A 72,089-nucleotide genomic window follows, 5' to 3' on the forward strand; every position below is an offset into this window, starting at 1 on the left:
TGACATACTCAGTAGACGAATCAGGGGCATTGCATAATCTTATCTGGTCGCATTCTATATCAAGATAAGATTACACATGCTTCGTTGATGTAATTATGTTCGACACAACGTACAAAGATAATTTGTATGGTCAACCAATTATGCCTATTGTCGGTGTCAATTATCACCGTAACACAATTGTGTTTGCTACTGCCATAATTGCTGACGAGACGTCCCAATCTTTCGAGTGGTGCTACAGAATGTTTTAGAAGCCATGATTAATAAATCGCCTATTTCAGTTGTCACCGATGGGGATAGAGCAATGCAGAGGGCTATCAAATATGTTATCCCTTATGCTAAGCACAAATTATGTTCTTGGCATCTTTCTCGCAATGCACAAGCTAACATTGGTGAACCAAAATTTACAGCAGTATTCTCAAAATGCATGGCTTCCTGATAGAAAACTGACGAATTTGATATTCAATGGTGTTCGGTTGTTTCAGAATTCAACGTCGAAAAGCATCCATGGGTGATTAAGAAGGGAAATTCTCGGCACTTATGGGCACAAGCATATCTAACCTATCATTTCTTTTCCAATATTCGCTCAACACAAAGGTGTGAGTCTATGAATGCTTCACTCGTGATTGCACTAAAACACAAGAAGATATATTTAGATGTTGTTCGTGGAATTGAAGATGGAATTAGTAGAATGCGTATGAACGAGTTGAAAGAGGATTACTTAAGTTCCCAGACGAAGCCCTTCCAGATCACAAAACTGGTTGACCTTGAAAGCCATACTGCTGACATTTATACGCGCGAATCTTTTCGTGCGTTCCAAGATGAACTTCAACGGGAGACATTATACCGGATTCAGGAAGAGATTCAGTCCTTATCAGATGAATGTCAAAATTATATTTTGACAAAGTACAGAGAAAAAAATAGGACATTTGAAATTAGTTTTGATTCTTGTATGGAAACCCTAAATTGCTCCTGCAAAAAAATTAAGACCGTCGGACTTCCGTGTCGCCATCAACTTCACGTTTTAAAGCACTTGTATTACACATATTTGCCAGGGTCTTTGATTCAAAGTAGGTGGACTAAGGACGCGAAGGCTTCTGCACCCAGTTTTGTTGACTTGAATGTGCCTCCAGAAGTAAGGGCAAGGCAGGTTCAAGTGGTATGCTACACATCCAAAGTCAGATGCGTCTTTCAAACCGCCAAGAGCTTAGATGAAAAGACTAACAACTTTTAAGGCCTTTTTCACTTAATTTATTGTTTGTTTAAAAGCTCATTTTAGGCATTTTAGGATCATTTAGTTGCATATAGTTGCATTTGTGGTGGTAGTGCTATTTTATTTCTTAATAATGCTGCTTGAAGGAAATGTGTAGTTTGTCTGTGGTGTGTAGTGAATAGCAAGCAAAAAGGACTAGATGGGAATAATGTCGCGGCATCACACGTTGCTGAAGCAGATTGAAATGCCTTGGCATTTCTGGCGCAGAAAACAACAAAAAGATACAACTGTACGAGGATAGCTGGCTCTGCACGTGAAATGATTCATGTAACCGCCTGCCAGAGCTGCTATGGGACCACTGCCACCTGGAGGATAAGGTTCACGCACTACATGTGATTCTAGGGGTATGAGGGGTATTTTACACCCAACAACCTCATCATTACCCCTAGATATTTTTATTATATATTACACCTCAAGGGAGACAATACAAAAGACGTGAAGAGGCACACTCAAAGAGCATGAAAAAAATCATATTTTTATTTCCTTTTCTTTTCTTCTTCCTTGGGTTTTCCTCCATTGATAAAGCTCCAAGGAGTGGCGAGCTAAGTGCCGAAAGGAGCTAGCGAGCTAAGGTGGTTCGTGGTGGTCGAGGAGACCTCCGGTGGCGCGTCGAAGGCTACTTCTCACTTCCCTTTTTGCTACTATTTTTATATTTATTTGTGAGTTGTTGGAATGAATATTTACATGACTTTTTGTTTGGATACTTCGAACCCCGCCATGAACTAACTTATTTGGTGGTGGTTGGTTTAATGGATGTTTGGACTTTATTTTAATGGTATATTTAAGTTTATTTTGGTTCTTTATTTGCTTTGCTTATGAATGCTTCCCCATCTAGGCTTGTAAGAGGCATGGAAATGTCCATTTCTTAGATGAAGGTTAGGTATTCGGGAGAAACCTAAGCTAAAAATACTTGTAAGTATTTGAGAGAACCGCAAGACAAGATCCTCATAAGCAATGGGTTATAGTATTTTCAAGAGGCTTTGAACCGGCCTAGGGATATTATAACCTAATCCCTTAGATCTCGGGAGAGACTAGGATAGGATTTCAACAACTAAAAAGGGTGTCTTTATCAATAGGGTAGGCTGGCCAACATCATTGAGTGAGAGCAGATGCCTTGGCATCCTATTCTGTTAGGTTCCTTTGAGAACATTTTAGGAAAGCCTTGTCGAGCAAGTAAATATTAGATAGCTTAAATATGCATGAGAAATAAGTTTAGCATCCTTAAATAAATACCTATGATTCATTCTGTTGGAAGCTTGTCACGTGAGGATTATCTTCTTTTCATTTTATTTACTGTTTATTTACCATCTTCCATTGCCTCAACATTGCACCATTTTCAACACTAAACATCTTATCTTGCCACTGCATTTCCATCTTCTACACCATCAGACCATTCATCTACATCTATCAGTATACACATATTCATTTGCCGTGACATTTGTATATATAAAGACTAACTATACATAGATAGATTAGTGCTTAGCTTTGATTAGACTTTTTTAATTTCACCCAATCCCTATGGAGACGATACTCACTCATCATTGTATTACTTGAGTGATTGTGTATACTTGCACATTATTTGCGTATATTTTATAGTACTCACACACGCGGACATCAACCAAAGCAATGTAGTAAACAACGTTCGTGACCCACCCTCAACGAAAACAACGCAAGCGAAAAGAAGTACCAAAGAACAAGGTCAAGAAGAAAATTAGGCGATGTGGGTTCTGCAACGGTGAGGGACATAACAAACTAATATGTCCTCAAGTAAAGCTCAGTTTGAATATAAGCGCACAACCTACATCAACTGATTTTTTCGAAGACGGAATGGAATAGCCATTCAGTCCTGCACATGATGACAACGATCTCCATATATAGTAAGATTCAACATGACTCCTATTATGTATAAGAAACATGTACAACAATCTATTGCTAATTTTTCTCATCTCATACATAATTACATTCACATACAAAATTATAAATCGTATACAAAATTATGAATCGTATACAAAATTTCCCCTACATTAACAAAATTTCCTCTCTTATTCTATTTTGATTGTGGCTTACGAGATCATTTAATATTCCATCCGCATCATCACTTAAATGCCAAACAATCTGTAGACTAGAGTCTCCCGTAATCATGGTCGGAATCAGTTCTGTAACTGAGATTATCTTGGTTAATCATGTTGACTGTATAGCCAATAAAACCTGGGGGTCCAAATGGTATGCTAGGAATTGGTAAGGCAATCTTTCTTTGAGGGTTTAGGGTTTAGAGCCCTCCAAAGTAAGGAGTGCATGATTGAACATTGCGTATAATAGTTTTATTCAGTTGTTAAAGAATTGTTCTTAATTTTATATAAGGATAGTTGTAATGATATACGTTCACGTTTTGGGACCAATTAGTTAGATGCATGCAGTACCATATATCCTCGAGGCAAAATACAAGAAATCTGGCACTTAAAGATTTACGAAGAGCGGTACCTTTTGCTCTGAATGAAGACCAAACCTAGAATCAACTTTGCAATTATGCCTATTATGCTGAAGAGAACCTGCTGAATTATAGGATTTGCACACAACTGCAAGTATTTTAAACCCTAAACCCAACTACTCATATGAAAAATTATGCAACAGAGATGTAATCAATTTTTCCCATTAAATGCTTGCAATATTGTGCAAATCCTATCATTCAGCATGTTCTCTTCAGCAGTATAGGCATAATTGCAAAGTTGAATCTAGGTTCGGTCTTCATGCATAGAAAAAGCTACCGCTCTTGGTAAATCTTTAAGTGCCAAATTTTTTGTGCTCTGCCTCGAGGATATAGGGTACTGCATGCATCTAACTAATTAGTCCCGAAACGTGAACGTATATCATTACAACTATCCTTATATAAAATTAAGAACAATTCTTCAACAACTGAATACAACTATTATACGTAATGTTTAATCATGCACTCCTTACATTGGATGGCTCTAAACCCTCAAAGAAAGCTTGCCTTACCAATTCCTAGCTTACCATTTGGACTCTGCATGGGGTTTTATTAGCTATGTTGGCAACATGATTATGAGCTTCCTTTATCCTTTCGCATTCAGGCAGACTGTAGAAATTTGAATCAATTAAAATTAATTAAAAACTTTAATCTAATTACAATTTCAAGAACAATTATATGAATACATTGATACTTACAGATCACTTTCAATTTTCTTCAATATTGATACGATGAGGCTCCATTTGAAGGTCATTATCCTCGTGAACAAAGATTGAACTTTCAACCTATAACCATTCAAAAACAACAAACTTTAAAACCTAACCCCTCTTTTCAAAGACTAACATTCTAAAAAATTAGGGTTTCGACAACATACATATCGAACACATGAAGGGAAAAAAGTGTCCAATCTAGAAATCAATCAAAAACTAATTTGAATACCATAATATCGATAAATTTACATGAAGAGCTGATTGCAACTTTTATGAATGCTAGTATTCGTCGGAGTGGAAGAGTTCTCTTCTGTCTTTAGGGTTTATCGATTTTGGGATTGTATAGCGTTATATATAAATATTGAAGGAAAAAACATGGGTAATTTAAAAAAGTATCGACACAACTTTAAACAGTGTCGATACATTATGTAGACCTATTTTCTAATTAACAAGTATATTTCTATCGGTTACATTGAAAATTTACCTATTACATTATATTTATCGGTTTCGACGTTTATGGGATCGATACTTTTTATAAATGTATCGACACTTTATTCGTACACCCCGTTAGGCATTCTTTCTGGTCAAAATGTATCGGCACAAATTTAAAAAATGTCGATACATTATGTAGACCTATTTTCAAATTAACCAGTATATTTCTACCGATTACATTGTAAAGTTGCCTATTACATTATAATTATCGGTTTCGATGTTTTTGGGATTGATACAATTTTAAATGAATCGACACTTTATGCGTGCACTCTTTTAGTCATTCATTATGGACAAAAAGTATCGACATAAAATCCACAAGTGTCGATACATGATGTAGACCTATTCACTAATTAACCGATATATTTCTACCGGTTACATTGGAAATTTACCTATTATATTATAATTATCGATTTCGATGTTATTATGATCGATACTTTTTATAAATGTATCGAAACTTTATTTGTACACCCCGTTGGGCATTCTTTCTGGTCAAAACGTATCGACACAAATTTAAAAAGTATCGATACATTATGTAGACCTATTTTCTAATTAACTGTTATATTTCTACCGATTACATTGTAAAGTTACCTATTACATTATAATTATCAATTTTGATGTTTTTGGGATCGATACAATTTTAAATGTATCAACACTTTATGCGTGCACTCTTTTAGGTATTCATTCTGGACAAAAAGTATCGACACAAATTACACAAGTGTCGATACATGATGTAGACCTATTTTCTAATTAACCGGCATATTTCTACCGGTTACATTGTAAAGTTGCCTATTACATTATAATTATAGGTTTCTATATTTTTGGGATCGATACAATTTTAAATATATCGACACTTTATGCGTGCACTCTTTTAGGCATTCATTCTGGATAAAAAGTATCGACACAAATTCCACAAGTGTCGATACATGATGTAGACCTATTCTCTAATTAATCGGTATATTTCTACCGGTTAGATTGGAAATTTACCTATTACATTATATTTATCAGTTTCGATATTTTTGGGATCGATACGTTTTATAAATGTATCGACACTTTATTCGTGCATCTCGTTGGGCATTCATTCTGGACAAAAAGTATCGACACAAATTCCACAAGTGTCGATACATGATGTAGACCTATTCTCTAATTAACCGGTATATTTCTACCGGTTACATTGGAAATTTACTTATTGCATTATATTTATCGGTTTCGATGTTTTTAGGATCGATACATTTTATAAATGTATCGACACTTTATTCGTGCACATCGTTGGGCATTCATTCTGGTCAAAACGTATCGACACAAATTTAAAATGTATCAATACATTATGTATACCTATTTTCTAAATAACCGGTATATTTCTACCGGTTACATTGGAAATTGACCTATTACATTATAATTATCTTATTCGATGTTTTTGGGATCGATACTTTTTATAAATGTATCGACACTTATTCGTGCACCTCGGTTGGTCATTCATTCTGGACAAAAAGTATCGACACAATTTAAAAAGTGTCGATATATTTTGTAGACCTATTTTCTAATTAACCGGTATATATCTATCGGTTACATTGTAAATTTACCTATTACATTATAATTATTGGTTTTGATGTTTTTGGGATCGATAGTTTTAAAAAATGTATCGACACTTTATTCGTGCACCTCGGATGGGCATTCATTCTGGAGATTACTGAAAATGATTCTTTAATAATTTGTTTTGATACATTTGCACGCAGATATAAAATACATTAATAACTAGTATTGATATTTCAACAATCCTCAAATGTCTCGGTATACAGAGAAACAAATATGGATATAAAAGCCCGACCAATCAACCAACAATGATTCAGAGATCAAATGTCGTTATATATTTGGAGCAATCAACCTAAATGAAACGCGAAGGAAATCCCGACCACCATAATTTTGAGTAACAAACAGAAAGACTGAAAAGGTGAAGAATGTCTTCCGAATACTATCCATTTCACCCAGCTCCCGAAGATAGGATAACCATAAACCGAAACCATCTGAGAGAAACTACCTGATATAGAAACAACTGCATATTTAAAATCTCGAAGGCGGTCCATTTGGTTCTCAAACATTTAAAGCATCGGAAGCATTTCAGACTTATGATTTGGGTGCTACACGGGTAATGCAACAAAATGCATCCAAAAATTCTCGAGAATTAAACTCTATATCTTTTAATAATAATTTTAAATAATTGAAGATACACACGTAAAGCATAAACCCTGGTACAATTAACAATGTAAACGGATAAAAGTTCTCCGGTATAATGAAAATAATCATAAATGACAAGTTCAGACGCTTGTCATGTACACCTCTTATCATTGCACCGGTATAATATTATTGTTTACATTGTTAATTTAGCAAAGTATCAATAGTTTATACATGTATACCCTTCAATTATTTTTTTTATTATTACAAGTTGTAGCCCTCAATTATCGGGATTTTTAGTTGCCATTTGTTACATTTCCCGTATACCATCCAGATCATACGTCCGAAACGTTTCTGACGCTTTAACTATTTGATAACCAAATGCATCACCGTTGAGATTTTAAATCTGTAGCTGCTTCTACATCAAGTATGTTTGGCTAAGACGGTTTCGGTTTAGGGTTAACCTACCTCAGTGAGCTGGCTGAAATGGATAGTATCCGGAAGGCATTCTTCGGATATCCAATCTTCCTGCTTGTTAACCAAAAATTATGATGGTCGAGATTTCCATCGCGTTTAAAGTTGGAAACAAATAATGGAAATTAGGAATAATCAATGATAACATGCATATTGTCTAAGTTAATAAGTTTTGAAAAATGTAAGTTGTTACCCTAGAAATGAAATTTGAAACACTCCCGATGCTTACATTGAGTAAGTTGTTGTTTGGATGGAACAAAGGCTCGGGCTAATATTTATAGTGGAGCCGAAATTTATATTGAATTCAAACTCAAATTGAAATTTAAATTCAAACTCCAATTACATATGAAATGAACTTGAAATGCAGTGTTAAATTGAACATGGAAATTGCATAATTGATTCATATTGTTCAAGTAACATGCGTTATGAACCATCAAACGGGTAAAAGACAATATTGATTCAGTTCAAAGCTGAGTTGTGAGTTGATGGGGTTGTCATAATTGTCACGTGGGAATAAAGTACTCACATGGAAGAGATAGATAGATTGTTTTGTTATGCACATCACATCTGAATGGAATATTTACCATATAAGTCACATGTTATACTGTGGAATATTAAAATACACAGTTATTGTGTTATATGTTATAGTATTTTTGAATCGAATGAAAATATACACACAATATAATCAAACCAAAGCATACATAGACAACAAATTTATACATAATAATGTTCAAATAATGTACCCACAAAGAAATTAATCTGATGAAAAAGGGTTATTTCTAATGAAGTCTAGAACATTAGGCGCATTCAACAAATTTTCCAAATACTCTCGTATGTTACTGTATTTTTCTAAGGACATATATAAATAATTTCAATTATCAAACTAATGAGGTGCAATTTTACTAACAAGAAACTAAATTTTTATAAGCATGAATAAATTTGTGTCATACATAGAGTATTCTCGTCCGAATGGGAAGCATCGTCGAAGGGATGTGGACATATGTAATTGTATTTCTATATAACACATAAATTGTTAATCAATCAATGTATGAACACATGTTTAACTGGAAAAACATATTGCATAAATGTAACTTACCGGAATATAAATCATTTTTTCAACTGAATCATCGACCAACAATGTAATTAGGTCGTTAAAATCAGGAAACGCGTTCCAAACATCATTGAGATCTTTACAGTAGGCAACATTATCATCTTTTTTGCACTTTGTATTATCCTGTTCACAAACAGTCAAACACAAATATGTAGGAATCATAGACAAATAAAAGTCAGCAAAGTGTAATGATATTCATCTTACCCAAATGAATAGAAAATGGTCAGACAGCAAAGGTAGTTTCTCAATTACACGGTCAATGTTATGCGTGAGATTGTAATCAAGTTTGAATGTTAACATTTAATTGTATATTAATGATTTTGGCTATAGTAATTCAATTGATCAACAGTTCTAACCTCATCTTGGAAGACCAAATGGCAACAACAAAATTGTCTACACAAAAATGCATAAATTCATATAATTCTGTTATGAGGATAACATCTACAACATGAAGAAAATGAGATTAAAGTTATACGTTTATATGTTAAAATAATGGATACAAAAGACTATAATTAAAACCTTTTGGATGTCTTGGGAAGTAGGCAAGGACACAATTGACATAAAAAATTACAAGTTTTCTTGCAGGCGGCGTTGCAGACACGATATACTTGTTTGGATCATCATCATCATCATCATCATCTTCATCTTCATCATCATCCTCATTGACCGCTTGGTTGTCCACATCTAATAAAAGAAAATAAAATACATTTTACAACGTGTAAATGTTTGAGAAACATAAATAATTAATTACCTACTTGCAGGCGGCGTTGCAGACACGATATACTTGTTTGGATCATCATCATCATCATCATCATCTTCATCTTCATCATCATCCTCATTGACCGCTTGGTTGTCCACATCTAATAAAAGAAAATAAAATACATTTTACAACGTGTAAATGTTTAGAAACATAAATAATTAATTACCTAACTCGTTTGATTTCGTTGACGTAATTCATCATGCAAGATGGAGACTTCATCGCGCAATGACGTAATATCGGCTCCCATTCCGCTCACAAGGGAATCAATATGCTCCAAAAAATTGACCATGTATTCTATCACTGTCTTAATTGTGACATCATCTCCACCTGGAGCTTCTCGAGCTTCTTCCATCATTGCGTCTCCCATTGGTTGGTCGTCTTCATGGCCAATGAGGTTGATTTCCTCCCTCTCTTGATCTAATCTGACATCATTGACACGCTTTCAACCGACCTTTTCAACAAAATCATATCTCGATCTGGTAATAAATAACATGTCAATCTTACAGGTTAATCGAATAGGGGCGTCAAGCAAAAAAATCAACTTTTTTTCTTATTCAACAGATGGGTGATAACACATCTATATGGTAGTGAAGTTGAAATTGATGCTCCTTTTGTGACCATATATACAATTGAATTATATATCAGTTTAGCAATGTTTGGATCCGTTTTGGATATATACTTTGCTATCCACCAATAATCGTTGTCTTAAATTGTTGAATGTTTCCCCCAGTACGCCAAATAAACCAAGTGAGCATTTTGTGAAACACTCTCGACTCTATATCTAGGTGAATTGGGCTATTTCTAGCAACCCGTTGTATTGTAGTATCTAAATCACTTTCATCTGAATCCCCTTTATTCTCTACACCTATACCCTCCGCAATAGTATCCGGAGATATATATATATCCTTCCCCATGACATGGGTATTAATTCCTATTATATTACTCTTATTAGGCTTACGCTGGAATGAAGCATTGTTGTGGAATACTCTAACTAGGTTGGGGTAATATTTTTGTTCTACACCAAGGAATTCAAGCCAACCCCAAGATATAAATGTGGATTTAAAACTAAAACCATATTTATCATCGAACAAGAAACCCAGGTTAATGAAACGCTCGGGACGAATCTTCCTTACTTTGAAACTTCTCTGTCATCTATCTTTCTCCTCATCGGATCTAAAGTTCAGAGTTTTGAACAACCTGATTTGATCAGAAGAAGCGATTGGTTGAGAAAGAGGTTGTCGTTGAGAAAAGCTTGGTTTAGAAGAGCTTTGAGAAAGACTACGCCTCTGACGCTCACGTTTTGGAGCCATTTTGGGTGTGGATGCTGTTACATTGAAACACAAACACATTAACGAAAACGTTCACAAACACATTAAGGAAAAAAAAGTCTAATCTGGAAATCAATCAAACCCTAATTTATGGAAAAACAACGATAAATTTACCTGAATATCTGATCGTAACTTTTATGAGAACGCTGGTATTCGTCGGAGTCGTAGAGTTTTCTTCTGTCTTTAGGTTTAGGGTTTTTCGATTTGGAGGTTGTATCGATTATAATCTATAAATAATGAAAGAAAAACAAAAACGCGAAATTTCAAAAAGTATCGACACAAATTCAAAAAATGTCGATACATTATGTAGACATATTCTCTCTTAAAACCGATATATTTATATTGGTTACATTAGAAATTTACCTGTTACATTTTAATTATCCGTTTCGATGTTTTTGGGATCGATACTTTTTATAAATGTATCGACACGTTATGCGTGCACCTAGTTTGGGCATTCATTATGGACGAAAAGTATCGAAACAAATTTAAAAAGTGTCGATACATTATGTATACCTATTCTCTCATAAAACCGGTATATTTATACTTGTTACATTGAAAAATTATCTATTACATTATAATTATGGGTTTTGATATTTTTGGGATCGATACTTTTTATAAATGTATCAACACTTTATTCGTGCACCTAGTTTGGGCATTCATTCTGGACAAAAAGTATCGACACAAATTTAAAAAGTGTCGATACATTATGTAGACCTATTCTCTCATAAAACTGGTATATTTATACCGGGTTACATTGAAAAATTACCTATTACATTATATTTATGGGTTTTGATGTTTTTGGGATCGATAGTTTTTATAAATGTATCGACACTTTATGTATGCACCTAGTTTAGACATTCATTCTGGACAAAAAGTATCGACACAAACTTAAAAAGTGTCGATACATTTTGTAGACATATTCTCTCTTAAAACTGGTATATTTATACCGGTTACATTGAAAAATTACCTATTAGATTATAATTATGAGTTTCGATGTTTTTGGGATTGATACTTTTCATAAATGTATCGACACTTTATGCGTGCACCTAGTTTGGGCATTCATTCTGGACAAAAAGTATCGACACAAACTTAAAAAGTGTCGATACATTATGTAGACCTATTCTCACATAAAAAATAGTATATTTATACCGGTTACATTGAAAAATTACCTATTACATTATAATTATGGGTTTTGATATTTTTGGGATCGATACGTTTTATAAATGTATCGACACTTTATGTGTGCACCTAGTTTGGGCATTCATTCTGGACAAAACGTATCGACACAAATTTTAAAAGTGTCAATATATTATGTAAACCTATTCTCTCATAAAACTGGTATATTTATACCGGTTACATTGAAAAATTACCTATTACATTATAATTATGGGCTTCGATGTTTTTGAGATCGATACGTTTTATAAATGTATCAACACATCTGTTTACCTATTCTCTCATTAACTCGGTATATTTTACCTATTACTTTATAATAATTGGCTTCGATGTTTTTAGTATTGATACTTACAATAAATGTATCGACACACTTTTTTGGAAACTTTACGTTTGGAAACCATACTGGACAAAATGTTGGAAACAAATCTTTGTGTTTATTAATTTTGTCATTAAAAAAGTCTATTTTTACCACCTACATTGTAAATTTACCTATTACTTTAAAGTTATTGAATTTTGTAGTTATTGTACATACCTAAATATGGAATGACCATTCAGTCCCGCACATGATGACAATTATGTTAGTGACATTTGGAATAATGCAGACAACAATCTCCATATATCGTAATTATCAACATGACTCCTACTGTGTATAAGAAACATGTACAATAACCTACTGCTAACTTTTCTCATCTCATACATAATTACATTCACATACAAAATTATAAATCGTATGCAAAATTATAAATCTTATATAAAATTAACCCTACACTTACATCATCCCTTCCTTTTGTTATTCTTGTGTGTCATGGCAACTTTTGACATCTCCTCTCTTAGTTTATTTTGATTGTGGCTTACGAGATCGTTTAATATTCGTATACGATCCCAATCTCCAACAATTTATTCTAATTGTCAGTACGTTAAGTATTGTAAACCACATCGTTCAATCTACGACTTTTAACAATTTAACCGTAAACTAATTTTTAATTCCACTTACAAAATCACCAGTTACCCCTATATAATCGATCGATTTCATCCGCATCATCACATAAATGCCGCAATCATATATGTTACAAAATTTGAATATCACACATGTCAATTATGAAATCTGCATAAATTAAGCTTTCTATTTATGATAACATCTCATACCCATTCAATTGCTCATTCATCTTATGCTCCACAAATTTAAAATTTTTCAAGGGGACCTTTCCTAGAGAGCCACATGCTTCTACCCAATTGCGTTTCTTATTATAACTATCTAATATTTTCCTTTGCATTAAAAATATGAAGTTATGATCCAAACAAATTATACATTATAATTTACATAATTTCCTTTCATATATACCAATCTCTTAGCATCATTCACTCTCTGTTTAGCTGCTTCAGATGTAAACATACTACATATACCGTTGCAACACGTTCTACCATATCCAACACCAACAGATTCCAATGTGAATTATGATTGTTTATTTTGATCATGATCTGCAACAAATTTCACACTCAATTTGACAAAATTCAACATTATATCTGAAAACATCATTTGCAATTCGTATGGTGTCTTACCTTCTCACAGTCAGTGAATTTCACATAGTTATCCAATATGGGACACCAAAAGCTCGCAATACCCTCAATAGTTACTTTGATGTTGGTCTCCAACGACTGTTGCTGCAATTACATGACAATTATTATTAATTTACCGTCTATAACACTACTTTTCAACATTTATTAATTTAACTCACCGCTAAGTGGTATGGAATGTAGCCAATTCTCTGGAGTGACTTTTTCGCAGCGTAGCATACTGTCCAGGAGAGAAAATCAATTACCTAACAAAATTAATTACACAATCAGAACATATTCAATAGGTTTTCACATTTTGTACTTTCTACTTACCACACCGCCAACCCATTCCGTAGGCTTCAACGTTGCAACGTCGGATACACTAGCATATTGATTTCCCATTGAGATTACAGAAAGACTGTATGAATCATTAGGATTAATATCTTGTCATGAAATATTTAAATATCACTCACAAAGCAATATATTTCACTTACTCCAATTCTAACCCACTATTACATAAATAATCACACATTGCAGCTTCGAGCTCATTAATTCTGCTTGGAATATCCGCTTTTTCAACCTACAATTTTGCATACAAATTTTTGTCATAACAACATGATAAAAATCAAATTAATTTTTCTTTTATTCAACTTACCTTCTTCTTCTTCTTCTGGGGTGCAGGACATTCCGAATCCAAATATCCATCTATAACACTCTCCGGTGTATAGATCACATCGATATCCTTCCTCCTCATTTCCTCCATCTTTTCTTCTTCCTCCATCTTTTCTTCTTCATATTTTTTCATTTCATCGTATTTTTGCTCTATATAGCTCTTCATCTCTTTTATTTCACCCTTCATTTTTCCCCTTCATCCAAGTTTTTCTCAACCACCCCCTTCACCCCCGTAAGTTCACTCCTCAATTTCACAACCTCCTTGACCACTCCATCAATTTTTTCACCCGTCACCATCTTAAGTTCACCCCTCAACACCTCAACTTGTTTCACCCCTCAACACCTCAACTTGTTTCACCACTCCATCTATTTTTCCTTCCACTTCCTCCTTATGCCTCTCAAATGTCTCTTCGACTCTTGATTATATTTGAAGAATATCAAAAAGGAATATTTTATATCATCCAATTCAGACATCAAAATGTCGAATTTACTCTGTTTTCCCTCACCATCATCCCCCTGACTGTCACCCCCTACAACCATCTCTTCTTCATTCTCATCTGCCTCCACTGTCTCATCTACCTCCTTGCCAATAACCTTCAAAATTAACTTACAATATTAAGACATTGATTATATTCTTAATATTATTTAATTACATTTATTACCCTTTCTTGCTTCCTCTGTCTATCCAACTTCAACTTCGCCATCACTCTAACCACCTCTTCCTTCCCCCATGCACGGATGTGTGCCACTCTGGTTCTTTCATAAGTCGGCACACTATCACAGCCCGACCAAAAAATCGAACAGTGCAACCTGCATTTATAATAAAATTTATCATTTTATATAATAACTATACTATCATTTTATATAAAAAAACAAAAACGTTCTTCAACTCATTTACCTCTAAGATTGCTATACACCCTTTGAGGTATCTCTGGCTACCCTTTTTAAAGGTGATTATTGATTCAATCAATCTCGAATGGACATATTCAACCCAATTGAATAGCCTTCATCTCAAATGAGCTTCATATAGTCCTTGTTCGTTGACGTATCACCCGTTGGACAAAGAAAGATCCCGACAATGTACAATAGAACTCGGGCCTTCAGGTCATCCCCCCCGTAAGATCCACTTTTGATTTCCTCTTCAAGTTCAGCATATGTCACCTTCTGTTTCAAACCATATTTGGAGGCAAGTGTTTTCCAATTCTTACTCTTAGAGACTTCTATAACAACTTTTGTCTTTATTTCCTAGCCCCAAGACGGCTGCAGCACATGAGATCCCCAGAGGAAATGAATAATCACCATATTTAGAAATACATTGTTCAACATCAAATTACTCCATCAAGGATCGACACAATTCCCTCCGAATAGGTTGATCCCTTACTCCTACCAATAATATAAACCCCATTTCTTCCAGCACATTCAACTGATCCGTCTCCTTAAGGTGTTTAATTAATGAATTCACCCTTTTAATGTTGCACCTTGTCGACACTTCCTACATTTTTTTAACAATATATAATGTTATTGTTCTTATATATTTTGTATCAACGTATTTACAAGTTTAATGAATACCTTCTTTTCATGTGCTTTCCTCCATTCTTTGTATTCTTTATTATCCATCTTTGACTGTGTGATGTAAGGTTCCTTCTCAGCATCACTCATCGAATTCCATTTCTCCAACACATCATTTCTCACCTAATATTAAGCATAAATGTTTATTAATCAATACATTAACGCTAAATAATACTCAATGTCAATTTCAATTTACATACCGAACCGATGTGTTTGACAGCTTCCTTCATCCTTTGACATTCGGTTATACTGTCAACATTTAAAATTTTTAATCAATTTAAAGTTCTTGAATACTTTAATCCAATTACCATTTCAACAATAATAACAAAAAGACATTGATACTTACTAGAAGTACATATATCCACCCTTTGGTTTCTTTCGAATCTCGGCCTCAATTTCAAAGTCATCTTCGCCACCAACAATTCCAAGATCCTTTGACTTCATTTTTCCTTCATATATCAGTTTACGCAAATCAAATCAAATACTGGTTACATACACTTTATTCAATATACAAATATCGATAATTACTCTTGTAGTAAAACGGTTTCCTTCAAAAGAATTTGAATGGCCACTACAACAAGTGTCGGCACATTTATACAACCTACAATATCATTTTCTACCTATAATATTATAAACAGGTATCCATATTTATTTTATACCAATAATATTATATAATCGGTCCCAGATCCTTCTTGGCTTCAATTCGAAATCCCCAAACCAAACCTAAAAACCCTAATCCCTATTTCCTTCAAACGAATAGAAACACTCAATACTCCAAGTATCGGCACATTTATACAACCTATAATATCATTTTCTACCTATAATATTTAATAAAAGTGTCGATATTTATATTTTACCTATAATATCACTTTCTGCCTGTAATCGGTCTCAAATGCTTCTTTACTTAGAAAACCCCAAACAACACATAAAAACCCTATTTTCGATTACTGTAATAATAAAAAACTAGGGTTTCGACAACGTACTTTTCAATTCGACTGCAACAACAAACAAACAAACTTTGCTTTAGAAACACCTTCAAAATTGTAGCAACAATTACGCTTCGATTTCAAAAACTCGTCTATTTTATCTATTTTTTAGAGGACTCGTCTATTTTATCTATTTTTTAGAGGATATTTAGCTATGCCATTTATATTTTCACCGGATATGTTATTTATATTTAATCAATACAACTACCCAAGTCTCAATACTTTTATGTCAGATGTCGATACTTTCGATAGGATAATTACATATTTCTTTGAAAATATCGATAATTTATTACGCGTACTTATTAAAGTATCGACACTTTCAATAATCTGGTATCGCTTTACTGGTTGTCATTTCGAGACCAGTTTTGTCATATTTTTACGTGTTATATCGTTATGGATCGATACATTTTTATAAAGTATCGAAACTTTATATGCGCTATTACTGCTTCTCTTTTAAATTCCCAAAGTGTCGATACTTATATGAAAGTATCGACACTTTTAATATATCCGGTAGCGTTTTACCAGTTTTGTCATTTCAAGACTGGTTTAGTCATATTTTTACCTGTTATATCGTTATGGATCGATACATTTTTATAAAGTATCGACACTTTATAAGCGCTATTACTGCTTCTCTTTGAAATTCCCAAAGTGTCGATACTTATATTAAAATATCGACACTTTCAATATATTCGGTATCACTTTACCGGTTTTGTCATTTCGAGACCGGTTTTGTCATATTTTTACTTGTTATATCGTTATAGATTGATACATTTTTATAAAGTATTGACACTTTATAGGCGCTATTACTGCTTCTCTTTTAAATTCTCAAAGTGTCGATACTTATTTCAATCTAATCGATACTTTCAACATATTCGGTAGCACTTTACCGGTTTTGTCATAATTAAACCGGTTTTGTCATATTTTTACATGTTATATTGATATGAATCGATACATTTTTTATTTGGATCGACACAAACCGACAAGCTAAGTTTGCCGGTTGCCAAATATTTTAATATTTCTTCATGATTTACACCTACTACATTATTATTACTTAACATTTCCAATAACGCTAAAACAAATTTATTAAATATCTTTTAATGTATCCGGTAACGTCGTATATTAGCATGCCTTTCCTAGGACAACCTTATAAAACGCTGCTAGCGTAAAACAACAAATGTAGTGGGTATATGCCACGCGTAGGCCTTGGATTGTGCCAGCGCATAATAACTTTTTATTTACGCTTTTCAAAGAAACTTTTCTTTGATAAACTATATATTTAATAACTCACTTATTACTTAGTTTATATATTAGTAATCAAAGTATTATTTTTTTAAAATCATACATGATGTTTTCATTCAATTTTGATCATTTGTCATTAAATGACTAATTATGATGCTGACATGTCACCTATACTTTAGGTATCTACTGTGAAAAATAATTATTCTAGGTACTTATATAAGAAAGATGAATACTTTAAGTATTTACTTTGATCAAGATAATTTAATTTTTTGAATAGAAAATAATATACTTTAAAAACTTATTTTTTAAATAAATTAAGTTTAAACTCTTTTAAATTTCAAACTTAAGTGAATTATTTAATATTTTAATTAGTCTTCTCTCAAAATATTTATATATGCATAGGTACGACACATTATTATAAAATGCACATAAATACATCAATGCATTATTTTAATATACGCAAATTTTGCTTTGGTTGGTGAGCATTATTCAAAGTTTTGCACTTCAATTTTTAGTTCAATAGTTTAGGCAATTTTTTTGGGATAATGTTGTGGGGGAAATGAATTTTATAATATAGAATGTTGAAAAAATATTACTTTTAGATAGGGTGAATGTTATTGTGTCAATAAGAAGTTGTCGGAATCACTTGACGTCTTCTTCTAGAAGACGTCTTGAGAATACAACGTCTTTCCATATTATGTTTCGTGTTTGTCTTCTTCATCTTCCCAAATTTCATCAACGACACCTACTCATCCACCATCTCCAATCAGTTCCTCTGCCAGCTCAAGGACACTAACATTCCCAAGCTTCATCAATGGTGTCTGCTCCTCTATCATCTTCAACAAGTTCTTCTGTCAATTCAAAGATACCAGCAAACGACGTCACCATTTGAGTACCCAAAGTCATGCATTAAGAAGACGTCGAGTCTTCCATGCGTATTTATGAAGACGTTAGTTGATCCATGCGTTTTACTCGATCTAATATAAAGAATATCCTATTTGAGAAAATAAACACGGATGATCTTCATTTGAATAATTTTTTCATCTCATCATTTGAATGATTTTGCCCGATGGTTTATGAGTAGAATTTGGTTTAATATGCAAAAGTTTACATATTTACGAAATTAGTCGGCTAAATAAAAATAATAATATTTTTGATTATTTTAATTGATATAATTAAATTTGATATAAAATGAATGACTAGAAAATAAAAGATTGGTTGAACAAATTAAAATACTTTTAAATTTGTTATAAAACATTTTAGTTCTTTTATTTAGTTATTGTTGAATTGATTAAACTGAGTACTAATGGTTTGACTGGTTCGACTATTTAATTCGATTCTTGCCACATATTTTAAATATTTTTCATTTCAATTCAAACTTAACATTTAATACCCAATGTAACATTTATTTGACAAAAATACTTTAAGGATTCAACTAAAAAAAATTGAAATTCGATGACGAATTTAAATATTGTCTCAAGTAATACTTTGTAATTGAATCATTATAGGTATAATGTCAAAACTAATCCCCAATATTTATTAAAATTATCATTTTATCCCTTATTTTAATTTTTGGAGCATTTTGGCCTTCAGAATTTTATTTTAGGGTAAAAAGTCCATAATATTTGACAAAATAATTATTTTGTCCCTTATTCCTTTTTTAGCGTATTTTAGCTACTAACGTTTCATTTTAGATTAAAAAAACTTATATTTTAGAGTGTTAAACATGCGTTAACTAATAATTTTCATCTATAGATAAATATTTTATCTTAAAATGAAACAATAGAGATCAAAATGTTCAAAAAAAAATATAAGATAAAATAATCATTTTAAAAAACATTAAGAGCTATTTTGATATTATGTCATCATTATATTGAAACGTCATCGTTTGACTTTAGGCTAAACCAATCAATGAGAGAGCGACAAACTATCGAACACACCACGTGTAATAAGATCATTGGTCTGAACGAAGAACAAAATCATCTTTTTGAAAGTGTTTAGTCTTTTAAATGAAAAAGAAAAGTTAATCAAAAGTGGTTAGATAGACACATTGTTAATTAAATTTCATTGATTTTTAATTATATACGTGTCACACACCATTAAAAAAATATTACGGATCTACTTCTTATAGAAAGGTGTGGCCCATGTGGCTCCATGTGTTTAAAGGTGTGACCAATGAACCACGTCTTATGCCAGCTGGAGCCACATCAGCGTAAGGATCGGTTATAAATAATACGCTCTCAGCCCATAAACATCACACAACAATCCTCTTAACCCATAAACATCACACATCAATCCTCTCAACCCGTAAACATCACCCAATAATCCTCTTATTTTTTATTCAGAAGTTCGTTTGACCTCTTGTTGTAAGGTAATTTTTTTAATATATAATATTTTTTTGTATATGATTATTTAAAAAAATTATTTTACTAATTATTTTCTATTAATTTTTGTGGTTGTAAAATAGGAAAGTGGGATCATACGTCGAAACATTTTTGCCGATACGGTAATAATATAAAATTATATTATTTAAATTATTTACGTTTATTTTTAAAAAAAATTATTGTGGTATATTTTAATTAATATATTATTTATTTAATTAGGCTTATTTCAACTTTTTTTTTTGCAGATATAAAAATGTCTCCCTTTCAAACTTATTTAATAAATTATTGTGGTATATTTTAATTAATATATTATTTATTTAATTAGGCTTATTTCAACTTTTTTTTTGCAGACATAAAAATGTCTCCCTTTCAAACTTATTTACGTTTATTTTTTTTAAAAAAAATTATTGTGGTATATTTTAATTAATATATTATTTTTTTTAATTAGGCTTATTTCAACATTTTTTTTTTGCAGATATAAAAATGTCTCCATTTCAAACTCTCATAATAATGCGAATTTCAGCTATTGTTTATTATGATGTAGAAATTCGGGAAGATAAAACCGGCGTTGTGTTCGTATCAAATCATTCTGTTAAAATATCCTTCAAGAGAAACATAACTCTTGAGGAGCTGATAACGAAGATTTCAATGAAGGTTCATGTTGGAAGTACTAGAAGACTGTCGTCGCTTCAGTACAGATTTCCAACATCAGTGTTTTCGTTAACTTATACAACGTGTGAACTATCGAACGATAATGATGTTGAAATGATGGTTATTTCTCAAAATCATTATTCAGAAGCTGATATGGAGATGTATGCAAAGTTTGTTGAAGTGCGTGATGTTCGGGGTTTATCATTAAGCTCTCACTATAGGCTGGCTCAACAAGCTGATCAAGTTGATAGCCCAACTACAGTAATGTGTAATGATTTTAACATAATGGGAAATATGCATCATGGTGTCATCCCATCAAGTTCAATAGGGAGACATTCATCAATAACTCTTTACGATCTATACCGAGGTGGGTCTATAAACAATCTGTATGGAAACATCACATCTAGTTCAAGGGGAATGCATTCATCTACCAATTTCTCTGACCTAAATATGAAGATGCCCTCGACGCAACAATCTGTGCAGTTTCCATTTGACACGATGGCTTCAAGCTCCAGGGGGAGGTATTCTACTGTGAGCTTCTTCGATTTAAATGTCGAGATGCCTTCTAGTTCAAGGGGAAGGCATGCAAGTAACAGGTTGTTCGACCTAAATGTGAAAAGCGTGGAGGAACCCTCATCTCCACCAGAAGAACTGCTTTATGAACTAGGTGTGGATGGTGCTAAGACAAGACTATTCTTTCATCCAGAATCACCGCATTTCAACTACGATGATGATGATGATGTAGATAAAGTTCCCACAAATATGGTACAAACTGAACCTCTAACACACATGTATGAAGTTGACTACAGTGCAATGTACGGGCCAAAATTTACGGATATGCCTAATCTCGGTGACTATGGATTTAACTCATCAATAATTAATGGTGAGTTATATTTAGGCATTGAGTTTTCAAGCAAAGAAGAAGCGATGATGACAATAAAAAATTACAATATCCATAATTCTGTTCAGTCCAAAAACGACCGCTCAACGATCGAAAAGTATGTCTGCCACTGTGTCCGACGTAAAAATGGATGCAATTGGATAGTTCGCGTATCGAAGAGGAAGAGGAAAAACAATAGATGGGAACTAACAATATACAACGATCCTTACGAATATTATGCTGGAGGATCAACCAAGATCATCCCAACTTGGACTCAGAAATGATCTGCCAAGCCATCATGACCATGATAAAAGCAAGCTCCCATATAGCTATTGATGTGTTGATTTCAGCTATACAATCGTAATATGGGTATTCTGTCTCATAAAGAAAAGCATGGTTGGCAAACTAGAGTGCGATTAAACAACTTCACGACGAATGGGATGCATATTACAACGAACTTTCAAGTTGGTTTAGGGTGGTACGGAGGTTGAATCCTGGGACAATTATGGACTTCGAGACTTTTCATGCATACCATATGATCGAGTTCTTTGCGATCGATGCCAATTCTACCGGCTTTTTTGAACTTACCCACAATGCATTAATGTTGTGAAATACTGCAAGACTGTGGTCCAAATCAACGGGACATTATTTTATGGAAAATACAAGCAAGTTTTACTATTGGCAGTTGTCCAAGATGGTAATCGCAACATTCTTCCAGTTGTTTTTACCCTTATTGAAGGAGAATATACAGATTATTGGGCTTTTTTTCCTCCAAAACTTACGCTCACATGTTATCACGAGGGAAAAAATATGTGTCATTTCAGATCGCGGAGCTGGGATCAAAGCAACAATGGAGTCTTTGGGTCCAATGTGGCAACCACCCTATGTCCAACATAGATATTGTATCTAACACATTGTTGCTAACTATCATGGAATGTTCAAGAAGAATGATGAGCGTCAACTATTTGTGTGCATGGGTAAGTGAAACTATTATTATTTTTTCTTTCAATGATTTTCATTTTTTTTATAGAAACAAAGTTATTAAGTTCTACATTTTATGCTCATGTTACGAACTACTACCTCAAACATTTGAATCCATGCTTCAAGATTTGCGGGCGAAGAACGAGGAAGGATACAATCACATCAGCCTCATCAATAAAGAAATGTGGACAAATGCATATGATGGTGGATATCGATATGGACACATTACGACCAACTTGATTGAGGCAATCAATTCGACCTTAAAGGGGGCATGTCATTTACCTATAACGGCTTTGGTAAAAACAACATATTTTCTTTTGGGAGCGCTTTTTGCGAAGCTTGGGGGACAAGCTCAAACATGGATACAAAGCGGTCATGTCTATCACCCTAGATTAGTTACAGATCTACAAAAAAGAATTAATGCATCAAATGAAATGTCTGTAACAAGCTTCTCTAGAACGCATGAATTGTTTCGTGTCACAGAGATGCCACGACCTCTTCAAGAGATTGAAGCTAACTCGTTAAGAGTAAATCTACGGGTCAGATGGTGCGACTATGGGGTTTTTTAAGCTACTATCAGAAGTGTTTAAGGTATACGAATTTGAGTTTTCCCCCATAGGTAATGAAAAAGACCCTAATGAGGTTCAGAATTAGGTTCCGATTATACCAGATCCGACTTTATTGAGGAAACGTGGTCGTCCAAAATCCACTCGAATTCATTAGATATGGATATTCGAGAAACATCTAGAGAAAACAAAAGACGTGGGGATTGTAGAAACCCATGACACAGTAGAAAAATATGTCCACTTCTTTTGTCATCAAGTAACCGTTGATGAGGAACTGATGTAGTTGTTGTTTATAAAAGAATAGTTCTTGTAATTTAATTCACATTTACTTTAAGTTAATGACATTTGAAAACCACTGGTTAATTAAACAAGAAAACAATACAAGAAAACGATAAAGAAGAACCATTCAAAGTCAAATTATCCATCAACATTGATAAATATAAAGATTTGACATATATTATCTTTACAACTTTATTAAGAAAAATGAGATTTGTACAACTCTATAGTTTATATGACACATTTTTATTGGTACAACGGGATTCAACATTGGCGTTATATGTGATTAAAATAAAAGAGATAATAGGTGAGAAACTTAAAAAAATTATACGAGTTTTACTCTAAAAAGATAATATGTGATTAAAACACGTATTTGTTCACGTATAAGCACGAGTCAATCGAACAACGATAACAAAAATTTGTTGATTTTGAATTATCGAAGACAATTATTAAATTTTATCAAACTAATATCAATTCGGTATTTGAATATAATTTTAAATACAACAAACTTTTAAAAGACAATTGTTTTTGATACATATATTTACTATTATTATTATAAAAATAATTAAAAAAACACTAAATGATCATCATCATTCGCTTGAATTAAGTAATAAACAAAATTAACAAAATAAATTAAGTATTAAATGGTAAATAATTAAAAAATTGCAATTATTTGTCCAACAAACAATTAAATACAAATATAATAAAATATCAAAAACTATCGATGTTTATGTCTTGAATGTGTTCCACAGGGCGGTGTCTGTCTGTCTCGAGGAGGATTTTTTCGTATAACTTGTTATGACTCCTCACTATCATCATCGTCATCATCACCACCACCATCATCATCTTCGTTGTCGTCGTCATCATCAGGAGCAGATACATTTTGTTGATGAGGAACTGATGACGATGTAGCACCTCCAAAGAAAATGGACCCTGGAAGTGTATGATTGACTATCCCACCGTTCATAGAAAATTGGGAAAACTAAGAAAACACATACATCGATGAGTGAGAAAACTGTATAGGAGGTGTATGTGCGGGCGACCATCGGTGGTGATGTTAAACCCGCTAAATAACCAGTATATGAACCCCAAGTTGGATCTGTAAACATAAAACCATAATATCCTCCAGGAGGGGTCATATAACTCTGTGGCGGCGGCGGCATCTGGTATGGGAACGGCGATGGCGACATCTGATATGGCTGCGGACCCATATGAACTGGTTGCAGGGTGTACATCGTTACAAATGGTGGCTGTTGTGAAGGTTCCGGTACTGCAGCTGACGACGAACTGGAAACACCTGCTCTCCGTCCATGAGTCGGGGGACGATGGGGTTGTGACGGTGCATGTCTCTGTTGACATCGATGAATGCTCCATCCTCGTGTATCCTCAGAAAGCATAAACGATTTCCCGTTACTGTTGAACTACTCGTAATAATCATCTGCAACCGTCAAATGGTCCACATAAATGAGTTCTCTATGGGGAATGCGCTGACATCGATCCTCTCATATCATGACCCACTCATATTTTTTTACCGTGATCGATGTTATGCAACTCGTCGAGATTTTGAGGTGCTTTCGAAATTGATTGTACAAAACCAAATTGTCGGAGCACGCGATCAGTGGTGTGCCACTCGAAAATCGCATAACATATTAGAGGGACCACCGCCATCCAAACATCTAATGGGCCGCTTAACTTATGTGGAATGCAAATCCTCATATCATCATTACAATAAGGAGCTCATTCAAACTAAAACAAATATATACAATTCTTATCAAAATAATAATCTAATTATATAATGATAATAAAAAAATAGATTTTCAAACATTTAAAAACATACATCTGTGCCAGCCTTCTGATCAATTAGTAGCCTCATTAATTCTAATTCATCAGGTAGATCCCGATGATTTTTCATGTCAATAGACCACCTATTCAAGGAAATAATTTTTATTATATACTAGATAAAATGATTAATATATGAAATCAGTATTGTGATTACCTCAATAATAACGGGAATATGAACGGGTTCTTCACAACATGACATAAAAATGGCATGTGATACCATGCCCAAGATTGCAACAAAAGAAAACATCTGTCGATAACATTTTTCCTATAGTGAGTAGCTCGACACATTTCCGTATACATGAATGCCAAAACTGCCAAGCCCCAATTCAGTGTTCTAGTCAGATGAAAATCGGCGAGATGCAACAACCACATACAGTGAATTTGGTTGCGCGATTTTTCTGGCATCAACATCCCTTCTATCAGTTGTAGTATGCATGCATGTGCATACTTTTTTACATGATCCTCCGAGGTGTCATCACTCAAATTCTGGAAATTTACATCCAACCAATTTAACGGAATCCAACCACCGTTAAAATTTAGTGGGACACCTCCTAGATATTCTTAGCACAACAAATTCCATTTACTGTGCGCCACCCCTGAAAGCACATCTCCATCTACCGAAAGCCCCAAGTGCATGAAAACATCCTCTAGCGTAATTGTACACTCTCCACACGGAAGATGAAATGTGTGTGTCTCCGGTTTACACCGCTCGACTAATGTAGAAATCAGGTTTGGTTATATCCTACAGTGACCTTCATATCTAGCTACATAACCAAATCCAACCTCGACTAAATACGACCAGACACGGGTTGGTATCACTAACTTAAGGTTGCAGATAAAATGATCTAATATACGGTCGCTCTCCTAAAATTATTAATAATTACAAAAATTAATATATAAACTAATAATAAAATAAATAAATAAATAAATTATTACTAATAATTTAAATTAAAATAGAATTTAAAAATGTTACCGGATCAGCAAAATGTCTCGATATATGATTTTCATCCAAACGAAACAGACCGCCGTCCATTTTATAACTGTAAAAAAATAATATAAAATAATTAAATAAAATACTAAAATATTAATTTAATGGAATATAATATAATATATTATCTTCTATATAAAATTTGACCGAAGTTTGGTTTTTGGTATGATTTGAGAAGATTTGGTTTGGTGAAAATAGTTCAGAGGGGTATTTATAAGATAGGATGAGGAGTGTGAACGGTCGGGATTAATTATGAAAGACACGACCCATGCATCACACCTTACGCTGATGTAACTCCAGCTGGCGTAAAGCGCGATGAATAGGCCGCGCCTTCCAACATATGACGCCACATCAACATAAAATACGATACATGAATTGCGTCTTTTTACAAAAGATATTAGATATGTAATATTTTATCTAACGGTGTTTTACATGTAAATTAAAAAATAGTGATTTTTCGGGAAAATTGGAAACCATTTCTTGCGTCAAATTTCACCAATCTGTCGAGAAAATCAATTTCTTGGTCGCCATCATCATCATCATCATCATCATCATCGGTCTCATCGCTATCCATTTTCAAGAACCCGATTTCAATCTTCCGAAGCTTCAGCTTCTCTTCTTCAATGGATGCTGCTTCTCTTCAAGTCTCAGCTTCATCCTCAACGGGTCTCTTTTAAATTTTCTTTTCGCTTTCCTTTTTGTTTCTTTTAGGTATTGCTTTGTCTTCTTTTTAAAAAAAATTATTCTGGGATTTTTTTGTTTGTTTGAAATGAAGCAGGGAAAGCAATGGTGGGAGAGAATGATTTGCTAATTGTAGGACCTGGTGTTCTTGGTCATTTGGTGGCTGAAAAATGGAGGGAGGTAAGCCAATTGTTTGATTGTTTACTTTAATTTACTCAACGTTCTATTGTTTCCCCTTTGCTTGAGAAAACTCCGGCTTCCATTTCACTCTTATGTATTGAGCAAAAAACATCATTCGATGTAGTTTCAGGGGTTGAAATTCAAAGGGTTTTCTTTGATATTTATAAGAATTAGCTGATTGAAGGATTTGGCCTTTTAGTCTTAGTTGTTCAGAAAGAAGACAATAACACACACACACATGTATATATATTTGACATAATTTGTGGAAGCAGGAACATCCAGGATGTCAAATTTACGGGCAGACCGTGACGACGGATCACCACGATGAACTGCTCTCACTGGGGATTAACCCACTTTTGAAAGAGACTAAGACCGATCAGAAGTTCCCCTATGTGATTTTCTGTGCTCCTCCTTCAAAAACCCCAGATTACCCTGGTGATATTAGGTAATTCTGATAATATTTTCATGGTATCTCTGTTGTTTATATTTACGATTTGTCACTGACAGTTAGTCACTAGCCATATGGATGTTGTAGGGTAGTAATCATATGTGAAAGAGCTTTGGCAAAACTTTGATCTGGAATTTTAGATTTCTTGTTAGTGGCAAACTGTTGATTGCCTATTTCGTCTCTTCGAACTTAAGTTGCTGCTATTGATTTTGCCTTGAATTGATCAGATTGGCTGCTTTAAGCTGGAACGGTGAAGGTTCATTCGTATTCACATCAAGCTCTGCACCATATGGTTGCAACGACAATGGACCATGTGATGAGGTATTTAGAACTAACATAACACATTCTGCTGGTAACACTTTCTTCTTGTTGATTTGTTTCATTACATTGGGATGTATTAATATCCATCGCGCTGTTTTCTCAATTGCATGATCACTGAGATCTAATATCCTTGACAGGACACGCCAAATGTGCCGATTGGGAGAAGCCCTAGGACAGATAACCTTCTCAAGGCTGAAAAAGTGGTGCTGGACTTTGATGGTTGTGTCGTTAGGTTGGCTGGACTATATATATCCTTTTTCTCGGACTTTAATTATCGGATAAATATGTTTATATGTTTCATGGACTTGTGGATGTTCTATATTACATTCATGATCACCTTAACCTTTCACACAAAATAGATAGAGGTGCACACAGCGATTTAAATAGCGTTTGCGGCCGCGTTTTCGGTTGCGTTTATCGCAGTTGCGGACATAACGGATGCTATCGCGGTCACTGCGGGTGCCGCGGTCGTGAATTATTTTAAATTTCGCACAACTTATCATAAAACATAATAATTATAATTATAAGGAGTCATTTTTAATGATTTTTAGAATGTTTTCTAAGCTAAAATGACATATATAATATAGTTTAACCATATAAAAAACTTTAAAATTCCGGTAATAGGATAAGATAATTAATTCATGATAACATTGTGTGAAGATACTAATTTTTTACCCATATTATTATTATTATTATTATTATTATTATTATCATTATTATTATTATTAAATATATATTAAATACATATATAAATAATTAATTACAGACCCAATTACAACTGGACCGGCCCAGTTACAAACAAACCAGAATCGGTCCAGACCAACCAGAAACCCTAAATATTTGGGGGTTTCAGTTAGGGTTTCCTAAACCCTAATCCCAGCCGCCTCAGCTTGCTGCCGTTGGATCTGGCAAGATCCAACGGTCCAGATGGCTCCAGATGGAAACCCTAGGGTCTGATACCCTAGGGCCACGCGGCCGCCATTGCTGTTCTCGCCGCCTCCGCCGCTGCCACGTCCCAACCGAAGGCTCCAGAAGCTCCAACGCCAGCCGTCCACGCCATGGCTACGGGGTGAGTCACCACTGGTAGTCCGGTGACTCACCGAGACCCCCTCTTCGGACCGGTCAGATGGCCACACCGGTGGTGGCTATAAAAGCCACCACCCGAACCTGAAAAAGAAACCAGAGATAGAGACAGAGAGACCAAAAAGAGAAAAGACAGAGCCGGAGAAAGAAAATAAAACAGAGAACGAATAAAAAAAAACTACTACCAACGATCTCAGTCAACATCCCACAACCGACAACAAGGTCGAATCCGCCAAATCTACTCATCAATTGCTCCAACCGATCACCATTCAGTTCTTGCACCTCTGTTTTCAAAAATATACTAAGACAATAAAAGGCGATCTTTGTAGCATTGATTTCAGCAAAAAGAAATAAGACATTGATATCACTGGGAAACATGTCTCTATACAGATCCTTGTGTATGGTTTTTAAGGAAACCTAGAAGCATTTCCACCTCATCAGGTTCAAGTGAAGCAACTTTATTCCTTCCAACCCATACTAGATTCCATTTTCAGCACTCATTAAGAACATACTTTTGGATACTCAAAGGTGGCTCATTGTCATAAGCTTCAAGAGCCTTACAGATCCTTTCTGTCAATTTGACACTTCCTGTACATGTTTATAAACAGTTCAACTTGTTTCTTGGATCACATGAAAGACATCATTTCTTTGTCAATGGAAAAGCATCAGCACATGGAGGAAGCAGAATAAGAGAAAATCTGTTCTTAATTGGTAGAATTATGAATATAGCCCTTTTTAGTGTAGTAGCATGGGAATGCTTCGAATCTATAAATTCTGGCTCTACATCAAATAAATATTGTGATATCCTAGTCCAAACATTAACTAAAAGATGAATTTGCCAATAGCATCTTCTGGAAGTGTTCTTTGAGTTATTTGATCTGGTTTGACAGAACAAATCATTGAATTTGGAAGATGAATGTGTTCATAGCATCTTCTGGAAGTGTTCTTTGAGTTATCTGATCTGGTTGGACAGAACCAATCATTGAATTTGGAAGATGAATGTGCTCATAGAATCTTCTGGAAGTGTTCTTTGAGTTATCTGATCTGGTTGGACAGAACCAATCATTGAATTTGGAAGATGAATGTGTTCATAGCATCTTCTGGAAGTGTTCTTTGAGTTATCTGATCTGGTTTGACAGAACCAATCATTGAATTTGGAAGATGAATGTGTTCATAGCATCTTCTGGAAGTGTTCTTTGAGTTATTTGATCTGGTTTGACAGAACAAATCATTGAATTTAGAAAATGAATGTGTTCATAGAATCTTCTGGAAGTGTTCTTTGAGTTATCTGATCTGGTTGGACAGAACCAATCATTGAATTTGGAAGATGAATGTGTTCATAGCATCTTCTGGAAGTGTTCTTTGAGTTATTTGATTTGGTTTGGTAAGAACTACAGAACCAATCATTGGAATTAAAAGATGAACTGCATGATCATATTCATTAAGAAGTTTCTTTTCAAGCTTCTTTTGCTTATTCCTTTCCTAAAAATCATAGCACAAGTTTCGCCTTTTCTTGTAATTGGGATCATCACATAATGGCTTCCCATCTTTTACCGGAAGAAGTGCGTCAGCATCTTTAGTCATTTGAGCAGCACATATAAAATTTATCAATTCTGCAATTGATGAATCTGGACCACGTCTCTACATGGCTATTGAAGCTTCAGCATCTGAGAATCCCATTTTGTCAAGTATAACAGTTTATTCTCCTCAGCAGAATCAGAATTCAAGATTTCTCGGTATTAGAAGAACTATCGATATCTGTGAAATCATCTTGAAAGGTCACTTCATAATCAGATGAGTTGTTATCAGAATCAACATGTTGTATGAATACAAGTTTTCAAGAGCCTATACTATTGAGTTTTATTCTCAAGAGGTTTTGTTACATAATATCTACATCTACATTTGTCAAAGATGATAGATTCTCTGATTTGAAGAAGAAAGATCTATTCGGTTTTTACAATTGAAGAAATACTCAATTCACCGTCTGAAATCAAATAAATTAACATTCATGCATCATATTTTAGGTGTTTACAAAATAGGTGCATTTTCATTCATTTTCATCTATGTTGAATTTTTAACAGGAATTTCAAAGATTTTAGCAAAGATTCAAATCTATCATTTGATGTATTGACATTTCCAGAGAAGGTTCATAATGAGAAGAACTCATCTGAAGAAGGAAGAAGAAGTTCATAATGAGAAGAATTTGTTCAACCTTTTGTCTGAATCATCACTTGATGGATTATTTTTGCCAGAGAAGGTTCATAATGAGAAGAACTCATCTGAAGAAGGAAGAAGAAGTTCATAATGAGAAGAATTGTTCAACCTTTTGTCTGAATTCATCACTTGATGGATTATTTTTGCCAGAGAAGGTTCATAATGAGAAGAACTCATCTGAAGAAGGAAGAAGAAGTTCATAATGAGAAGAATTTGTTCAACCTTTGTCTGAATTCACACTTGATGGATTATTTTTGCCAGAGAAAGTTCATAATGAGAAGAACTCATCTGAAGAAGGAAGAAGAAGTTCATAATGAGAAGAATTTGTTCAACCTTTTGCTCAAATCTATTACTTGATGGGTTATTTTTTCAGAGAAAGTTCATAATGAGAAGAACTCATCTGAAGAAAGAAGAGAAAGTTCATAATGAGAAGAACTCATCAAAAGCTTATTCAACCTTTTGAATGACTCTATCACAGAAAAAAGGAGGTCATCATCTTCCCCAGCAGAAAGTTCATAATGAGAAGAACTCATCTAGAGAGAGAGAAGAATTTATTCAATATCTCCATTATGATCAAGTGAAGCCAAATGGATAAAAAAAATTTATTATCTTTTCATCTTTGCCCTATTCTTGTTAACACAAGAATGAGCAAAGAGGGGCAGCTGAAGATACTAATTTTTTACCCATATTATTTTATTATTATTATTATTATTATTATTATTATTATTATTATTATTATTATTTTTAAATATATATTAAATACATATTTAAATAATTAATTACAGACCCAATTACAACTGGATCGGCCCAGTTACAAACAAACCAGAACCGTTCCAGACCAACCAGAAACCCTAAACATTTGGGGGTTTCAGTTAGGGTTTCCTAAACCCTAATCCCAGCCGCCTCAGCTTACTTCCGTTGGATCTGGCAAGATCCAACGGTCGAGATGGCTCCAGATGGAAACCCTAGGGTCTGATACCCTAGGGCCACGTGGTCGCCGTTGCTGTTCTCGCCGCCTCCGCCGCTGCCACGTCCCAACCGAAGGCTCCAGAAGCTCCAACGCCAGCCGTCCACGCCATGGCTACGGGGTGAGTCACCACTGGTAGTCCGGTGACTCACCGAGACCCCCTCTTCGGACCGGTCCGATGGCCACACCGGTGGTGGCTATAAAAGCCACCACCCGAACCTGAAAAAGAAACCAGAGACAGAGACAGAGAGACCAAAAAGAGAAAAGACAGAGCCGGAGAAAGAAAATAAAACAGAGAAACAATAAAAAAAAACTACTACCAACGATCTCAGTCAACATCCCACAACCAGCAACCAAAAAAATAGAAGAAAAAGGAAGAGAGAAACTCACCGAGGAAGCCGACCGTCGGATCTCACCAAAACCTTCGAAAAACCGAAGGTATTTTTTTTAGATTTGCTCCGATTGGGAGCCGTTTAAAGGAAAAGATCATCGGAACCGTCATTAGGACGGTCCGATCTACGTTTCGATGTAAAAAAAAATTTCCGGCCACATAAGACGGTGGCCGGCGGCGGTGATTGACGGCGGACGAACGCCGACTGACGGCTGCCGGCCGGCTGGCTTCTCTCTGTTTTAGAGAGAAGCGAGAGAAAATTCTCTCTCTCAGAGAAGAGAGAGAGAGAAGGAAATGAAGAATGAAGCTGGCCCTTCGGGCCAGCCGGTTTTGGACTTTTTATAGGCCTTCCCGAACGACGTCGTTTCGGGAAGGACTATGCGCGTAATTAGACAATAGTTAAACCCCGTCCGCCGTCCTCCTAACTTATAAACTTTACATTCTAGTCACTAAATCGATTTTATAATACTTTTAATTCAGATCTTAAATTTTAATTTCTTTTATTTAGTCCTTTTATTAAAATAATATATTTAGGATAAATAACATATTTAATCCCTTAATTTTAATAAATAATATTTTAATCCCTAGTTTATATTTTAATTTATTTTATTCTAATATCCGAATTTTAAATAATTTTATTTTAGTCATTAAATAAATAAAATAAAGAAATAGCATGTTTAATCCCTATAATTTTGATTAATTATAAATTAGATTTTTAAATTTTATTTTTACTATAATTTAGTCATTTATTTCATATGTTTTCATTTATTTTACTGCTTTTAAAATATATTGTTTTAGTGGTATTTTATTTGTTTATATTTTTAAAATATTTTTATATTCATAATATATATATATAAATAGTAATTTTTAAATATTTATTTTTAATATCGAAGAAAAGGACAGTCTTAATACAACTGGATGTCCTATTCTGATATTTTAAAATTAAAAATTAAACAATATTATTTAAATTAATATTTATCAATATCAAAGAAAGGAGCTGTCTTAAGGCACCTAGAAGTTCTTTTCTGATATTTTTAAATAAATAAATATTTTTTATATAAATTTGAAATAATAGGATTATAAATTAAATATATTTTTGAATTTTTAAAATTTTAATAATAGAGACAATTTATAATTAAAAAGTACCAATTTTTGGGCGTTGTAGGGGTGCTAATCCTTCCCTAAACGTAACCGACCACGAATCCCTTTTTATTATTAAAAAGAACGAATTTTTGGTTATAAAACGCAGATCAGTTCATTTTTTTAATTGATGTTTTCTTAAAACTCTTTTAAAGAAAATAATTTTTAGGTATTCGACCTACCTGATCCAAAAGGCCGATGGCGACTCATAAATTATTTTCAAAATTATTTATTCACATCAATTTCCCTGCCAAGTATAATATTTCGTGCCCAGACAAAAACCGGTTACGACAGCTTGGCGACTCTGCTGGGGACTGGTCAAACTTTTAAAAATCAATTATAAATTGTCTCTATTAATTAAAAATTAAAAATTCATATATTTATTTTTTAATTCTTTCTTGTCAAATTTTTTATTTATTTATTATTTTTATAATATTTATATGTTTTATTTTATTTGCAAGTATTTTATTTCATTATTTATTTTTCTGTCAAAGGTTTGAACATTTCTCCTCACACACAACACTTGCATTGCATTACATAAAGCTCTATAATTGAGTTGTCCCTTTTAAGTGGGAGTGAAAGCAACGTCTTCGTGAGAATTTATTCTCTGTGTCAGACCTAGCAAGTAACTTTCGGGGTTCATATGCTCTATGTCTTCGTGAGAATTTATTCTCCGTGTCAGGCATAGAGAAATGTATCCCCTCGAATTGAACTCGATCCACTTTAGTCTGTGATGGACTAGGATTGAGGGTTAGTAGCCTAAGGGGGCATTAACATGGACAGTTCGAGTACCTTTACTCCTAGATCTGAAACCCTGCATATAAAAAACCTTAGAAACTCTTCCAATCCGAAGTCATGCCGAAATTTTGTCTAAAATAGGTGTACACACAGGAGAAATGAATTCTAAACTTTCTTGTTTATTTATTTTCGTTAATGATTAAATTACATGTATATAAATTATTTAAATTTAGAAAAGCATGTTTAAATAAAAAATATTTATGTAAATGTTATTATTAATTTTCTTTATTATGTAAACTAATTTATTTTCTTTTTGTGTGTTCTTTATTTTTCTGTTTGCATTGCATCATACAGGATAAAAGACATTGATCCTTGTGTTAATTGTCTCATTGGAAAGCCTTCATCTATGGATAAAAAGTGTTCAAATCAAGTAATTCTAAACTCAGAAGTAAGACAGTGGGCTGAGGACTTACAAAGACAAGAAGGAGACAGCCTGCAGGATGATTATGTATCTGACTTGGCCAGTTATGCTCCAGTTTCACTAAAAAGAAATGATATGCAAGATTTGCGAAGCATTTGGGAAAGTTGGGATTCAAACAAAAAATTGCAGTTTTATCAGATTTACGGAGACATCCCATATTTGCTCTATGTTGAAGTTGATGATGAATTACTCAGAGCCCTAATTCAATTCTAGAATCCAGGGTACAATTGCTTCACTCTCAATAAAGAGGACTTGGTCCCTACTATTGAAGAATACACAACTTTGCTACATATCGAAGGGGCTTTGGAGAATCGAATCTATTCAAAGTCAATTAAAACTCAACCCTTTCGAGTTAAATTAGCAAAGATTGCCAGTGTACGAGAAGAATGGGTGGCATCCCGTACAAAACAAAAAGGCGAAAGCGAAGGCATTGCTTAGACCAACATTAGAGAAATTATTCAGAGCCATCCAGATTATAAAAGTACGATTCGATTTATTTGCTCTGGGTATATATGGTATGGTCATCTTCCCAAAAGTATTGGGATATGTTGAAGCTGCAGTGGTAGATTTGTTTGAACAGCTACCGAAAAAAGACTAATCCTGCTTCTGCAATTCTAGCAGAGACCTTCAGATCGTTAAATGCTTGTAGAAAGATAGGAGGTGGACGATTTTCAGGGTGTACCCAGTTGTTATATGTTTGGATCCGTAGTCATTTCTGGAAGACAGAAAAGGTTTCATACCGACGCTTTAATACGGATTACTCACCATTAAAAGAATTTCTGGAGCAGGAATGGCCGAAAGAAATTAAGAAAGATATGTGGATCAATGCCTTTCGAAATCTGCAAAGCAATGACGTTGTTTGGCGAGCCCCGTGGCAAATACAAAGGGAATTCTGTTACAAATGTGGAAATTACAACTGGATAATGCTGCTCGGATTATGGGGAGGAATTGGATATGCACCACTTCTGGTTATAAGACAGTATGAAGGTCGTCAATTTGTACCTATTACTGCTGGATTACAGTCATCTGAGTTCGCATTCCACAGCAAAAATTATAAAAGAAATATCATGGAAGCCGTTACAGCTTGGAAAACAACTTTTTGTATCCGAGCTAAAGCAGCAAAAGAAATGTTAACTCCTGATTATGAAGAATGGAGATCTGTCAGGAAAAACGAAAATATTCCTCTACCAGATCAAAATGAGGATATTTCTATGGAAGATCGCATTAAGGTGATTCCATCAGAGATTGAAATTCTGAGAGCTGAGTTTGAAGCAGAAAGAGAAGGCTGGTCGAAAGAATTAGAGCAAATGAGACAAGATAAAGCTATGTTGGGGGTTGACATTGACTTTCATTCATCACAATGTGCAATGTTGAGAAAAAATAAAGAAAAAGTTGATGATGAATTCAGAGCATTACAGAAAAATTACCAGGAGTTATATAAATCCCGGAAAGCATCAGGATCCAGCCAATCAACGGTACAGAAGACCCGAGATTTGAACATTGAGAAAAGACGAGTTGAAGATCTGAAAGGAAAGAATAGCTGTCTACTCAAAAGCCTTGAAAAAGGAAAGCAAAAAATGGAAGATTTTGAGGTCGACAGAAGAGAGCGAATTATAAAACACAAGGCTGAACACCGCGAGATCATGAATGAAATGCAAAGAGAAAGAGATCGAGCCAAAGATTTAGAAGAAATGAAGAATGACATCTTTAATAAATTTGAAGGTGAGAAAATATCATGTTCAAGGGATTTGAATCTGAAATGAACCAGTTGATTGCTGAACTTGAAGTCATAGGCCAAAAGATGGAAGAATCCAATGTTGAAAAAGAAAAATGGGAGCTGGAAAGAAAAATTTCAACACCAGACTTGAGGTAGAGCAGGAAGTGGCTAGAAATTGGATGCAAAGATGCAGAAACAAGGATGTTCAAATCCAGAAGCTTAATCAAAGAACGCAAGAAGCACGAACAAAACTCGAAGAAGATCTGGATCAGTCTAGAAACAAAAACTCAGAGTTTAACGCTTACATTTTGCAACTTGAAGAATCATTATTTCAAGAAAAGGTTCGTTTAGGGCCTAATGATCTCAAAGAAAGTAATGAGGAAAATTCTTCACTGCGAAGACGCATTAGAGATCTTGAAAAAATTCTGCACAATTGTCAAGTCAGAATCACTGAAGTAGAGCAGACTCTTGAAGAAATGAATGAACAGTGGCAAAAGTCAACTGAGTTTTATGTGGAAAGAAGTGAAGAAAGAAGCAATATGGTGTTCGAGGCCATGGTACAAATGAGCGAAGTTGCTAGATATGTTGGGGAACTAGCTGTTGAAGCCAAAATAATTGAGCATCATGTTGATCCAGTCTCTAAGTGCGGAAAGAAGGTGTCATGGTTAATGAAAGAAATTATAGAGCTTAATAGGAAAGCTATGCCTTATCTGTAGTTATGAACTATTATAAAGAAACTTTTGTATGCCGATGAAAGTTGTTCTATGACAGTTAACTTTTTGGGATCAATACCTTTTTGCATACATACATTTTGCATACATTCATCATTCATTTCATAATTTTCTTTATGAATAATTTTATTATTTTATTTTATTAAGATAAAATTCATTAATTAAAATTTGGAAAAAATAATATTAAAAGATTTTTCAATCGAAGTTATTCTGGCCAAAAGAGAAATACAACATCACTACGGTACTAGACAAGCTACTAAGAGAAGTATGGAGGATAAAATACAGCGTATTGAGGAACAACATCATAAAGAACAAGAAGAAATGAGAATGAAGTTGGAAAAAATTGAAGCCAGTATTGCAAATTCACAAGACAGAATGATGCAAAAAATAGAGGACATGTTTAAAAGGCAGGCTATCATTGGAAAAATGCCTGAAAATCCTGATCAAGATCCTATGTATCCTCTAGGTTTTCCACCAGAACCAATTTATCACTCTGGTACTACACCTATACAAATCAATGCTCGTACATCTGCATTACAAGAAGTCAAACCACATGAAGATCAACAAGTGAATCCTGCATCTTCAAGCAAAAATCCGCTTATATCAGATGTGAAAATAGGGGATCTTAATACTGATCATTTGATCCCAGATTTGAATGAGCTGAATGAGAAACAAAAAGTAAATGAAGAACTAACCAGACAGATCAAGAGCTTAGAAGAACGAATGAAATCCGTGGAAATAACTGAATCATTCTATGGGTTTGATGCTAGTGAGTTGAGTTTGGTTCCAGACTTAATCCTCCCTATCAAGTTCAAAGCTCCCGAATTTGATAAATATGACGGTACTACATGCCCTTCATCCCACATTACTATGTTTTGTCGAAGAATGGCAGGATATGTGAAGGACGAGAAATTGTTAATTCACTGCTTTCAGGATAGTTTGACAGGACCGGCTTTAAAATGGTATACTCAATTGACTAAAGCTAACATTAGATCCTGGAAAGATCTGGCTAAAGCATTTTTAGAGCAGTATCGCCACGTAACAGACATGGTTCCTGATAGATGGACTCTCCAAAATTTGGAGAAAAAGAATAATGAAACGTTCAGACAGTATGCCCAGAGATGGCGTGATACAGCAGCCCAAGTTCAACCACCTTTGTCAGAAAAAGAGGCCACAGTAATATTTGTTCATACCTTGAAGGCTCCTTATTTAAATCATCTAATGGGGAATGCAACCAGAAATTTTGCAGATTTGGTCATTTCTGGAGAACTCATTGAAAATGTCTTGAAAAGTGGCAAGATTGAATCAAATGATGGGTCTAGTTCCAAAAGACCTACGTACCGGAAAAAGGAGAATGAAGTCAACAATGCAAATTCTTACAGCAAGGATTCATCGAAAAGTGTTACAATAACCCAACCAAGGATTAAGAAAGAGGAAACAAACACTAATCGAGCAGATTCCAGAGGATCTCGAAAGGAAAATGAAAGGTTGTCTTTTACACCTTTACCAGTACCATATGCTGAGATCTATGATTCGCTGTTAAAAGCAGATGTCATACGGCCCTATCCTTTGGTTCCCATGCAACCACCATTCCCTCCTTGGTATGATACAAAGGCACATTGTGTTTACCATGAAGGAATCACGGGTCATTCTATTGAAAACTGTTTGGCATTCAAAAGGGTGGTTCAAAATTTGATCAACACTGGGAAGTTGGAATTCAATACACCATCTGCATCAAATCATCCATTGCCAAATCATGGAGATAAAAACGTGAATGCAATTCAAGAAGAGAACAGAAAGAAAGCAAAAACTGACATTTCTGAAATTAGATCTCCGTTTGTTTGGGTATTCCAACAACTCTCTTTAGCCGGTATAATTCCACAACAATTCAGGCCAAAGCAGAATGAAGGCAAGAATTATTGTGAATATCATCAGGAGAAAGGGCATAAAATTCAACTATGTCCTGAGTTTAGCGATTTGGTGCAAAAATTGATGAACAATAGAGAAATAGAATTCTTTGAAGAAGAACCAGGGAAAAAAGAAAATGATGTTTGCTCATCAGAGGATTCTAAACCGAGTCAAAGAATAAATGATCCTGTGATCATTAATGTGAAATCATCTACGGTGATTCCTGCACCAATAAAGCTGAAAGTAGTTATCACCGCTCCTCTACCATTTCCATACAAAGATACCCGCAGGGTACCTTGGAATTATACTACCAATGTTTCAATGGTAGGAGGATCTGTTTCTCTAGAAAAAACAGAAGAGAAAATACAGAGTTTGGGTACAACATCGACGTCTGAAGTAGTGAGCGAAGTCGGTTTCTTTACAAGAAGTGGGAGATGTTACTCTCCCGAAACATCCAATGCTTCAGAACAAGTGAAAGCCAAAGGAAAAGCCATGGCAATACCTCAGAAGGTATTTGAAGATGAATCCCTTCCAGCATTTAATGAGCATGTGACAGAAAAACAAGCTCAAGAATTTTTGAAATTCCTGAAACATAGTGAGTATAGTGTGGTTGAACAACTACACAAACAACAAGCGAGAATTTCCATTCTTGATCTATTGATGAATTCAGAAGCACATAGAAATGCTTTGATGAAAATTCTCAATCAAACATTTATCCCCGAAGATATATCCCTCAATAAACTTGACAGAATTGTGGGACATATAGCTGCTGACAATTACATAATGTTCACGGATGATGAAATACCGGAAGGCGGAATGGGGTCAGTAAAAGCTTTGAACATCACAACACATTGTCATGGTCATGTGTTGCCAGGAGTATTGATTGACAATGGATCCGCTCTCAACTTGATGCCTCTAGTCACACTTCAAAGAATGCCTGTGGATCAATCACACGTGAAGAGTTATCAGAATGTAATGTGAGCATTTGATGGAACTCAAAAAGAGGTGCTTGGGAAAATGGAAATACCGTTGTTAATTGGTCCAGTCGTGTATAATATTGAATTTGTGGTGATGGACATCCACCCTACATATAATTGTCTATTAGGGAGGCCATGGATTCATTCAGCAGGAGCCGTTCCTTCTTCATTACATCAGAAATTGAAATTTGTTGTTGATGGACAACTAATATGCGTAGGAGCTGAAGAAGAAATCATTGCGTCAGTAACAAGTGATGTTCCATATATCGACACCAATGATGAAGCTCTTGAATGCTCTTTCCGAGCTCTTGAATTTGTAAATGCAACCTTTATTGCAGAAGGAAGCAAAATTCCATATCCCAGATTGTCTGATTGCACCAAGATGACGGTACAACAAACTTTAGGCATGGGAGCTAAAGCTGGGAAAGGGTTAGGAAAGAATCTTCAAGGGATTTCAGTTCCTGTCAATATACAGATGAAGAAAGATCGTTTTGGGCTTGGATTTAAGCCCAATTTTCAGCAAAAGAACAAAGAGATAAAAAGAAGATGTGAAGACAGAAAGGCAAAATTGAAAGGGAAAGAAATCATCTGGGAACACATGTTTTTTCTACAGTTGAAGACTACATTCAGATCAGGGGGAACTATTAATGTAGAACAGCAGCTTGTTGAAGCCTTTAAAGAAGAAAAGTTGACGAAAGATCAAGACATAGTTGAAGAAGCTATGAATGGATTATTTATCAACATGATCATGAATGACAACAAGACTGACAAATACTTGGATAGGATTCGCCCATGTTTTCCTGGAGAAACACTCAACAATTGGACCACTGAAGATCTTCCTATAGTTTTTAATATTAACGCAGAATAATATTCAGAACTAATCTTTATGTTTAGCTCAAAAATATGAAAACTTTTTTGTTATCTTGTAAAAGAAATTATGTTAAATATAAGAAATTTTCTTTAAAATTTTCAGATGGCAATCATTCTTTACATTTTCTTACATTTTTACATTTATTTATTTCATAAATTTACTATATTCTTTCGGAAATATGTCCGACTTAAATTTGCAGGTGTCACCATGTTAATAGCATGTTTATTCCTAAATTTAATCCAGTGATAAATTTAGAGCATCCTATATGTCTGGAAGAAATCAATGGGTGTGAGGATGAACTGGAATGTGATGTTCCTACTGAACTATTAAGATTGCTAGAAAAAGAAGACAAACAAATTCTACCCCACAAGGAAGAGATTGAGACTATGAATTTGGGAACAGATGAAGAAATAAAAGAGGTGAAAATTGGTACTACTCTGACAATCCAGATAAAACAAGAATTGATAAATCTCCTTCAAGAGTTCAAAGATATCTTTGCCTGGTCTTATCAAGATATGCCTGGTTTAAGCACAGATATAGTGATACACAAGCTTCCAATCAATCCAGAATATAAACTGGTCCAACAAAAGCTCAGACGAATGAGGCCAGAAATGTTGTTGCAAATCAAAGAAGAAGTAATGAAACAGATCAATGCAGGTTTCCTACAGGCAGCTAAATACCCAGAATGGGTAGCCAACATTGTTCTTGTACCGAAGAAAAATGGGAAAGTTCGAATGTGTGTGGATTACAGAGATCTCAACAAAGCTAGTCCGAAAGATAGCTTTCCATTACCCCACATAAACACATTGGTGGACAATACTGCAGGGCACGCATGGTTTTCATTTATGGATGGATTTTCAGGATATAATCAGATAAAAATGAATCCTGAAGACATGGAAAAAACAACATTTGTAACCATGTGGGGCACATTCTGTTATAAAGTGATGCCATTTGGATTGAAAAATGCAGGGGCAACATATCAAAGAGCCATGGTAACTTTGTTTCATGACATGATGCACAAAGAGATTGAAGTGTATGTAGATGACATGATTGCCAAATCCCGAACTGAAGAAGAACATATTCAAAATCTGAGAAAACTTTTCCAGAGATTGAGGAAATATCAATTAAAGCTCAACCCCGCAAAATGCACTTTTGGGGTAACTTCCGGGAAACTTTTGGGATTTGTGGTCAGCAAAAAAGGAATTGAGATTGATCCAGATAAAGTAAAAGCAATTCAAGAGCTCCCACCACCCAATATAAAAAAAGAAGTTCGAGGCTTTTTGGGAAGATTAAATTATATATCTCGGTTCATTTCTCAATTAACTGACAAATGTGATCCAGTGTTCAAATTACTTCGAAAGAACAATCCTGAAGTCTGGAATGAAGAATGTCAAGAAACTTTGGATATTATTAAGAAATATTTATCCAATGCCCCAATTTTAGTATCACCAATGCCTGATAGACCATTAATTCTCTACTTGACGGTCTTCGAAAATTCGATGGGATGTGTACTAGGACAGCATGATGAATCAGGAAGGAAAGAAAAAGCTATTTATTATCTGAGCAAGAAATTTACTGATGGTGAAATTCGATATCCACCAATACAAAAATTATGTTGTGCTTTGGTGTGGACTACTCGAAGACTCAGACAATATATGTTATACCATACTACTTGGTTGATATCCAAACTTGATCCTTTAAAGTTCTTAATGGAATCACCAGCTTTGACAGGCAGAATGGCTAGATGGCAGATGTTATTATCTGAGTTTGATATTGTATATGTCAACCAAAAAGCTATAAAAGGAAGTATAATAGCTGATTTTCTGGCCAGTCGTGTATCAAATGATTATCAGCCTTTGAACTTCAATTTTCCCGATGAAGATTTGTTGTGCATATCCATGAATGAAGAAGTCAGAACAAATGACACATCTGCATCTTGGAAGCTTTACTTTGACGGAGCATCCAATGCTTTGGGACGAGGAATCGGGGCAGTGTTAATTTCTCCAGAAAATGTTTATTATCCCTTTACGAGTAGACTGGAGTTCTTTTGCACCAATAATATAGCAGAATATGAAGCTTGTGTCATGGGATTGAAAGCAGCTATAGAAAGAAAAATCAAATTTCTCAAGATATATGGAGATTCATCGTTAGTGGTGTATCAATTGCGAGGAGAATGGGAAACAAAAGACCCCAAATTGTTGGAATACCGAAATTTTACACTCGAATTAGTGAAAGAATTTGAGAAAGTTACCTTCAATTATCTCCCTCGAGAAGAAAATCAAATGGCAGATGCTTTGGCTACATTAGCTGCTATGTTTCAGGCAACTAAGAAAGTTGATATGATGCCAATCAAAATGCAAGTATATGAAATTCCTGCACATTGTTATAGTGTGGAAGAAGAGGTAGATGGTAAACCATGGTATCATGATATTCTGCAATATATCAAAAATCAAAGTTATCCCACAAATGCATCAGAAATTGATAAAAGAACCTTGAGAAGAATGGTTGCTGGATATTTTCTTGATGGCGAGATTATGTATAGAAGAAGCAATGATCAAATGCTATTGAGATGTTTAAATTCCAGCGAAGCTCGAAACGTCATTGAAAAAGTACACAGTGGAATATGTGGAACACATGCAAATGGTCTTTCCATGGCCAGAAAAATAATGAGATATGGATACTATTGGGCTACCATGCACACAGATTGCATTGATTATGCAAGGAAATGTCATAAATGCCAGATATATGCAGACAAGATTCATGTACCCCCATCTCCTTTACATGTAATGACAGCACCCTGGCCATTTTCTATGTGGGGAATAGATGTCATTGGTGCAATCACACCAAAAGCATCGAATGGACATTGCTTCATCCTTGTGGCAATTGATTATTTTACCAAATGGGTTGAAGCTGCTTCATATGTCAATATTAAAAGGTCCACAGTCTGCAAATTCATAAAGAAAGAGATAGTTTGCTGGTATGGCCTACCAGAAAGGATCATTACAGATAATGCTCTGAACTTGAACAACAAAATGATGACCGAACTTTGTGCACAGTTTAAGATCAAACATGCAAACTCAATGGCATATCGTCCAAAGATGAATGGGGCAGTTGAAGCAGCAAATAAGAACATCAAGAGAATCATTACAAAGACCATTGAAACTTACAAAGATTGGCACGAAAAGTTACCTTTTGCTCTATATGCATACCGAACTACTGTTCGAACATCTACTGGGGCAACGCCTTTTTCTTTAGTCTACGGGATGGAAGCAGTCTTACCAATTGAAGTTGAGATTCCATCACTCCGAATATTGAGAGAAATAAAATTGGATGAATCTGAATGGATCCAAGCTAGATTTGATCAATTGAACCTTATTGAGGAGAAAAGATTGAAAGCTATTTGCCATGGACAGATGTATCAAAAACGGATGATGAAGTCTCATGACAAAAAAGTACATCCAAGAGAATTCCAAGAGGGTGATCTAGTACTAAAAAAGATCTTGCCTATACATAAAGATTTCCGTGGGAAATGGATGCCTAATTGGGAAGGGCCATACGTTGTAAAAAAGGCCTTTTCCGGAGGAGCATTGATCTTGGCAGAAATGGATGGAAAAATTCTGAGAAATCCAATAAACTCGGATTCTGTCAAGAAATATTATGCTTGAAGAAAAAAAAAAAAAGGGGGGGTCAAGGTGAAAACCCGCAAAGGACATTTTGTAACCAAAGGAAGAATTTGAGTTGAAAACCTGAAAAGGCGGCTCAAATACAGATTGATATTAGGCATCCGACAATTGAACTCTCTTAAGATTTTGACAGTTTGGAAGAAACTTCACATCTATAAGCATTTCGACAACGTTTGAGATCTTCCAGACAAAAGCTTACATCATCTCTAAATTGTGTCAACTTGATTAATTTAGAAATACTTATGCTTATAATTTGTTGAGACATTTGAATTTTTATCATTCTTATGCTTGCCAGAACTTTGAATACAATTCTATCTATTTCAAGTTCAATTTATTTGAGATTCAATTTATTTTTGGAAATTCAATTTATTCTTCTATGAATTAACATATTTTTGAAATAATTTAAAAATTTTTGAATATTACTTTATGTTAATACTTTTAAATACATGGAATATAAAGTAAGCAAATCATCACCATCTTAAAGCCATGAACATCAAGATTGTTACACGGGATGTTACCGACAACAAGGTCGAATCCGCCAAATCTACTCATCAATTGCTCCAACCGATCACCATTCAGTTCTTGCACCTCTGTTTTCAAAAATATACTAAGACAATAAAAGGCGATCTTTGTAGCATTGATTTCAGCAAAAAGAAATAAGACATTGATATCACTGGGAAACATGTCTCTATACAGATCCTTGTGTATGGTTTTTAAGGAAACCTAGAAGCATTTCCACCTCATCAGGTTCAAGTGAAGCAACTTTATTCCTTCCAACCCATACTAGATTCCATTTTCAGCACTCATCAAGAACATACTTTTGGATACTCAAAGGTGGCTCATTGTCATAAGCTTCAAGAGCCTTACAGATCCTTTCTGTCAATTTGACACTTCCTGTACATGTTTATAAACAGTTCAACTTGTTTCTTGGATCACATGAAAGACATCATTTCTTTGTCAATGGAAAAGCATCAGCACATGGAGGAAGCAGAATAAGAGAAAATCTGTTCTTAATTGGCAGAATTATGAATATAGCCCTTTTTAGTGTAGTAGCATGGGAATGCTTCGAATCTATAAATTCTGGCTCTACATCAAATAAATATTGTGATATCCTAGTCCAAACATTAACTGAAAGATGAATTTGCCAATAGCATCTTCTGGAAGTGTTCTTTGAGTTATTTGATCTGGTTTGACAGAACAAATCATTGAATTTGGAAGATGAATGTGTTCATAGCATCTTCTGGAAGTGTTCTTTGAGTTATCTGATCTGGTTGGACAGAACCAATCATTGAATTTGGAAGATGAATGTGCTCATAGAATCTTCTGGAAGTGTTCTTTGAGTTATCTGATCTGGTTGGACAGAACCAATCATTGAATTTGGAAGATGAATGTGTTCATAGCATCTTCTGGAAGTGTTCTTTGAGTTATCTGATCTGGTTGGACAGAACCAATCATTGAATTTGGAAGATGAATGTGTTCATAGCATCTTCTGGAAGTGTTCTTTGAGTTATTTGATCTGGTTTGACAGAACCAATCATTGAATTTGGAAGATGAATGTGTTCATAGCATCTTCTGGAAGTGTTCTTTGAGTTATTTGATCTGGTTTGACAGAACAAATCATTGAATTTAGAAAATGAATGTGTTCATAGAATCTTCTAGAAGTGTTCTTTGAGTTATCTGATCTGGTTGGACAGAACCAATCATTGAATTTGGAAGATAAATGTGTTCATAGCATCTTCTGGAAGTGTTCTTTGAGTTATTTGATTTGGTTTGGTAAGAACTACAGAACCAATCATTGGAATTAAAAGATGAACTGCATGATCATCTTCATTAAGAAGTTTCTTTTCAAGCTTCTTTTGCTTATTCCTTTCCTAAAAATCATAGCACAAGTTTCGCCTTTTCTTGTAATTGGGATCATCACATAATGGCTTCCCATCTTTTACCGGAAGAAGTGCGTCAGCATCTTTAGTCATTTGAGCAGCACATATAAAATTTATCAATTCTGCAATTGATGAATCTGGACCACGTCTCTACATGGCTATTGAAGCTTCAGCATCTGAGAATCCCATTTTTGTCAAGTATAACAGTTTATTCTCCTCAGCAGAATCAGAATTCAAGATTTCTCGGTATTAGAAGAACTATCGATATCTGTGAAATCATCTTGAAAGGTCACTTCATAATCAGATGAGTTGTTATCAGAATCAACATGTTGTATGAATACAAGTTTTTCAAGAGCCTATACTATTGAGTTTTATTCTCAAGAGGTTTTGTTACATAATATCTACATCTACATTTGTCAAAGATGATAGATTCTCTGATTTGAAGAAGAAAGATCTATTCGGTTTTTACAATTGAAGAAATACTCAATTCACCGTCTGAAATCAAATAAATTAACATTCATGCATCATATTTTAGGTGTTTACAAAAATAGGTGCATTTTCATTCATTTTCATCTATGTTGAATTTTTAACAGGAATTTCAAAGATTTTAGCAAAGATTCAAATCTATCATTTGATGTATTGACATTTCCAGAGAAGGTTCATAATGAGAAGAACTCATCTGAAGAAGGAAGAAGAAGTTCATAATGAGAAGAATTTGTTCAACCTTTTGTCTGAATTCATCACTTGATGGATTATTTTTGCCAGAGAAGGTTCATAATGAGAAGAACTCATCTGAAGAAGGAAGAAGAAGTTCATAATGAGAAGAATTTGTTCAACCTTTTGTCTGAATTCATCACTTGATGGATTATTTTTGCCAGAGAAGGTTCATAATGAGAAGAACTCATCTGAAGAAGGAAGAAGAAGTTCATAATGAGAAGAATTTGTTCAACCTTTTGTCTGAATTCATCACTTGATGGATTATTTTTGCCAGAGAAAGTTCATAATGAGAAGAACTCATCTGAAGAAGGAAGAAGAAGTTCATAATGAGAAGAATTTGTTCAACCTTTTTGCTCAAATCTATTACTTGATGGGTTATTTTTTTCAGAGAAAGTTCATAATGAGAAGAACTCATCTGAAGAAAGAAGAGAAAGTTCATAATGAGAAGAACTCGTCAAAAGCTTATTCAACCTTTTGAATGACTCTATCACAGAAAAAAAGGAGGTCATCATCTTCCCCAGCAGAAAGTTCATAATGAGAAGAACTCATCTGGAGAGAGAGAAGAATTTATTCAATATCTCCATTATGATCAAGTGAAGCCAAATGGATAAAAAATTTTATTATCTTTTCATCTTTGCCCTATTCTTGTTAACACAAGAATGAGCAAAGAGGGGCAGCTGAAGATACTAATTTTTTACCCATATTATTATTATTATTATTATTATTATTATTATTATTATATTATTATTATTATTATTATTATTATCATTATTAAATATATATTAAATACATATATAAATAATTAATTACAGACCCAATTACAACTGGACCGGCCCAGTTACAAACAAACCAGAACCGGTCCAGACCAACCAGAAACCCTAAACATTTGGGGGTTTCAGTTAGGGTTTCCTAAATCCTAATCCCAGCCGCCTCAGCTTGCTGCCGTTGGATCTGGCAAGATCCAACGGTCCAGATGGCTCCAGATGGAAACCCTAGGGTCTGATACCCTAGGGCCACGCGGCCGCCGTTGCTGTTCTCGCCGCCTCCGCCGCTGCCACGTCCCAACCGAAGGCTCCAAAAGCTCCAACGCCAGCCGTCCACGCCATGGCTACGGGGTGAGTCACCACTGGTAGTCCGGTGACTCACCGAGACCCCCTCTTCGGACCGGTCCGATGGCCACACCGGTGGTGGCTATAAAAGCCACCACCCGAACCTGAAAAAGAAACCAGAGACAGAGACAGAGAGACCAAAAAGAGAAAAGACAGAGCCGGAGAAAGAAAATAAAACAGAGAAACAATAAAAAAAACTACTACCAACGATCTCAGTCAACATCCCACAACCAGCAACCAAAAAAATAGAAGAAAAAGGAAGAGAGAAACTCACCGAGGAAGCCGACCGTCGGATCTCACCAAAACCTTCGAAAAACCGAAGGTATTTTTTTTAGATTTGCTCCGATTGGGAGCCGTTTAAAGGAAAAGATCATCGGAACCGTCATTAGGACGGTCCGATCTACGTTTCGATGTAAAAAAAAAATTTCCGGCCACCGAAGACGGTGGCCGGCGGCGGTGGTTGACGGCGGACGAACGCCGACTGACGGCTGCCGGCCGGCTGGCTTCTCTCTGTTTTAGAGAGAAGCGAGAGAAAATTCTCTCTCTCAGAGAAGAGCGAGAGAAAATTCTCTCTCTCAGAGAAGAGAGAGAGAAGGAAAATGAAGAAATGAAGCTGGCCCTTCGGGCCAGCCGGTTTTGGACCTTTTATAGGCCTTCCCGAACGACGTCGTTTCGGGAAGGACTATGCGCGTAATTAGACAATAGTTAAACCCCGTCCGTCGTCCTCCTAACTTGTAAACTTTACATTCTAGTCACTAAATCGATTTTATAATACTTTTAATTCAGATCTTAAATTTTAATTTCTTTTATTTTAGTCCTTTTTATTAAAATAATATATTTAGGATAAATAACAGATTTAATCCCTTAATTTTAATAAATAATATTTTAATCCCTAGTTTATATTTTTAATTTATTTTATTCTAATATCCGAATTTTAAATAATTTTATTTTAGTCATTAAATAAATAAAATAAAGAAATAGCATGTTTAATCCCTATAATTTTGATTAATTATAAATTAGATTTTTAAATTTTATTTTTACTATAATTTAGTCATTTATTTCATATGTTTTCATTTATTTTACTGCTTTTAAAATATATTGTTTTAGTGGTATTTTATTTGTTTATATTTTTAAAATATTTTTATATTCATAAATATATATATAATAAATAGTAATTTTAAATATTTATTTTTAATATCGAAGAAAAGGACAGTCTTAATACAACTGGATGTCCTATTCTGATATTTTAAAATTAAAAATTAAACAATATTATTTAAATTAATATTTATCAATATCAAAGAAAGGAGCTGTCTTAAGGCACCTAGAAGTTCTTTTCTAATATTTTTAAATAAATAAATATTTTTTATATAAATTTGAAATAATAGGATTATAAATTAAATATATTTTTGAATTTTTAAAATTTTAATAATAGAGACAATTTATAATTAAAAAGTACCAATTTTTGGGCGTTGTAGGGGTGCTAATCATTCCCTAAACGTAACCGACCACGAATCCCTTTTTATTATTAAAAAGAACGAATTTTTGGTTATAAAACGCAGATCAGTTCATTTTTTTAATTGATGTTTTCTTAAAACTCTTTTAAAGAAAATAATTTTTAGGTATTCGACCTACCTGATCCAAAAGGCCGATGGCGACTCATAAATTATTTTCAAAATTATTTATTTACATCAATTTCCCTGCCAAGTATAATATTTCGTGCCCAGACAAAAACCAGTTACGACATTGTGAACACATTATTATTTAAATTACTGAAATTAAGATTAAATTAAACAAAAATTAAAGTTTACATTCTAAATTATATCCCTCCCCCCACCCACCCCGCACGTTCTCCTTCTCCGGTCTCTCCTTTTTTCCTCATTTCTTTCTGCTCTCTTCTCTCAACACTCAATATCAAAATCAAGCAAAAAAACTCCAAAATTATAACATGTTCTACCCCTAAATTCAGAGCGTGAATGATTTTTTTTCTTCTTCAATAATCTTAAGTTCCGACGAAAATTCCTTTCTCCGATTACAGTGAACTCTACTCCGGCGAGACCCACAAAACAGGTTCGTTCTTCAATTTTACTTTTCCATTTTCTTTTTCCTTTTGAATCTCAACATGCATGTATAAAAAACATGAATTTAGAAATAAAGAGAAAAAAATACAACTTTGGTGATGATGAACATAAAAAATCTATCTTTCCTTAATTTTTTTTTTGCAGTAACGGTTGGAATAACGGCGATTGCGTCCCGGCGCAATCATCCGTTTACCGTTAAATTGCGGGCGCAATCGACCGCAATCGGTGTGAATCCATGACCAACCGTAAAAACCACGAATAACGGTTTCGGACGGTGACGCGACCGCAATATCGCGGCCGCTATAGCGTTTTCGGAACGCTATTTGATACCCTGGGTGCACATTTCTATTGGTTGCATAAAGGGACTGTCGATGCTCGTCCCGATTACATCTTGAATCTTATACACTATGAGGTGAGAATTCACTCTCTAATATTGGTTGTTAATGGCAGGATTTTCAACTTCTTTAGTACACTGTCATGAAGCACTGTTTTTTTTGTCTGGAAATGATATCTCTTTTTGAGATTTGCAGAAATCATTTAGGTACCTTGAATGGTGTTGATGTCGATTATTATGCTTGGTGTCACAGGATGCAGCTTCCCTTTCGGTCACTATTCTGAAGAAGAAACTTCGGGGTCGGATTTTCTTGGGTTGTGACAATCATCCTTTGTCCAGGTTGTCTTCTTTTATGTTAGTAAATATGAAAACTTGTGTGGATATATTTCTTGCAATGCTATTATTATCAAAAATGTTTATTTTTTCTGACTTCTTAACACTGTTACTTTCACTGGCAGGCAAGAAGTAATGGATTTGGTCGATAAAAGTGTGAAATTCGACAAAAAGTTCGAAGGCTTTACAGGTGGTTTTTTAATTTACACTTTCGAAACAAGCGTATACGATTGATTATGGATTGTTATTAGAGTATAGGTATGGGGTTATGATTATCCAAATATATGGAGAACTTGTACGAAAAAGGATTGAGTATGTGAAATTTGCATTCTCTGATGTATATTGCATGTTGCAGGCACTAGTGATCCCCTGGGAAAGAAGCTGAACAACTCGAAAACTCGTAAGGAATTAGGATGGGAGCTGAAATATACTAGCTTTGCCTACTTCCTCGGAGTTTCGGCAAGGCCGGTCCAATGAGTTTTAATGTTCTGGGTGAAATAATAATTTTATGTCCCTATACTTGTACCGTATAATAGATAAAACATAAATAATTTTTAAAACAAAAATATAATAGAAATTATAGTCAAACAATATCAATACTAATACAAACTAAAACCTATAAGGTTACAAATATCACTTAAAATGATGTTTTCGTGCATTTTTGAAGTAAAAACCTCTATTATTTTACGATAATCAAGATTTTGTAAAAATTGACTTTCAATGTTTAGAATTGTTAATTCGTTCAATCTATTTTGAGTCATCATGCTTTGAAGATAGGATTTCAAGAGTTTCAATTTTGAAAATTTTCTTTTCGCGGAAGCAACTGTGATCGGTATCGTCAACAAAATTTTATATGTTATCAACACATTAGAGAACATATCAATTCTTCTTGCAAACTCCATTATTTGAATAGATGTCCATAGACTTAAACTTTGTGTGCTTTATCTGGTAACATTTTTTGTAAAATTTGTAATTCCATAAATAAATATTTTCCATCAATATCAAATTTTTCACCATTTGTCATATTGAACTCAATATTTAAACAATATTTTTTTAGGTCGTCATCAAGTAATGAAATTAATTTTGAACCATAAAAAAAACTAAATATAGGTTCGAAATGTTGCATTTGTTCAAATATACTTTTCAATTGAACAAGAGTCATATCTACAAGAATAATAAAGTAATCCTTTCGAAATGTTTCTTAAGAAGATTGTTGTTCTCTTTCGGTATTTGGAATTTCATCAAATTGTTTTTATCTATAAGAAATACGTTTTTTAAGAAATTGAGATTCAACCCCAATATTATATGTTATTTCTTTAGCTTCATTAATAACATTGTCAAACCTAATTTCCTTATATTGTTTTGGGCCAAATATATTTATATATATACACATTATAAGTACTAAAAAATTGATGTCTCCTCAAACATGTTATCCTGGGCTAAGGCCCATCTGCTACATGTATTGGGCCAGGGCTCAGTTTCGGAATAACTCATTCCTCCGTTACCGGGATTGAATGGATTTATCATGGAAGAAGCTCAATTTAGTTGGTATACAGAATTCTTCGCCTGCACCATTGTGGCTCTTTTGTTTTCACCCTCCGATAGATGCTGGCAAATGCTTGCTCATATTCAGTTTCTAAACATTTCACATCGGTGCTAATAATAAAAATTTACACACTACAGCACTTTCAGTTGAGTTGTTGTACCTTCTTAGGCGTTTTGGTTTAACTACTAGCGTAATCCGAATTGCTGAGACATAATTATGATCGACGAAACCAGATTTACGAGGCGCTGCAAGTTCTTGACACTGACCTGCTGTTGCCAAGATCTTTAATGCACTTTAAACTGTCTTCTGAGTTTCAAAAACTGTGACTCGAGCTTGATTCTAGATAAACCGGTACTAAGATCATTGGAGGAACAATACCTAAACCTGAAGATGCTCTTTAATCTTTTTGATTACTGGTCCGAGAATTACGATCTTTAACTCTAGAATTGAATCATTTTCATTTATCTGAGAATAACTTTCAAATTATTAGGAAGGAAGCCTAATCGGAATCAATAAAAAATTCTCATTTATTACACTTCATGCATGATTATTTATACTCTAGTTTGAATTGATAAATTTTTAATACTAAGAAAAAATATACATAACAATTATCAGAGCTTGATTAACTTGCATGAATTTTATTATACTTCTTTCGGATCTCTATAAGATATAAAGATATGGATTTTATTATACTTCTTTTAGATCTCCATAAAAAAATATTTTCCGTAGTTACTCCTGGGTTGCACCCTCTGGAGTTCCTCGAAGCTTTGAAAACTCTATAGTTTGAACAAGTTACCGTCTCTTGACATGATCACTGACAGGTCCATGTAATATGTCATAATCAAATCCACTATTATACAATCATATCTATTTATTTTATCAGCATATAGATAGTCATCATGATCCTAGATCTTACACCAACACTAAAGGAAAATATATAAATCACTATAAAGGTTGAAGAAGGGGATCGGATTGGATCTCTCTCAGCTTCTCATTGTTCATCATATTCTTCAACTTACCATTCTTCATCTCCTTTACATAATAATCGATCATAATTCCCCTACTAAACTAAAAAGGATGAACTGTCTAAAATCGCCACAACCACAATTTTCCCATCAAAATATCTCAATTTTTTTCAGCCAATAATGAATTATTGTGAAGCAAAATAAGATTTAGAACTCCATAGAGCAATGAATATTTAACCTCGAGAAGGCAATTTTTATATATTAAAAGATGAGTTGGGAAATGTTCCAAGAAACCAACTTCATAATAAACTATTCCATTTCAAGTTCACTTGGGAGACCAAAGATTCTTCTATTTCTCTATATGTTCATCAACATGTTTAAACAAAGACAAAATCTGAGGGCTCTAACACCAAGTTTCTTACAATGGGGAAGTTTTGTTGTATGGAATCAGATGATGGTGGTGGCTTAGATCTCACAGGGCTTCTCCTTGGTTTAATCATAGCCCTAGCTCTCATGGCTCTCTGCTTCCAGCAACCGCGACCTGCCGGTTATACAGTGTACCGTTACCGATGAAAAAATCTTCGGTTCAAGCTCAGTCGTCTCATTTCAACAGTGTCTCGTTGCATCTTCAGAATAATGTTATGGTGACAACATTTGTTGCTTGTAAGAACTTGGAAACTCAGTCTATTTTATTTCATAGAAACATATCAGATTTTAGATTCATTACTCTTCCCGATCTGAATTGTTGTTGAACATGTTTGGAATCTGTTTCATTGTTGTTTTATGTTCTCGACTTGTAAGTTATCGGATATATTTAACTATCCGACACTCATATTCGAGTCTGAATAACACAAGTTTATACTACTGGATGTCTCATTGTTACAACTATCAAAAGATCAAATAACTGGAAATGAAATTGATAAAAGGTTAAATTGGTGTTTTCATAAGTGGATTCAGCCCGTCGTTTGGTACGGTGCGCTGGCGGAGGGTGCGATTCCAACCAACAAAAAAGCGGTATTCCAATTATTTTTCCCGCGTAGGTGCTAGGAGGGTGCGATTCAAACAAATCCTTATTTTTCACGTAATTTGTCCCGATACGGAACGGTGAGGGTTCTCAAGAAGGAAAATCCATCGTATCCCAATGATTATTAGTCTGCAATGTATATATACACATACATACATGCATATTAGCTCACATACCTACTGGGAATAAATTATACAAATCATGAGATAAACACTGTGCATATGCAAATCTGTTCATAATTGTTCCCCATGGTTTAAACTAGTCATTGTGAGCTTTGATTAAGCCAGGCACTGCTTGTGGAATTAACAACGGATATCTGAACTTGTAAAACCTCATGAATCGCTCCTCGGTGAAGTACCCCCAGCACGTCCGCATCGTCCTTTAATGTTGCAAGATCTTCCAGAGAGAGACATCGAGAATGGGATTCGTCACGCATACGGAATCTATAGAACCATCTACCTAGCTTCCACCATTTGACATGAACTTGACGGTCAGAAATCTTGCTATTCTCAAGCGCTTTCTTGACATCCGAAGCCTGCTTGTTACGATGCATTGAAAACATCATTAGCAGAAGATCATAATGCATGATTATATCAGAAAACCACACGGTTGATTCAATCCGGTTCAGCTTCGGGGCACATGCCTACTTACATGTAACCCTTAATCTTGTGTTGCCATCACCAAATAAGTTTCCAATCCACTAATCACTATAGAACGTATTCCTTCAAATGGAACAAATAACACAGATAAACTACCAACTATTTCGACCCCTCTCCCTCTTATCGTTCTCGATATAGTCTCTGAAGCAGTGTAAACTTAAACCAAGGATTACACCACAACACAATCCCCCCAGTTCTAACATTTAAAACAAGCATCAAGAACACCAATTCAACAATTTAAGCAAAAAAAAAAACACATGAGAAATGCACCGAAAGAAAAAAGAAAGTTACCGGTACTCGAAGGATGTACAGGCAGTAGTGAAGTCCAATGAGGTTAAGCAAGACATGCAGCTTTCGTTTGAACAACAAAATTTGAACATCTTTAAATCCGAACCGCAACGATTTCAGGCATTCGACCGCTTTCAGATGGTCATTTTACCTGGAGTGAGTCGGATTTCGAACATTGTTCCACAAATTTAATAATGGATTCAGCTTGATCCCTCATCTCCTTGTGATGCTTTATGTAAAATCCCTTCCACCCCTACCATCATTTAGGTTTTTTCTTTCAAGATTTTCAAAACCAATACAAATAATTGAATTTGTCTAATTAGAATATAAAAATTTGACTACCATATTCACAAAGCTACGAAACAAGAGCAATTAGCCAAATTACCCAAGAATTCCAAACCTAAATCACAACAAATTAATCAATTTTTTAAAAGAGAACTTGAAAAAAAAACCCTTTAAATGGGATCTTTCACGGTTTCTTCATACAGAAGAGGCCATCGTTGTTTGAATAGTGGCTCCCATACACAATCGGAGCCCCATATCTCACGCCAAACCCGAGATTTTAAAATTTTAATTTGATAGTCCGTTAGTAAAATTTTAACAGTAATAATACTAATGTGACATGACGTATCAAATTTTTAATTATATTTTTTTAATTTTTACATCACATTTCTCTTTTCCATCTGCATTTTCAATTAATTTTATTTAACCAATTAAGAGGTGTCACTATTTATGAGGATAAAAAAAGGTTTAATTCACCTTTTAGTGCTTAAATTATACATCTTATGATTTGGTGCTTAAAGAATTTTTCTTTAAAAATAGGTGGCTAACGTTTCCAACGTTACACTTTTAGGTGCATGGAATGTAACAACCGTTAAATTTGGTCGTTATCTGGCACATGTCACGCATATAAAATTTCAAAAATTATTTTATTTTAAAAAGTTAATATTATAATTTAACAAAAACAAAAAACCCCCAAATTTTACATGACCACCGTCGATCAGTGACCGTTACCATTGACACTATCATAACCGCCTCGCCGTCGCGACCAAAACCTTGTTTCCCACCCACCGTGAAACTACGTTGATTGTCATGAAAAATATCGTGAAAAGTCATCAAATTTCTAGGTTTTTTGTTGTTGTTTTCCGATGATTTCGACAGCTACAACCGTCCATACATTATACGACCACCACCATTAAATTCCTCATCCTACTTTAAACAAAACACAATTGGTGGTGACCCATCACCGTCGGAGGTGGGGAATGAGAGAGAGAGGCGATGCAAGGTTGATTTTTTAATTTTAATTTTTTAGAAAATAATATTTTTATTATTAAAAAATTTAAAAAATATAACGGTAGACGTTAAAAGTGTAACGGAGAAAATATTAGACACCTATTTTTAATAAAAAAAATCTTTAAACACCAAATCGTGTTTTGAGGTATAATTAGGCACTAAAAAATCATTCTTAATTTTAGCATGAATTGAACCTAGGACATTTGCATAAGATACAATACTCTAAACTATCGAGCTAAGTTAATCTTTTAATTTAATTTCACCCCATTATGTATTTAAATTTTATAACAATATCACCATAAAATAAATATTTATGTTGAGATTGAAGTTCTAAATATAATAAAATTGTTTTATATGAAGATTTATTTAAAATGAAATTATTAGGAAAAAAATTAATATTATAGAAGACAAAATACAAAATGTGGTAACATATGATGATAGTTTACGATTGAGAAATGCTAAAAGAGATAAATATTTTCTCTTATTTTGATATAAGCTTTTATAGTGTCTACTTTGTTTAGGATCTTTGATCTTCTTTCTGATATCTTTATCTACATTGTTTAGTGATATCTATATCAACAAAATAATGTTTTTTTAAAAATATAAAATTTTCACCAAAACGGTATCGTTTTACATCTATATAACAATCTATTTATAACATCGTTAATGAGAAACTGATCGAGTGACAAACAAAATTAATATATTAAATTCAATGAGAAAATTAAAAATATTTAAATTAAAATGAGTGAACGTTAAAAAATAAAATTTAATTACCAAATTTATAATTTACTCTAGATTTTTTTCTTAGCATTTTTTTTACGATGAACGCACTCTCCTGACTAGGGCTGTTCATTCAGTTAAAACCGAACCGAATTAATCATAACCGAATTAACCAAACTTTTTTTTCTTTAACCGTTAACCGAACCGAACTTTTTTTTCGAACATATTAACCGAACCGAAAAAATTTCGGTTAATTTTCGAATTAACCGATTTTTTTTTTAAATTTTCTAATTTATATAAAAATTAAATGTTTTTTTAATTCAAAAAAAGTTTATAATTAATTTAAATAATATATAATTATAAAATAAATATTTCAGATAAATTTTTTAATTAATTAATATTGATTTAGGTTTAAAAGTTATTGAATCTTAAATTATTAATTGGGTTTTAAATGGTTTGAGCTTAGTCCATATGTTATATATAATATATATAATATTTTTAATTAAAAAATACAGTTTACAATTAATTTAAATAATATATAATTATAAAATAAAAATTTTATATAATTTTTTTTAATTAATTAATATTGATTTAGGTTTAAAAGTTATTGGATCTTAAATTATTAATTGAGTTTTAAATGGTTTGGGCTGAGCCCATATGTTATATATAATATATTTTAATTTTAATTTCGGTTAATTAATTGAATTCGAACCGAATTAATCGTTAACCGAATTTTAAAACTTTTTTTAAACGTTAACCGACCTAACTAATTCGATAATCGAATCGAATTAATCGAACTAATTCGATTCAATCGGTTAACCGAATTAGTTAAGTTATTTGAACACCCTACTCCTGACCATGAAAACCCTCCAACTCACTCACCTCAAATTTTCCCTCATTTTTCTTTCGTTTCTTTCTTCAAATTTGAGTGACGAAGACATATTTTCCCCAGATTTCTTTTCTTTTCAAACATAGGTGAAGAAAGGAGAGAAGAATGTCACTCTGTTTATCTTTCGACTCCTTTACCGTTCACTCACCGAAGTCCCAAACTCACAAAACACGGTTCAGTTCTCAGTTCATCAAGCAAAACCAGGTAAAACCACTTCCTTTCACATCAAAATCAAGACCCTTTAACGGTGAAAGAAATAAACTTGTTAAAGCTTTAACAACAAAGCCTGCTGAAACAGCTGTTTCAGCTTCGTTTAGGAACAAATACCCAAAAGACATCAATGTTTTGGTGGTGGGTTCAACTGGTTATGTTGGGAAATTTGTGGTGAAAGAGTTGGTTGATAGAGGGTTTAATGTTCTAGCCATTGTGTCGTAACCGGTTTTCGTCCGGGCACGAAATTTTTTACTTGGAGGGAAAAGTGATGTGAATAAATGGTTTTTAAAATAATTTGGGAGTCGCCATCGGCCTTTTGGGTCAGGTAGGTCGAATACCTAAAAATTATCTTTTAACAGAATTTTTAAGAAAACATCAGTTAAAAGATGAACTGATCTGCGTTTATAACCAAAAATTCTTTCTTTTTAATAATAAAAAGGGATTCGTGGTCGGTTACGTTTAGGGAAGGATTAACACACCTACAACGCCCAAAATTGGTACTTTTTAATTATAAATTGTCTCTATTATTAGAAATTTAAAAATTCAAAATATATTTAATTTATAATCCTATTATTTCAAAATTATAATTATGAGAAAAAAGAAAAAAATAATTTATATATATTTATAAATAAAATATTTATTTATTTAGAAATATCAGAAAAGGACTTCTAGGTGCCTTAAGACAGTTCTTTTCTTCTATATTAATAAATATTAAAATAATAATAAAATTATAATTTTTTATAATATTTAATTTTAAAATACCAGAATAGGACATCCAGTTGTATTAAGACTGCCCTTTTCTTCGATATTGAAAAATAAATAAATAAATATTAAAAAATAATTTATGTAAAAAACATATAAATTATTATTTATTATATATATATATATTTATATGACTATATAATAATAAAAATAATATTTAAATATATAAACAAGTAAAATTAAAACAATAAAAATACAATTAGAACTATATATTTAAAAGTAGTAAAATAAAAGAAAATATTTAAAATTAGTGACTAGATTATAATAAAATTAAAATTCAATACCTAATTCAATATTAATTATTTAAAATTATAGGGATTAAACATGCTATTTTCATTATTTGTTAATTTAGTGACTAAAATAAAATTATAAAAAATAGAATATCAGATTAAAAATATAAACTCAGGATTAAAATATGATTTATTAAAACTAAAGGACTAAATACGTATTTATCCTAAATATATTATTTAATAGAAAGGACTAAAATAAATAAAAGTGAAATTAACGAACCAAATTAAAAGGATTATAAATTGATTTAGTGACTAAAATGTAAAGATTACAAGTTAGGATGGCTGCGGAAAGGGTTTAACCTTTAGTTAATTACAAACAGATCCCTCCTCAAAACGGCGTCGTTTGGGGAGGGCTATTTAAGCCCCTTCATAGCTGGCCCGAAGAGCCAGCAGCTCATTCTTCTCATTTCTTCTTCTCTCTCACAAACGAGAGAAGAAGAAGCTCTCTCGGCTCTCTCTAGCTTCCCTCATCGGAGGGAAGCCGGTCACCGGGCGGTAGCCGTCTGCCGCCGTGACCCCTGCTGCTAGCCACCGCCTCCGGTGGCCGGAAATTCCCAAATTTACCCAAAATATAGATCTAAACGCCCTAAGACCGAATTTGGTTTTTGTTTTCCCTAAAAACCCTTAGCTTCTTGTAGATCTAAATTTTTTACCTCTGAACTTTTGATTCCACGGTGGTTCGGCAGCTCTTCGATGGTGAGTTTCTTCTCCGTTTCTCTCCTTCTGTCTTTCGTTTTCTTTGGATATGTTTGCTCTCGTCGTTACTGTGTTGTGTCTTGCTGGGTATTTGTTTTTGTTCCGTTTTGCTGTCGATCTCCGGTTCTTCCTCCATCTTTTTTTCTGTTGCAGGTGTGGTCGATGGCTTTTATAGCCATCGACGGTGTGGCTCTCGGACCGGTCAAAGGAATGGAGTTCGGTGAGTCACCGAGCTATGTGGTGACTCACCATAGAGCTCGACATGTGGAGGGGCAGTTGGCTTCTGGAGGCTTCTGGCGAGGCGGCGACTTCGTGGCGTGGCACTGGCAGCTGAAACGTCTGGAAGCAGCGGCGGCTGAATGATAACCTAGGGTTATGAAACCCTAGGGCTTCACGCTGGTATCCTGTGGACCGTTGGATCTGAAAGATCCAACGGTTGATAGAAGCGGCGACTGGGTGTATGGGATTTTCAGAAAACCCTAAAAGGGTTATGGTTTCTCGGTCTGGGCCTGGGTTTTTGTAATCAGGCCTTTAAATTGGGCTCCGAGATTAATAATTGGGCCTGTAATAATAAATAAAATTATTTATTTAATAATAATATATCATAATAATAATAATAATAATATAAATATAATCAAATAAAAAAACTAGTCTTCTTCAGCTGCTCTCTTTGCTCATTCTTGTGTTAACGAGAATAGAGCAAAGACGAAAAACATAAGTTTTTTTTATTTAATCTTCACTCGGAAATGTTGACAAGTTCTTCTTTGGGATTAGTTCTTCTCATTATGAACTTTCCACTGGGATGACAATTTATTTCTTCTATGATGTAATCTAGCAAAAAGTTGAAGAAATTCTTCTCATTATGAACTTATTCTTTTCAGATGAGTTCTTCTCATTATGAACAATTGGAAATGTTGATGTTGATCTATCTGCTTCTGTGATAGAGTTAAACAAAAGGTTAAATAAGCTCTTCTCATTATGAACTTCTTCTTCCTCTTCAGATAAGTTCTTCTCATTATGAACTTTCTCTGGAAAAGTTGATGTTGATCTATCTCCTTCTGTGATAAAGTCATGCAAAAGGTTGAACAAGCTCTTCTCATTATGAACTTCTTCTTCCTCTCAAGATGAGTTCTTCTCATTATGAACTTTCTCTGGAAAAATTAATGTTGATCTATCTCTTTCTGTGATAGAATCATGAAAAAGATTGAACAAGTTCTTCTTATTATGAACTTCTTCTTCATTCTTCAGATGAGTTCTTCTCATTATGAACTCTACCTGGCAATGTTGATCCATCAAGTGATGAATTCAAGCAAAAAGTGGAACAAGTTCTTCTCATTATGAACTTCTTCTTCCTTCTTCAGATGAGTTCTTCTCATTATGAACTCTTCTGGAAATGTTGATCCATCGAGTGATGGATTTGAGCAAAAGGTTGAACAAGCTCTTCTCATTATGAACTTCTTCTTCCTTTCTTCAGATGAGTTCTTCTTATTATGAACTCGCCCTGGCAATGCTGGTTCATTGAGTGATAAATTCAAGCGAAAAGTTGAACAAGTTCTTCTCATTATGAACTTATTCTTCCTCTTTTTCAGATGAGTTCTTCTCATTATGAACTCGACCTGGCAATGCTGATCCATCGAATGATGAATTCAAGCGAAAAGTTGAACAAGTTCTTCTCATTATGAACTTATTCTTCCTTCTTCAGATGAGTTCTTCTCATTATGAACCGACCTGGCAATGCTATCCATCGAATGATGATTCAAGCAAAAAGTTGAACAAGTTTCTCATTATGAACTTATTCTTCCTTCTTCAGATGAGTTCTTCTCATTATGAACTTGACCTGGCAATGCTGACCATCGAATGATGAATCAGCGAAAAGTTGAACAAGTTCTTCTCATTATGAACTTATTCTTCCTTCTTCAGATGAGTTCTTCTCATTATGAACTCTTCTAGAAATGTTGATCCATTGAATGATGGATTTCAACTTTGCTAAAATATTTGAAATTCCTGTCAAATATTCAACATGGATAAAATGAAATGAAATGCTCCATGAACTTGACCTGGCAATGCTGATCCATCGAATGATGAATTCAAGCGAAAAGTTGAACAAGTTCTTCTCATTATGAACTTATTCTTCCTTCTTCAGATGAGTTCTTCTCATTATGAACTCTTCTAGAAATGTTGATCCATTGAATGATGGATTTCAACTTTGCTAAATATTTGAAATCCTGTCAAATTTCAACATGGATAAAATGAATGAAAATGCTCTATTTTGCAAATGTCTAAATATGATGCATGAATGTTGATGCAATCTTCATTTGACTTCAAAATGGTGAACTCGGTTTTCCTCCACTTCATCATTTATTGCCAGGGTCACCTCTGGATATCAGTGTAGCAACTTATGCTATCAAGCTTGCATTTCTGAAGAACCATCTGATCAACTTGTATCTTTATGTCTTCTTTGATTCATGAAAGTCTCAGAAGAATTGTTTCATTTGTGGAACTCTTGTCGTAGTCAGAACTATGACCTTGATGCCCCATTTTGTCTTGGATAAAACCAACTTTCTTTGCTTGGAGTTGTGCAGAAATCCGATAAAGCTTTCATCTTGAAAGAGAATCTGTCATCTTTAAAAAGGGAATCTATCATCTTTGAAGAGTGTAGATGTAGATATGCTGACTCGCAAGGGAGAGTAGAGTCTGTTCTGTTTTAACTCTTGAAAACATCACAAGGAAGATTTATTCCAATTCCTTTCATGTTTCCATATAATCAGATCTCGAATAAGGCAACTTGGATCATATCATATCGAGATGCTTAACAACAACATGTCATTCAACCTTAGTTGGTACTACTAGTTTCTTGTTTAAAATTTCAATTCTCCTTCTGTGGAAAGAAATCTTCATCTTGTATCAATAAAGGAAAACCATATGATAACAACATTGGTTTAACACCATAATCACTGGTTCATAAAACATTTGACAACAAATTCTTCATCTCCTGAGGCTTCTGCTCGAATTGCTGGTCAATAAAGCTCTTTGCATGGTTTTCAAAGTTTTTGTATGATGTCACAAAACCACTTGAGAACAAAACTCAATGGGAATACAAGTGAAATACTGGTATGACCAAAACGTTGGTCAAATTCACAAAATGTGCTGGTGTCGAATTGAATAGGAGACACTAATTGATCTCGATATCATCTCGGGTAAGGGCAAGTGTAATACTGATCACGTTTTCTTCTGTAATGAGCATTGTAGAAAGTATAAATACTTCAGCTATAGGATCCATGTACAGAAAGATATCTGTGGAATTCTTGCTGCTGGGGATGAAACGTACATGATAAAACCCAAAATAGATAAAAATTCAGTTCAGTCCTGGCTGGCAATGAAAACCCCAGTAACAACGGGAATAACAGTAATATAAGTGAATCGAGTCTCCCTTTCCAATGTCATCGATTAAGCGAAAACTATTGTGAAAAACAGCTTCGTAATTCCATCAGTATGGTATGAAACTAACTGCCAGGAAATCTCAAAGAAATATTTTCAATTGTCACCGACACAGAGAATACAAAATTCAAAGCTGAGATCTCGAGGAACTGAACCCTGGATCAAATATTCTGCATGGGGACCATCTTTATTCATGCAACCATGATGTAGCTTAACAAAGAACACGTTGTCATGTGATACATGGTTAAGAAGATTGGGTACTTGAAACCATACTTGCTGAGTAGATATTTGTTCAACAATAGATCATAATATAACTGCTTGATGAACGAAGCAAATGTATAGTCAGCTCGACTATCACTGTTTCACCATTTTCATTCTTCACACCTTTCTGTCTCATTGGAAATATTTGTTCAAGTCAATGATCTTGACATAAGATGTTGTGGGCCTTCAGCATGCCCCAACATTGGCTAATACAAGTGTTCAAAATGCATCAACAGTTCTGATTCTGATTGAAATGGGCTTTCAGCATGCCCCAGCATTTTGCTGATTCAACTCTCAATGTATTTTTACTGGAATATCATGATCCTCATGAGGTCCAATTTTGACAATGCAATGTGGTGCTTAGCTTTCTTCATGCCCCAAATCTGTTTATCTTGAATACTCTCATTCAGGTGTCACTAAACAGTAGTATTGTCAAGTAACTGGAGGAAATCTCTTCATGTTGTCACAAACTTAAGAAGTATTCCATCATTCTGACAGAAACGTATGAGATATGTGTCTTCTGAATGAGGTGATCATTTTATGTATCTGGAAGGATTTAGTCAGACAGAGCAGTGAAAATAGCTTGGTAATCCGTTCCAAGCTGACACAGTGGCTTATCATCTTTCAGTGAAAGCCATCTCTGAAATATACTTTTCTGTGGGAGAGAAACCAATTTATGCAAACAATAATCTGATGCAATAACAAGACTACATATACAGTGGTACAGGCTTTTGAAAAATCTACACCCATGCAACATGTTGATTCTGATAATAACTCATCTGATTATGAAGCGATCTTTCAGGATAATTTCACAGATATTGATAGTTCTTTGATACCGAGGAAATCCTGATTCTGATTCTGATGAGGAGAATAAACTGTTATATTTGACGAAAATGGGATTCTCAGAGGCTGAGGTTTCAATAGCCATGAAGAGATGTGGTTCAGATTCATCGATTATAGAATTGACAGATTTTATATGTGCTGATCAAATGGCTAAGGCTACTGACACACTTCTTCCGGTAGAAGATAGGAAGCCATTATGCAATGATCCCTATTACAGGAAAAGGTGGAACTCGGGCAATGATTTATGGAAAAGGAGAAAGCAGAGGACGCTTGAAAAAAATGCTTCTTAATGAAGACGATCATGCAGTTCATCTTTCAACTCCAATGATTGGTTCTGAGGTTCCTACCGAACCAGATCAGATAACTCAAAGAACACTTCCAGAAGATGCTATTGAGTCTCTTTATTTCTACTATGAGCAAATTCATCTTTCAAATCCAATGATTGGTTTTGGGGTTCATACCAAACTAGATCAGATAACTCAAAGAACACCTCCAGAAGATGCTATTGGGCCTCCTTATTTCTACCATGAGCACATGGATCTTTCAAATCCAATGATTGATTTTGGGGTTCATACCAAATCAGATCAGATAACTCAAAGAACACTTCCAGAAGATGCTATTGGGTCTTCTTATTTCTACTATGAGCACATGGATCTTTCAAATCCAATGATTGGTTTTTGGGGTTTATACCAAACCAGATCAGATAACTCAAAGAACACTTCCAGAAGATGCTATTGGGTCTTCTACTATGAGCACATGGCACTTGCTCCAATTAATGTTTGGACTGGAATATCATAGTACTTATTTGATGTAGAGCCAGAATTTGTAGATTCGAAGCATTTTCATGCTACTACACTGAAAATGGCTATATTCATAATTCTGCCAATTGAGAACATATTTTCTCTTATTCTGCTTCCTCCATGTGCTGATGTTTTTCCATTGACAAAGGAATGATGACCTTCCTTCGAGTGTCCAGAAGTATGTTCTTGATGAGTGCTGAAAATGGAATCTGGTATGGGTTGGATGGAATAAAATTGTTCCACTTGAATCTGATGAGGTGGAAATGCTTCTAGTTTTCCCTAAAAACCATACACAAGGATCTGTATAGAGACATGTTCCATGGTGGTATCAATGTCCTGTCTCTTTTCTCTGTAATCAGTGATGCAGAGATTGCCTTCTATTGTCCTGGCATATCTTTGAAAACAGATGTGTAAGAACTGAATGATGATCGGTTGGAGCAATTGATGAGTAGTTTTGTCGAATTCGACCTTGTTGTCGTGGCATCCAGCATAACAACCTTACTGGAAGAAATAAACATCATCAGGATGAGCTAGACGTTTTTTGTTGGTGCATTTCCTTGCAATGACTGCTACGACAATTGTCTCTTCTGCTCCTCCAATATATCCCACTCTTTTCGAATCATGGAAAGGTTTAATTGACAGTAAAAATGGTCATCTTCAACTTTTGGAATCCTGTAACCGGATATCATTTTGACAAAGAAATGATCGGCATAGAAGAAGTAGCAATAGACTTGAGCCGCATCACGGTATAACCAGAGTGCAGGTAGTACTTTGTTCATGGCTCTATGATTAATCTTCTAGAGAACCTGAATTGATGGTTGGGGAAAATAATATGTCTGGTGATGCTTATCTCTCTCAGCATGAGATAAACGATAATCTTTCTTGATGAGCTACTAATATCTAGGATGAGTCACAATTCAATTCTCCAGACTTTCTGGCTTCTTAGACCACTTGCCTTCAAAAATGTGAAGTGCTTCATTATTCTGGCCTCGTCATTCTTTTTTCTACAACAGAGGTAGAATAGCAACAATTGCTTCAAGGACCTTCTCATTTGAGACTGTCCTGTTGAAAATGTTTTTTGTCAGTATGTCACTTCGGGCTTCACTATGAAGAAATGGTTGTTATGCTCATCTTGTAGAGATGTTTCGTTTCCAAAATGTCAGAAACGTCTTTGGGATGTGCGGTGCTTCTTTTAAGAGCTTAAAATGTCTCTTATGTCGTTGTGCATCCATTCAATATTCGAGCCGCTTTTTCAGGTTTTCAACTCGAATCCTCCTTTGGGTTCTAAGATGTTATTTAAAATTATCTTGAACCCACCTTTTATCATTTTTTATCATGCATTAAAGATTTTAAAACCAATTTTTGTAAATAAAAATAATCTTGAGAGGCGGAATGAATTCTGAAGATATTCTTTTTACTTAGAATCCACGTATGATTAAAATGGACTTTTCAGGTAAGTAACGTAGGCCATGGCTTATGGTTACAAAGAAAGGGATAAAAGGCCCAAATAAGTGTTTAAGGGTAATCAACCAAGGATCAATTCTTCTGATGCATCAATCTTGCCTTGCTTAACTTGGATCTGCTTTGTTGGGGATTTTTCCATCATCTGGATCCCTCTAGACTGCCAAATTTTGGATTCATTTTCTCATATCTCCAGCATTTCTTGCTCTTTTGTTCGTACTTTATCAACCTTGTAACTTGAGGCTCAATAAGTCACCCATCTTGATTCAATTTTCCCTTTTTTTTCTTTGCTGGATGAGTAATACTTTAAGGTAATCAAACCAAGGATCAATTCATTCTGATGCCATCAATCTTGCCTTGCTTAACTTGGATCTGCTTTGTTGGGGATTTTTCCATCTGGATCCCTCTAGACTGCCAAATTTTGGATTCATTTTCTCATATCTCCAGCATTTCTTGCTTTTGTTCGTACTTTATCAACCTTGTAACTTGAGGCTCAATAGTCCCATCTTGATTCAATTTTCCCTTTTTTTTTCTTTGCTGGATGAGTATAATACTTCAATTGCTTTGAGCACCTCCTTTTCCTTTTGCATTTTGGAGGTTTTCCATTATTCTTGATTAGATTGATCTTCAAGCACTCTGTATTTGACATACTTTGTAGTTCAAAACTTTCATGATTTCATGGAAACTTGTCTTCGTAATAAAAATGTATTGACAATCTTTATTCTTGTGAGTAAATATCTTTCACCTTGCCCTCTAATGTGGAGGGTGATCATTGGTTAGGGTTGAATTAGAAGAAAAATTATTCAGGCTCAAATGGGGACAACAAAGGATATATATATATATATTAAAGGATAAATGAAACAATGTCGTTCATCATCTCATACACAGAAACCTTTGTAAAAAGAGGTATCCACAGGGGGATGAATATTCAAGATTAACTTTATTTACATGAAAAAATGTAATTAATGCATGATATATTTATTTCAATCAATCACTTTCCCCTTCTTCTTTGAGTTTGCCCTAATCACTCGAAATTATCATCAATGAGTTGGTCCATGATGCCTCATCTTGTCTCTTCTTGCAGTAAAATTCATGGATAATTGAAAGTTTGTTTCTTTTGAGATCTTTTGGTTTATGATGGTTTTTGTGTTTGGAAGGATAAATGTGTGACTCTTAAAGTCATGTATATGGTGGAAGGGATAATATCATAAACCAACCAACTCTATCCGAGAAGGTAAACATCTAGAGTTGATGTCTCAAAAACAAGTAGAGACATTTCTTCAGAATCTCAGATAAATGTAGTGTCAGGATTTGGTTTTGGTAAGGGTCTAGTAATTGGTATTGGATGAGATATTGAAGATATAATTTTACCACTTGCCAATAGATCTATAACTCTTGAAAAATTAAAAGAATATCTAATCTACTTGATACTCAATAATCTCAAGATTAAAATTTGACTCCTTTCTCATAACCATAAAAGAAACACATATTTATTTATTGCACAAAAGGCGGAGAAAGGAACAAAAAACATATTCAAACAAGATGCTGAAAATAGAAAGTACTACAGTGGTAGATAACACTTCCACTTGTTTATGCATCATTACTCATCTATTATTGGGTGTGTACTTGGCCCAGGATTTTTATCCTTATTTGCCCCCCATTCCTTGATCATTTCTTGTGTCAAGACTCCCTTGTCGACGAGCGTCTCTATTTCCTTTAACAGTGACCAACAATTCCCTGTTGAATGTCCAGATATTCCCAAGTGAAAAATTACAGAAGCTATTTTGATCATAGCAATGGGCATAAGGCTTTGGTGACATCTTCACCAATCTTGGTGTAATGTATTGACTTTTAACCAAATGAGGGTACAGGTCTGAGATAGATTCTTGAAACACCTTCAGAGTTTTTCTCGCTCGTGAGGCTATCACTTTCTTTGATCGTTCTGAACGAATGAATGCTCTCATGTTATCGAGGGGGTTCTGAATGCTCATTTAAGCTATAACTGGGGTAATATTAACCAGATTTCTTAAGTTGTCCTTTGCCTTACTGGTTTTCGAAAAATCTGATACATGTATCTGAGGTGTCTTCTGGGTTATATCTGCCTCATTCTTTCTTAGACCTATAGGCCAATCTCGAATTATATCCATGGGAGCCTTTTAATTTCTTTTCCCATTTTCTTTGCAGGATTTGGTCACATTAGTCTCTGTTGAAGCAACAATTTCTGAACATTGAACCTTCACCCCTTCTTTTATCTTGCATTTTTGAATTGTTTGCTCTAAAGGGTCTTGGAAATTTCCCTTAAGGTTACCAGGAACCTTAGCTGAACAATTTGGAATTCTAGTCTGATTTATCCAAGGAACTTCCTTATAGGTCCAATTCTCATTTGGAGGCCATTGTGATTGATCAAGTTGTGGAGTAATTGATCTGGCTGAGAGCATTTTTGGATGCAATTTTTCACTCGAACAGTGGAAGGGAGGAAATTGAAATCCCTGCACATTCTTTTTCTTCTTGATCACTCTATAAGGTTTGGCACCATGTTTAACTGAATAAGACCTTATTGTATTAACCCCAACTTCTTTATTGACTTTAGTATTGTCAGAGCCTCTTATCTTGCCATTCTTGATAGCCATTTCGATGATTTCTCCACTTATGATGATGTCAGAGAAATTATTAGGGACAACCCCTATCATGTGATTGACATAAGGAAATTTTAATGTGCCGATGAACAAAGTAGTGAACTCTTTTTCAGTCAATGGTGGATGTACTTGAGAAGCAACATCTTTCCATCATTGTGAATATTGTCGAAAGCTTTCATTGCACTTCATATTCATGCTTTGCAACATTGTTCGATCAGGGGCCATATCAGCCATGTGATTGTATTGACCCAAAAAGGCTTGAGATAAGTCCCTCCAAGAACGTATTTGAGTACGTTTTAGCAGATTATACCATCTGGATGCAGACCCAGATAAACTGTCTTGGAAATAGTGGATCAACAATTTTTCATTCTCTACATAGCCAGTCATACGACGACAATACATAGTGATATGATATGAAGGGCATGTAGTCCCATTATACTTCTCAAAATCTGGAACCTTGAACTTTGGTGGAATAACCAGGCCAGGGACCAAACTTAGTTCTTTGGCGTCAAACCCATAAAATGTCTCAATTGTCTCTATAGATTTTATCACCTCTTCTATATTTTCCAGTAGTTGAGTGAATTTTTCCTTCTCAACTGATTTGTTTAGGTCAAGGACCTCATTACAAAATTCATCAGGCTTCAACTAAGAAGTAGTAGGACAATCAGTGGGGAACGATGCTCCAGCTTGATATGGTGTGTTCTTAACAGCAAAATAATTGGTGACTGAATTTCCTGGGGTACAGAGGTGAACTCAGGAATATGAACAGGTGTAACACCCAAAGAATTTGTGGGGTTTTCAACAAGACTCTTTCCAGCAGTCAAATGTTTATCAATCATTTCTTTCATATTGTTCAGTAGATCGATCTGAGAATTGGCTTCGATTTGTGCTAACTTGCTCCTCAATTCCTCTTGTATTTCTTTCTGCTTTATCTCAAATTTGGCTAGCCTATCTTCAGTTTCTTTAGACATTTTCTTGTGTCGTGCTGAGCGTTCTTGCTTCAAGGAAAAACAAAGATCACTTCGTTTGAAATCCTTATTTTAATGAATGAATGTTTTAATGTATTATGACATAAAAAATGCAAAGATGCCAAATGCAAATGTAAATATGTGAATGTAATAACAAGAATACAAATTGTGCAATACAAAATGCAAAGATGCCAAATGTAAATATGCAAATGTAAAAATGTAAATGTAAATTATTTAAAATATCAGAATAGGACATCCAGTTATATTAAGACTGCCCTTTTCTTTGATATTGAAAATAAACATTATTATTTAATTAAATATGTTTTAATACATGATGTAAATTTAAAATGTAAATGTAAATACAAACGTAAAAATGTACAAATGCAAAATACAAATGTATGTATGAAAAGGTGTTACTCAAGAGTGATCATCTTAGAACAGATTTCATTGAACGCAAAAGTTTCGGTACATCAAACAAAACTTTACATATAGGGATATATTTTACTCCTAACTTTTCCAAAGCCTAATTAGTTTCCATTCATGCTCAAAAAGTTGAGTCTTCAGTGCTTCATCTCCTTGTAAAATCAGCTAAATCTATCATTTAAGAACCATATTGCTTGTCTGGACTGCAACTTCTTCTATGACATTCTCTTTCATCTTCTGTTTCACTTCTCGAAGTTGATCATTTTCCCTTGTAAGAGATCCTTTCTGTCTAAGAAGTTCTTGAACAAGATCTTCATTTATGTTGTAGTTCTTTTTCAGCTTGGTGACCCCTATGATCCACTCTTCTGGGGT

General features: G+C 34.3%; 1 protein-coding gene, 1 long non-coding RNA gene and 1 pseudogene across 2 annotated transcripts; 2 read left to right on the plus strand and 1 right to left on the minus strand.

Moving 5' to 3' along the window:
* Positions 1–27,029: 27,029 nt before the first annotated feature.
* Positions 27,030–53,204, plus strand: LOC120148814. The gene is made up of 11 exons (XM_039161821.1): positions 27,030–27,226; positions 27,339–27,421; positions 27,694–27,866; positions 28,097–28,190; positions 28,328–28,438; positions 28,543–28,555; positions 51,211–51,287; positions 51,463–51,548; positions 51,668–51,732; positions 51,898–51,996; positions 53,021–53,204. Exons 1-11 carry the CDS (start codon positions 27,184–27,186, stop codon positions 53,029–53,031), a joined length of 855 nt encoding a protein of 284 aa, XP_039017752.1. The 5' UTR covers positions 27,030–27,183; the 3' UTR covers positions 53,032–53,204.
* A 2,029-nt stretch (positions 53,205–55,233) lies between these two features.
* LOC120148807 lies at positions 55,234–55,761 on the minus strand. Its single transcript, XR_005518404.1, has 2 exons — positions 55,729–55,761; positions 55,234–55,612 (listed from the first exon to the last, which is right to left on the minus strand). It is a non-coding gene; the product is annotated as an uncharacterized LOC120148807 (long non-coding RNA).
* A 3,184-nt stretch (positions 55,762–58,945) lies between these two features.
* LOC120148806 overlaps positions 58,946–72,089 on the plus strand; it is a 17,677-nt pseudogene continuing 4,533 nt past the window's right edge.

This window comes from Hibiscus syriacus, unplaced genomic scaffold, assembly GCF_006381635.1.
Source record: "Hibiscus syriacus cultivar Baekdansim isolate YM2019G1 unplaced genomic scaffold, ASM638163v2 tig00110987_pilon, whole genome shotgun sequence".
Taxonomy (NCBI): domain Eukaryota; kingdom Viridiplantae; phylum Streptophyta; class Magnoliopsida; order Malvales; family Malvaceae; genus Hibiscus; species Hibiscus syriacus.

Excerpts from the sequence above, each read along its gene's own strand:
- LOC120148814 (XM_039161821.1), top strand. The coding sequence starts at position 27,184 with ATGGATGCTGCTTCTCTTCAAGTCTCAGCTTCATCCTCAACGG. Across the intron at positions 28,191-28,327 it reads ACAATGGACCATGTGATGAG|GACACGCCAAATGTGCCGAT; the intron begins GTATTTAGAACT and ends TATCCTTGACAG. Across the intron at positions 51,733-51,897 it reads AAAGTTCGAAGGCTTTACAG|GCACTAGTGATCCCCTGGGA; the intron begins GTGGTTTTTTAA and ends TGCATGTTGCAG.